Source organism: Staurois parvus, unplaced genomic scaffold, assembly GCF_062004578.1.
Source record: "Staurois parvus isolate SC_StPar_1 unplaced genomic scaffold, SC_StPar_1.0 ptg001336l, whole genome shotgun sequence".
Lineage (NCBI taxonomy): Eukaryota > Metazoa > Chordata > Amphibia > Anura > Ranidae > Staurois > Staurois parvus.
The window spans coordinates 586,234-658,322 of NW_028319132.1; the positions used below are offsets into that span (position 1 = coordinate 586,234).

At 42.2% G+C, this 72,089-nt stretch overlaps 1 protein-coding gene and 1 pseudogene across 1 annotated transcript; one reads left to right on the forward strand and one right to left on the reverse strand.

The window, feature by feature from the left end:
- Positions 1-2,024: 2,024 nt before the first annotated feature.
- Positions 2,025-2,139, reverse strand: LOC149436805 (U2 spliceosomal RNA; annotated as a pseudogene).
- Positions 2,140-16,867: 14,728 nt separating this feature from the next.
- LOC149436806 (5-hydroxytryptamine receptor 3A-like) lies at positions 16,868-43,639 on the forward strand. Its single transcript, XM_089661432.1, has 8 exons — positions 16,868-17,015; positions 19,611-19,655; positions 21,794-21,903; positions 25,718-25,890; positions 29,598-29,758; positions 31,503-31,710; positions 35,957-36,163; positions 41,202-43,639. The coding sequence occupies exons 1-8, from the start codon at positions 16,989-16,991 to the stop codon at positions 41,480-41,482; spliced, it is 1,212 nt and encodes a 403-aa protein (XP_089517558.1). The 5' UTR covers positions 16,868-16,988; the 3' UTR covers positions 41,483-43,639.
- The last annotated feature ends 28,450 nt before the right edge of the window (positions 43,640-72,089 follow it).

The window sequence follows — 72,089 nt, forward strand, 5'->3', positions numbered from 1 at the left end:
TGCAGGGGGATACTGATGCCTAAACATTTTGTACCTTAATGCAAGGAATGCATTAAGGTAAAAATGGTTAGGATTTATAACTACTTTAATGAGGAATGATGCCCTTCACTATCATGGGGGGGGGGGGGTCCTAGTATTAGGATTGAATAAGAAATATTTCTTAAATTTCAAAGTGCTCACCAACTTATGTATATTATTGTAGATGTCAAATTTGTTCATGTTTTTAACCAAAGAAAATTTGGGACCCCTGTCAAGAATCTTCATCTCTCGACGGGGGTCTCTTATTTTTGGTACAATAAACAATATTACCAACAAGTCATGGGAGTTGCTATGGGAGCTCATTGTTCTCCCAGTGTAGCCATTTATTATGGCATATTGGGAGGTTAATGTAGTGTTTAATAATAAACCACAACAGCCTAAATGCTACAAGCGCTTCATAGATGACATATTTACAATTTGAGAAGAGGAAGAGGCCAATTTATTGCCTCCTATGAGAAGACTAGATGACAAATTGTTGACTAGATGAGGTTGGTACAAAGACACACGTCACACCTACAGATCTTAACAGTTACATTTCACTGAATAGTGATAGTCATCACGTCTTATTTAGTATACCCGGAGGATAATTCATCAGACAGCTCATCAGATTATGACGAAATCGTGCCTCTGAGGAAGATTTTTTACAGCAATCCGAGATTCTTGGTCAAAAGTATTTTACAGAAAGGTTATCATTAAGACAAGATTATACAGGAGGTAAAATAGGTACTGGAATTGGATAGGTGTGTATTATTTAGAAATAATGCCCCCACTAATGTGAAGGGATTGGAAAATGACTTTTCGACCATTTTGGTTTATAATGTACAATATAAACATGTAGAGAAGATTATTAATTAACAATGGGGAATATTACAGAACGATAAAGTCTTGGGTCCAGGTTTAATGCCCCTTGTTAATTTACAGAAAAGCTCCTAATTTAAGAGACCTGTTAGCTCCAGGGGTGATTGATCCCTCCCAAAAATATCAGCCACAATTAATTTTTATCAGAAGTTTATTCTTGTGGCAAATGTAGCGCATGTAAGACCTCTGAAATAAATATGAAGAGGAGGAAGGAATTAGTGTCCTGTGCCACTGACAAAAAGTATAATATACACAGCTTTATTTTTTTTTTTTTTTTTTTTTTTTTTTTTTTTAAGTCCGCAAACGTGGAACTATAACGTAAAAACCCGTAAGTGTCCGCAAAAAAGTGCAAGTGCAGAAACACACACACGAAAAACGTGCACTTAGGGGTGTGTTTGTCCTACCCCCGAAAGGGTTGGACCGTTCACCCGATCCCCCGGGGCACGAAGCTCCTGACAGGGACAAGGTTCCCATTTGGTCCTCCTGGCCAAAAGGCCTGGTGGACCACCGTTCCTTATGCCCAGCCGAAGCCGGACATCCAGTACTAGGCAAGGGGGTTCTCCCGAAGAGAAAACCCCCTAGGGATCAGGGGAGGAAGGAACCGTATGGCCACACATCCTCCCCCTAGACTTCAGGTAAGGCCCGAGGACCCACACCCTCCATCCGTGAAAAAACACACACATAAGAAAGCAAAAAGTGACAAAACGTGGGAGTGGTTTAAATAAATAAAATAAAATAAAAAAGTCGTACCGTGCCTAATAGTGCACAGACCAGGCCCTGAGGCCTGTAGCAAAAATTGCCCTGGACTCAGCCAAAAGACCTGGTCCTTAGGGCGCTGTGCAAAAAGAGGTGAAAAACAGTGGCCATGTGTCATCTTCACACCGTGGGGTCCCACACCCAAGTGTTACTAGTGACACCCCTGAGAGCGTCTTCCCCAGGGGGCACTGAGTTTGCGGACTTTTTGCGTCCCCGACCCCAGGCCAGACCAAGGTAGCATGCTCAAACCAGGAGGAACTGGGTCTTTCCGGTCTCCCCAGAGGAATTACTCCCAAGGCCCCAGAACGAATCATGGCGCTCCCTGGTTTCTGTCCCTCCGGTACTAGCCTTCCGGACCCCCATCATACCAGTGAGGGTACTGTACAACAACCATCCCCGTAAACTAGAATGGTCGGTAGCACCCCCACTGGACACTGATAGGAACAGATACTACACTTGATCTTAGCCAAAAGGCCGAGAAGCGATATATACACAGCTTTATTATCTGCATGACAGAGGCAGTGGTGTACATGCTGAATTGCCTGTGCAACCTTCTGTATGTGAGCCGTACATCCAGGCACCATCAGGTGGCTTACAGAATACATTGCTAAAATTAAAAGAGGAGACTAAAATGTGGAAAATAACTAATATACTTGCCATGACACTTTGTACATTTAAAGTTTCCAAACTGCTTCCTTCTAGGGAGGATAGTGGGTGTTCACCTAACACCCCTCTATGGCATAATCCATGCTTAAGGAAATTCTTTTTATGTACAGATGGGTCATTTTGGGTGAGACATGGAGTGAAGCACATTTCCTATCTCTACCATATGGGTACATTTAAATCCTTTCTAGACTTTCAGGCGGGACTACAGGCTCCCCCATACAGTATATTTTAGATGTTTAGAGTTACACCATATTGCATCTGCACAGTTTGAAATGGTTAATATGATCCTACAAATTTTTAAGCTGGAGAAATTACTCTCTGATCCCAATTACTGTAAACTTGTTTCTACGTTTTTTCTCTTCATTACTCCACTCCAAAAAACAGACTTTGGTAACAGAATCTCATCAGCGGAGAAATATCCGTGACTTAACAGAATGGGTCTGGCAGGAAATTCTTCCCATACAGGTGCCTATGGTTATCTAATCTAGAGACAAGGTCATTCAGATGAAATTTCTTTATCGTTCATATCACACCCCATATGTCCTTTTCTAAATGGGTAGACAGCAGTCTCCTTTCTGTCCATACTGCTCCTCCAGTGAAAGTACGTTTTATAATATGGTCTGGGACTGTCCTCCCATATGGGCCTTTTGGTTCGAGGTCACAATTGTATCCACTGAGTAACCCAACTACCTAATAATTGAAATCCTCTCTGCTGTTTACTGACTTATATAGGGGAAGACAGCATACCGAATTGTATAAACCACCTCTGGTATTTTTTTACACTATGAAATTGATAGCAATCCAGTGGAAATCCCAAACCTCTTCTTCTTTAGCACAATGGCTTAGCTTTATCAATCAGGCAATCCTGCTGTATAAATCGACATATGAAGTTAGAGTTTGCCCAAAGAAATTTAATTAGATTTGGACCCCATTGCTAGACTCAGAAGCTACTATACCATGTGAATGTTTATGTACACTTGTTGCCCACATTTCTATATGGCAGTTGGGTGCAAGGTTTTTTTTGTATGGCTATCAGCTCTCTTTATTTTTTAATATCTGAATTACTTCCTCCATGAAACTCTCGATGTGTTTCTTTCCTTATGTGCATTTTCATGTATTGTTGCAATATACTTCTTGGAAATTTGTTCCTTATACTGTACACTGTTTGTACCTGAACAATGTCTGTTTGTTCCTTCTATGTTAAAATATTAAATGCTACCTTTAAAAAAAAAATTAAACAAGGGTAGTCTTGAAGCACTTTAAGTACCACCACAATAAAGATCCCAGTGGAGTTCTGGGGGGCTTTGTCTCCCTCCGGTGTCAACATTGATTTTTGTTGCAAGATTCTGTATATAGCCCTACAGAACAGACAATGCACAGTCCACATGTGTTTATCTGCTGCTTCTCTGCTAACAGGAAACAGGAACTTTATTATAGAGAAATAACATACAGTTCTATCATAGATGCAGATACAAACACTGGCATCTGCTGGTTGAAGAATATATCTATTGAATAGTGATACTGATGTACTGATGTAGTTGTTGCACAAAAATACATGAACATTGTATTCCAACACTCCTGCTTAACAACAACTCCTTATATTAGTCCCATTTTGGATCTCAGTTATACAAATCTGTTTCTTGTAAGCGGTTTTGTCAAAGCATCTGCAATCATGTTATTACTCTTTAGAGAAATAGTAGGCTAGCATTATCTGAGACTACAGAAAATAGCCGCTAGAACACCAAAAAGGCAACCAAGGACAAACCTTCCAATCAATCTATATAAAGAAAAAGTGCAGCGCTAGATGTAAATATAACTAAACATATTAAAACAACATGCTGAATGGACATAAAATAGACATATAATAGCAATAAAATCAAGTGCAAAATAGTGAATTACACTGGGTGAATTACAATGAGTGAATGTCCCAAAATGAATTTGGAGTACCTACCCTGGATGAGATTGGATGGTGCATTACTCTGACCCTGTTCTGGCAGTAGATGACCACTACCTGATGAGAGAGGATATCTTATATGCGCATTTTTGACGCACTTCTGGTGAGTGCGCATTCTTTATACCCATTATCCACTGTGTGATACACCGGATTTCCGTTTTCACGAACTTCAATTGGATCTATTGGTTTTCCATGTTGGCGTTTGAATCATTTTGGGACATTCACTCATTGTAATTCACCCAGTGCAATTCACTATTTTGCACTTGATTTTATTTCTATTATATGTCTATTTTATGTCCATTCAGCATGTTGTTTTAATATGTTTAGTTGTATTTACATCTAGCGCTGCACTTTTTCTTTATATAGATGTTATTACTCTTACCATATGTAAGCACAATTACATTTGTTTACCCAGACCATGAATGTAATGATGTCTGACGTCAATGCACTTTGTTCTTAAATTGATCTTCTCATTGGTGGCAATTTTGATACATCCTTGATTGTCCTCATATAAGATTGTAGGCTGGGACACTGGCTCTCCAAGATCTTCAAGCAATCTACATAACCACACAGTTTCTTGACTGGCATAGGCAGCAGTAATCTATTCTGCCTCTGTAGAAGAGAAAGCTGCTGAGATCTGCTTCTTGCTGGACCACGATATAGAACTGTTTTCTAATTTGAACAAGAAACCACAGAGTCCACACATCCTACAAGGTTCAAATCACCAACTGCAGAGAGTTTCAGATTCAAGTATTTTGTTTGTTTGAGATATCGCGTGACTCTCTCAATTGATGTCCAGTCTCTGACGTGGTTAACTCATGCGTCTACAAAGAAGCAACATGGCAGCTGTGATGTCTGGATGTGTAATGGTTGCAATATATAGCAATGTCCCCACTGCCTGTATTGATCATTTTGTGAGCAACAATCAAGTCATCCACATAGAGTAAAATGTACATATATTTAGAATCTACGCATTTTGAGTATAGACATAGATCAGTTCTGCTTTGCATGAATCCTTCGTCTAGCAAGACTATTTATTTTTAAATTCCATGCTCAAGCTGATTGCATGAGTCAATAAAGAGATTTCTGCAGCTTGCACACAAGATGCTCTTCTCAATTTTTCATGTATCCTTCTGGTTGTGTCATATATACAGTATTTCCTCTTCTTGGGTGTCTTATGAAAGATGGACTGAGCTTCATCGAAATGTTGACAATAAAAACACTGGTGTTTTTGATCACCCTCCTCTGCAAGACCCGTAAGTGCCTCTAAACCAGTTTGGAATGTATACAGTATTTCCTCTTCGTTATCACCATTAAAGAAGAATGTTGTGATATAATGGTGCTTCACAACCAATTTTCGAGAAGCCTCTACTGTTAATAGTGTTCTGAAAGTACTTTGTTTTGCAACAGGAGCAAACGTAGTATTGTAATCTTCACCGAATTTTGTAAGTACCCTTTTTCCACTAACTGTGCAGACCTTTCTAACTACCTACAGACCTTGCCCACAGAGTAACATTTGGCCTTAAAATCCATATGCAGCTGTTTGCTAGCTTACCATGAGGTAGTTCTGAAAGTGTCCATGTCTACAGCTCACTGAGAGATGTCATCTCTTCATCAGCAGCTCTGATCCACTTTTGTTTCTCATGGCTTGGAAATTTTTGCATCTCATTCCATGAATCAGGCTCTGGTTTTAGTACTATGAGAACATAGGACAGACGTTTGTCTAGGATGACTTTATTGCTTCTAGTGGATATTCTGATTGAAGCCGTTTGTGGCTTTGTTTCTTCTTTTGCAATATTTGTATTGTCTAAGTTCATTTCTATTTCTGCGTCACTTTGTGGCACTGATGTGGAATTTCCCTCAGTTTGAAGAGTTTGTGTTAGTTCATGAAATATTTAACACACTGAAGTTTCATCAATTACACTTCTACTGATGGTCAGCTTGTTTTTGTCTTGGTGTAAAATTATGTATCCCTTTTGAGATTTACTATACCCCACAAGTACACCTTCTGCGAGTGCATCTCATTTTGTATGTTTTTCCTTTGGGATGTGCACATAGGCTTTGTCAGTGTGCCAAAAGACATCATCCTGTGTACATCAGGAGCTGTGCAACTGGTGCTATTCTGACCACATGCGTTACCACATCTACTATTTCATTATGGACAGCAAGCTAGAACAAAGAAAAAACATGAAATTCTGTGTGAAACTGGGCAAATCTGCCGCACAGACAATTGACGTAATTTAGCAAGTTTACAGTGATGCTGTAATGAGTCGTTCAAGGTGTTTTGAGGAGGACGTGTGCTTCAAGAGCAGAAGAACATCACTGGAAGATGATGAGATATCAGGAAGAACTTCAATGAGCTCAACCCCTGAAAATGTCAAGACCATTCAGGAACTTGTGCATGATGATTGTTGGAGAACAATCCACAACATCGCTGCCATTGTTGGTGTGTCATACGTAACAGTCCAGGCAATCCTCACATGTGATTTGAACATGCCCCGTGTTGCTGCCAAGTTCGTCCCCAGGCTGCCGACCCAGGAGCAGAATAAAACGCTGCATCGAAGTCTACCAAAAAATCTGTGTGCCGTGGGTGACCCGTGCTTCATGTCGAGCATCATTACCAGTGATGAAACTTGTGGTGTACGGGTTTCACGCAGAATTTCACATTTTCTCTTTGTGCTAACTTGCTGTCCATGATGAAATAGCAGACATGGTAATGCACATGGTCCGAATAGCACCAGTTGTACAGCTCCCGATGTACACAGGACAAGGTCTTTTGGCACACTGACTTATGAAGGCTGGTGATCCCTGTGACTGTGCATGCAGCCTTGGGCTTCTATCTGTTGGCATGTTACAAAACTAGTTTCAAACCTTTTTTCCACCTCATATAGCCCTACAAAACAAACAGTGCACAATCCACATGTGCTTTTCTGCTTCACTGCAACAAGGAAGCAGGAAACTTTATTCAGAGAAAAGACATATAGTATACCATAGATGCAGCAACAAACTTATAAACACTGCCATTTACTGTTTGAAGAATATATTTCTACTGAATACTGATGTAGTTGTTGCACAAAATACATGAACATTGTATTCCAACACATTGGCATTCTCTTCACAAGTTCCAAGCTACTGCAACCGGATTCTGTGTATTTACTGCCCACGCCATGCTGCACCTCTCCACACACCTACAAAAGAACACCTAGTGGTGGAATTAAATAACTGTGGGGAACAGGACTGGAGAGGAGATGAATATTGCAGCGATAGCTCTTTTCTATTTTTACAATAGCTAGCACCACTATAAAAAAAAAGAAAAAGGAAAATCCTTGGTTTTGTATATAGACATGTAAACCATCCAGACGGCTGTCCTTTATTGCTGATTTATTTATTTCAGGTACTTCTATAGTGCTGTCAATTTATGCAGCGCCTTACACATAAATTGTACATTCATATCAGTCCCTAACCCTCAAGGGGTGTACAATCTAAGGTCCCTAACTCACATTCATACATACACATACTAGGGACAATTTAGAGAGGAGCCAATAAATCTACCAGCATGTCTTCGGTGTGTGGGAGGAAACCAGAGTAAACCCACGCAGGCACAGGGAGAACATGCAAACTCCAGGCAGGTAGTGCCGTGGATGGGAATCGAACCAACGACCCTAGTACTGCCAGGCAAAAGTGCTAACCATTTAGCCACTGTGCTGCTGTTGGTAATTTATGCAATGTTTTTAATATATCCAGTGCTGGGGAAAGTTTCAGTCAGTGGCTTCAACCCTGCATTGGGAAAGCCGATTTTCACTTTCACTAAAATTCACAAAATTATATTGTTTTTATTAGTGTGATGGTAGGGGGTTGGAATCAGGTTCAGAGCTAGACCCCCAGGCCATGGCAATAACCAATGCCATTTTAATTCCATCAGTTGCTACACCCAGCGCTGTATTTAGGATTTGTGCTGCCCTAGGCAATACAAAATTGGAGCCCCCCCCCCCGCAGAAAGAGCCTGACATTGACCAAGAACACGCCTGCCCTCCACCCAAGCCTTCCACTACCACTGCCCCCCCATACACCAGCCACCATCTCCCATGGCGAGAGAGAGAAACACGCTCACCTTCACAGCTCCAGACATCCCTAGGAACGAGAGTCGGGCTGTGCATACACCGTCATGAAACCCACAGCATCTCTTGGAACCCACCAGGTCCCCAAGCCGCGTGTGTCCCTTCTTCTGTCCCTTCTTCCAAGGGGCTGTGCTGCCCCCCTCAAAAATGCCACCCTAGGCAAATGCCTTGTTTGCCTTGTGGTAAATACACCCTTGGCTACACCACTGCCTAATACAGACAAAAGAAACATAACATCGGATAAAATGGTTGAAGTGTACTTAACCATTAGCCGCCCGGCCTATAGCCGTTTGGCGGCTGCAAAAATGCTTTAGCTTTCCTGGTGCACGCCATTTGACGTGCTACCGCACATGCGCAGTTCGCGCGGTTGCAGAGCCGCACGGCAGCGCGATCTGTCACTGGCCGTGTACCTCGGACACGGCTGACGACAGATCTGAGTACCGGCCCCCGTTGCCGGTACCATGTGACCTGCTGTGACCAATCTCAGCAGGTCACATGACAGTTGTATACAATGGATGGCTTCATTCATGCCATCCATTGTATACTAGTGCCTAGCTGTGAATGGTCACAGCAGGTCACATGCACATGTCAAGTGATTAGCTGTGGCCAAATCACAGCTAAGCACAAAAAAAAAAAAAAAAACTAAATGAATCTATTTCATTCAGGTAAATGCTTGCTATAAGCAAATAGTGTAAAAAAAAAAAAAAAAAAAAATACTGATCACTTCCCCAAAGTTGTACAATGTTACTATGGTAACATTGTACTACTTTGGTCATAGTAAAATATGAAAAAAAAATCTTAAAAAAAATAAAAAAAATGTAATAAAAAATTTAAAATAATTAAAAAAAAAAAAATATATATATATATATATATATAATTTTTTTTCATGCTGTCACCAGTCAGTGTCCCTGTTGACCGCCATGCCAGTTATATGATGACGCTGTACTGCACTGGTGACAGTATGTAAAAAACAAATAGTGAAAATCTTTTTTTTAATTTTTTCATTTTCCGAAAAATTATGAGAAAAAAAATACAACTTCAAAAAACTCGCCATTCCTCTTATGAAGTACGTCGGACTGTCTACTCTGCAAAAAGGGGTCATTTGGGGGATATCTGTACTATTCTGACATTCTTGGACCTCAAGAAATTAGATTGGCTGTCAGTACTTCAGGATTGATCAATATTCAGATCTATACCATAGTTTGTGAACTCTATAACTTTCCTACAAACTAAATAATACATCCTAATTTGGGTTATTTTCACCAAAGACATGTAGTAGAATACATCTTGGCCTAAATTTATGAAGAACAATTATTTATTTGTAAAATTTTATAACAGAAACAAAGAAAAATGTGTTTTTTTTTCAAAATTTTTGGTCTTTTTTTGTTAATTTAGCAAAAAATAAAAACCCCAGTGGTGATTAAATACCACCAAAAGAAAGCTCTAGTTGTGTGAAGAAAATTATAAAATTTTAGTTTGGGTACAATGTTGTATGACCGCGCAATTGTCATTCAAAGTGTGAGAGCTCTGAAACGTGAAAAATGGCCTGGGCAGGAAGGTGTAAAATTGCCCGGTATTGATTTGGTTAAACACAACGGGGTTGATTTACTAAATCAAACAGTTTGTGCACTTTATCAAGGGCAGTTGCTCCAGAGCTTAGTAAATAAGGGTGAGCTCTGCTGACTTCCATCAGCCAATCGTGTGCAAGCAAAAATGCAGTTTTTTTTTTTGCCTTGCATGTGATTGGGTGTTGATTGTAAAGTGAAGTTCTAATACAGTTACTGAGCTCTGGAGCAACTGTACTAACAGAGTGCAACTAAACTTGCAAAAGTGCAGTCTATTTGCTTTTAGTAAATCAACCCCAGTCATGTCAACTCGGGACTATGCAAAATCAGAAAATTTAAATAATCAACAAACCATGCAGGTGGAATGCTTGAAAGTGGACAGTCCCATAGTGTCCTTAAACAGGTTTGTCCACCCTCAAAACTTCTGTTCAGTGAGTGATGTTTGGTTCCTCCCTCTCCTAAATGAGAACAGGGAACACGTAAAGTCCCTGAGCAAAAGGCATTTACCTTCCAAGAATGTCTCGTCATGGCATGTGCTTGTTCCTTACAGCCGTTCTGTTACGTAAGTAATGGTGCATTGAGGATATTTATGCAGTATGTATTGCAAGGATGATTGTAGGAAGACTGTTGCTAACAATTGTTGGCTTGCCGCTTATCGTAGTGTTTAGCAGTCATTGAATGTTGTGAATGATGCTGAAAAAGTCCAAAAATTTTGAAAGAAAGTGTTTTTTTTTTATAAAATTTTGCAAATAAATAATCTTTCTTCATAAATCTTGCCAAAAATGTATTCTGTTATCTTTTTGGTAAAAAAATATATATAGCCCAAATTAGTTTATAACCAAAAATTATAATTTTTCAAATTTTTTTTACATTTTTATTTTATTTTTTTATATTATTATTTTTGTTTTTTTTTAACATACCGTCACCCTAGTGACACTGTACTACTTGTGGGGGGTGATGAAGATTTTTTATTTTTTTTACACTGATTGCTTTTCCACCCATAAAGGCTGTAAAAGCAAACATTTCTCTTTCTCTCTGGCTGCGTTCCTGCAGCGATTGAGAAATACTGTGAGTGCTGTGATTGGCCACAGCTTGTCACATGGTACAAGGCTGTTGTGAATAGGCTTGTACCATGAGACCTCTGTGATTATTCGAAGATTTCACAAGTAGTAAGCAATGATGTCAGAAGTGAAACCTTGCTTACTACTATTCATGTGATCACTGATTGGCTAATCAGTGATCACATGATCGGGACCTCACACAGAGGTTCCATACAGCGATCGGTCCAGCCACAGCAGCACCAGATCTCAGTGTTGCGCACTCCCAGGGACTGCGCACAAGCAGTGAATGCGGGAGGAGGTTTATAAATGGCAACCCGCTCCTGCACTGTTCCGTTCGTCCGTTTATGCACATGGGCTGGATGGGAAGTGATTTGTGATTTTTGTGCTGTGAATCTCCTGTAGCCACTTTGTAGCCACTTCCTTAAGCACTCTGTTGATAGCTACTTGGCATTTTTCATGGCAGATTTTCAGATGGTGACAAAAGTGAACCATGCCTGCATAGCATGTGTAAAAATAGCCATTTGCAGACAGATTGTCATGGCAGTATAACAAAATATTTTTTTTAAACTTCAGATTTACAAAATATTGTTAAATAATTTTGAAATTGTTGAATCCTGTATGAGATTTTAGCAATTCAATGGTTGCAGTTCAACCATTAAAAAAAAAAAAAAAAAAAAAGTTATTATCCTATACCCACAGTTGATTCAGAGGAAGGCCAAAAAAAGCCAGCAAAGCATAATCCAATTTGCTCCTGCAGGGAAAATAATTCCTTCCTGATCCCCCGAGAGACAATCGGATATTCCCTGGATCTACTTTACCTAAGTCCATGTCATCCAAAAAGCGTCCCTTTAGGTCAAAAGCGGTTTTAGACCAGATAGAGAACAGCGATAGTAAATCAGAACCACTTGCAGAATTGAGTGATAATGATTCGTGGGGAAATTCATCATCAGACACTGAAAACGATTCTGCGACTGAGCTCAGTGATGTGCGAACTTGGCGCTCTATTTCAAATTTTAGTGTTTTTGGTTTGATTACATAATTGAATTAAATTTATTATTATATTATTATTTTTTATGATTATTTATTATATTATAATTTTTGATTTCGTGTTTAAAATTTTATAATACCCGGGATGTTTACTAGACTTAACAATATGGGAAATATATGCGAGCGCACTAGCAAAGAAAGTATAGCAGCTGTACACCAGGTAACCATAAAAACCTCTAAAACAATATATAAATCAAAAAAGTGCAGCGCTGGAAAGAACACTATGGATATAAATAGTTAAATAAACAGTTCATATGGTGATTTCAAGTGACATCAGGTGCTCTCATAAAATCGTATTCTTCTGGTGGTAAGATGCTGTGAGATAGGGTGCAGAAAGAATGCACACTCACCAGAGCGCACAGTTAAATGAGCGTTTATGTGTATATGTTTCTCCTGAGGTCATCTGCTGATCAAGGTATTCTCTGGGATCCGATATCCTCCCTTCAAAGGTCCTAGATTTGTATCAAGGTGGTCCAGTATACCCCTCAGATAGTAGCCTATGGACTGCTCTGTAGTGGTAGGAAAAGCTCCTTCTCCAGTGGTCAGGTGGATGGCTGTGGATTGATACTCCCCAAGGGAGTCAAAGCAGAGACATCTCCATAGTGTAGTAAGTATATACTTTATTGGGGCAAAACGAGGGTATATAGTATAAAATTCAGTAGATGCACAAGCAATTGTATGGACTAACCGTCCAGTGTTAAAGATGGCCGCCGGAGCTCCACGATGCTCCGGCGGCGTGACGTCACGGCGTTGCTGGCTCCTCCTACGCGTTTCGTGCACACGCACATCGTCTGGGGGGGTTTGCCAATGTTATGTTATGTTATGTTATGTTATGTTTACTAGACTTGTTCGGACAGATTTCAGTGAGTTATTCCTAAGAATTACAGGCCTACAATAAAAAAACAACATATTTCCGTTGAAAACAATGTACCACTTTGAGCACAGAAATACTGACATAATCAGACCGCTAGAGAGGTTAAGTATACATGTGTTATACCTGGAATATCAAAGTAATATGCACTAATACTACAGTGATTGCTGCTAGCTTCCAGGTCCCGTGCTGCCCTGCTGCTAAGTGAACACCAGAGGTCATTTGTGTTCTCTAATTGGACAAGGTCGAGGGGTGGGGTGTTGATGTCAGGATCTCCACCTTGCAAAGTGTTCTCTGAATAGTGCCCAGGCTGACCTCCTATGTTCAATAAGCAGCTGGGCAGTCACTCAACAAGGGACTTGGAAGCTGGCAGCGATCACTGTAGTAGTGGTGCCTATTACTGTTAATTCCAGCTTCCTCAAAGATCGGGCAAGTATGGAACCTTCATATTTACATTGATCCTAGCTGGACGAATGTAACAATGCAATAAATATGCATGCCTAAACGTAAGGACCATGGTCCTTAGGGAAAAAAAAATATATAGGGCCAGCCAAATGTAAATCATGCATATTAGCATTTTCATTTATTATTGGTAAGGTAGGGTGCTCTCTGATTTCTAAATATCTACATAGGCATATATGCTAACTTCCAGGTATCATTATTATTGGATAGGATTGGAAGGATACTGGTTAACCTGTGAGGGTGATGTGTTATCATTTAGACCAGCCATTCTCAACCAGGGTTCCGTACAGTGCTGGATATATAGGGGGGCAACCGGGACAACTGCCCTGGGCCCTCCTTACAGGAGGGGTCCCCCTCTATACATAAATTATATAAAACATTATATAAAATATTAAAAAAATGAATAATAATGAAATAAAATAAAATGCATATAACAAAACCTCTCTTTTATTAAATGTATCTTGGGAAGTAATATTTTATCGGCCATCAACTGTAAAAGTTTTTACTCTTGACTGGTGTATTGTATCATTTTACAAAAACAATTTTAGGTAGCTCAAGCAATCCACAAAAAGCAAACATGGCTCCAGATCAGGGGCGGACTGACCATTTGGAAACTCGGGCACTGCCTGAGGGTCCGGGGTCAGTAGGGGGCCCCATGAGATGCCCCTGGTACCTTTTCCATAGGCTTTTTTGAGTTTGGGCAAAGACACAGGGGCCCCATGATCCCCTATTGACCGGAGGCCCCATGAGTTGTCAGTCCGCCCCTGCTCCAGATCAGTCTCCTTACTCCACCAACAGTAACACACTACCAGGTGCTAGCCCTGTCCATCACAGGTTCCATGATGCAAGAAAAATTCTGTCCGCACATCCGTTAAAATCATCTAAAATGCTTCATAAAAACAACTGCAAATACATGAAATGGGGAAACAGCAAATAACTGTTTGCTGTTTCCCATTCCATGTATACGGAGTTGTTTTTATGAAGCTTTCAAAAATAAAGATGATCTTATCAGATGTGCGACCAACCCGAATTTTTCTTGCATCAAGCAAAGTACACATAGAGTGCTTACGCTCTTAAGGAAGGTAGTCTATGACTGAGTGTGCATGCTTGACCTCAGAATGACATTTTAAAAATGTCTGTCATTGAGAATGTTAATCAACTCTGTGTATAAGGGGTCCCCAAAAATCTGAAGTCACCCAGGCCCCCTTAGGGTTCCTCCAGAAGTTGCTAGGGGGCCCTGAACAATGAGCAACTTCTGCCTCTCAGATGAATAACCGCTGATAACAATACTTTTTAGGTATCTGTAAGGGGGGACATTCTTCTCAATGACTGCAAATATAAGGAGCATTATTCCTAGTGACCATGATGCGTACTCTGAGCTGTATATGTAGAATTATTAGCAGGGGTGACCCAAGCCTGGAAAATTATTTCAGGGGTTTCTCCATAATAAAAGGGTTGAGAAAGGCTGGTCTAGAAAATAGACATCTGAGAGCACCCAACCTTACTAATAATAATTGAAACTGCACATATTTGCAAAAGGTGTATTAAGGACCTGTGTCAATGGAATTTTGTTTGCTTAAAACCTGTTTTTGCATTCCCATAAAAATCTATTGGAATGTAAAACCTGCTGAAAGCAGGTCTATGACAGATCAGAATGTGGTCCACTACAGTTCAAATACAGCTCTCCATGAATTCTGAATGATCCCAAAAGCATCTTAACCTCCCTGGCGGTATGATTATTTCCGATTTTTGGTGCTGAAAGCGGTACCATTTTTTTGCATGGAAATATGTAGTTTTTTATTGTAGGCTGTAATTTTTAGGAATAACTCACTGAAATGTGTCCGAACAAGAGTCTATTAAACATCCCGGATATGATAAAACTTGAAACACGAAATCATAAATTATAATTTAATTAATAATCATAAAAAATAATAATATAATAATAATAAATTTAATTCAATAATATATCAAACCAAAAACACTGAAATTTGAAATACAGAGGCAAATTCGCACATCGCTGAGCAAAGTCGCAAAATCGTTTTCAGTGTCTGATGACGAATTTCCCCACGAATCATTATCACTCAATTCTGCAAGTGGTTCTGATTTACTATTGCTGTTCTCTAGCCGGTCTAAAACCGCTTTTGACATAAAGGGACGCTTTTTGGACGCCATGGACTTTTCTAAGTTTCCAGGCAGAAAGAACAGTCAAAATGTAGGCAGGGCACAGGACAAAGCACTAGGGACAAAATGTATGTGAAATTGTTTGAAACAGCAATGTTTTACTATGTAATAATGATTTTTAAAAAAATAACATTTTTAAAAAATTTCAAATTTGCCGCCGGTTCCAGCGCCCGTACATCCAGACGTCACAGGGACCGGAACATCGGTCGGAGGAGATGGCTGGGGACGCTGCAGGGGACACATCGCGGGAGCGAAGGACAAGGTAAGCGCTGCAGGGACTCCCTGAGCAACGCTGCATGGTAAGCCCGAGTGTAGCTCGGGGTTACCGCTCTTGGTACTGAAATTTTACCCCGAGCTACACTCGGGAACACCGCCAAGGTGGTTAAACCAATGACAAATTTATGCCATGGAGACAAGTCCAAAGAACATTGACACAGATCATAAAGTACCACTAAAGGCTCCTGTATGGCAGCCTAAACGAGTACTGAATCCAATTACTATGGGATCCCTAAGCATCATAAAATGAACAAAAAATGTACATCAGCTTCTTGGACTGAGGCAAATTCTCTTTCATTTGTGTCCCACATCCTGTTCCTCCCAGTCACTGCAGATTACAATTGGCAGGGCTCTCAATCCAGGAAAAGCAGTGGACAAGTCTAGATGTGGCCAGTTGTCAACTGACAAGCTACAGGCTTGCCTTCACTAGCAGGATCAACACAAATTGGTGGAACTTTGAAGGGTGGCTAAGAGAAAACTGTAAGTGCAGAAGTACTCAGAACTGGGTGCTGCAGCACATATTTTTAATGGCAGTCCATAGTTCTACTTTAAAGCTGAAGATTAAATAAAAATAATTTATCTCTACAGCTTTAGTGACCTAACTTACCTATAATAAAGGATGTCCCACATTGTCCAGGCAGCTGGATCTTGAACAAATCTTCACTGTACTGATGCCCTGTCCTCTTCCTGCCTCTAAACCTTTGACACAGCTTTGGGTCTCTGGGCTAAATTCAATAACAAGAGTTCCTGTTGGGGACCCACACACTCCTACCTTCTTCTCTACTGAGAGAAGTCCTTTCATCGCTTTCACTGCTTATATCAGGACATCTAAATGGGAAAGAGTCTGAAGAGTCGAAGAATTATCTCCCTCATTCACAGATTATAGCTGTATGGCTAAGATTATTTGTATCTCATGAAAATTAAAATATAACACGAAAATTGCTCTGTTTATATCTATTTGCATAACTAAAGAAATTGTGACATAAAGACTTTGTATGTGTCTTTGTAGGTATGTGTTACTGCAGCAACTCATCATGCAGTTTTATCGGGGTGGTGCAGGCTGTGAAAAATGTTTCTGATTCTGACGTAAGGCCAGTGTTGAACTGGACAACTCCAACCACTGTCTACATTGACATGGCACTGTACACAATTGTCAGCTTGGTAAGACCTTCTTGTCCATTTTTTTTTCTCTTAATGCAGGGGAAAGAGCAAAGAGTAAAGCTCCATTCACACTATGATGCAACTTTGATGCAACTTTGGATGGGTGCGACTTGGATGTAACTTGTCCCTCTGCAAAGTCAGACCCACCGTTGCATGCAAAACATTCAGGTATGACTTTTGTGCAACATTTGATGGTTAATATTGAAGTCTATGGCCTTCAAGTTGCATGAAAGTTGGACCAGTAGTTCATAAACTGCTTTGAAGTTGCTGAAATGTTAAGTCACACATGTGTGAATGGTTATCGTTGGAAAACAAAGGGGGAGAATTTGTCATGCGACTTTGTTGTCCAAGACACAAGTGTGAATGGGATATTATACTATAGAGTGCCACTTGGGTGACAGTTCTGAGGTGGCTGGGGCTGCCGACTTCACATCTAGGATGGCAACACCCAACAACGGTCTTACTGCTTGTACACCATTTCGTGTACGGATGTAGGGTTTCCCTTTGTCTTCCACACTTAAATGCAGTGCGTAAATGTGAACTAGCCACATGGGAAAGAATGGGATTTCTGCTTGACATACATTTTCATGCAACAAGATGGATGACTTTTGTTCCATCAAAACAGACCAGTATAAATATGCCCTAAAAGCACATATCTAATGGGATTATATTTGTTGAAATTAATGGTCTGTCAACGAGATCTCTGTAAAAAGAAAAAAATGTAGCCGTCCACTATGGAGAGCTCTTGCAGGATAATATATAGAAGCTGGTCTTGCTCCTTCGGTATTTTGGGCATTTACTATTACTCCCCTCATCCCCTCACTCTGTCATTTCCTGATTGCACGTTTGACACATAAAAATATGGCAAATGTTCACCCAGTAAATCTGCATTATAAACAGTGAGGTTATGTTCACACTAGTCTGCTGGGCAAAGCGCATTTTACTATGCAGGCTTGGGACCGTGCTTGCTTATGGCAGTGAGCAGCGCTATGCCTGCTTATTTTTTCTGTTTTTTTTTCAACTTTATTTGAAGTGTCACATAGGGGTTTATTTACTAAAGCTGGAGAGTGTAAAATCAGGCTCACTTCTGCATAAAAACCAATCTGCTTCTAACCTCAGCTTTAACCCATTCAATACTGGGCAATTTTACACCTTCCTGCCCAGGCCATTTTTCAGGTTTCAGCGCTCTCACACTTTGAATGACAATTGCACAGTCATACAACATTGTACCCAAACTAAAATGTTATAATTTTCTTCACACAACTAGAGCTTTCTTTTGGTGGTATTAAATCATCGCTGGGGTTTTTATTTTTTGCTAAATTAACAAAAAAGTCTGAAAATTTTGAAAAAAAACACGTTTTTCTTTGTTTCTGTTATAAAAGTTTGCAAATAAATAATTGTTCTTCATAAATTTAGGCCGAGATGTATTCTACTACATGTCTTTGGTGAAAATAACCCAAATTAGGATGTATTTTTTAGTTTGTAGGAAAGTTATAGAGTTCACAAACTATGGTATAGATCTGAATATTGATCAAACCTGAAGTTCTGACAGCCAATCTAATTTCTTGAGGTCCAAGAATGTCAGAACAGTACAGATATCCTCCAAATGACCACTTTTTGCAAAGTAGACAGTCCGACGTACTTCATAAGAGGCATGGCGAGTTTTTTGAAGTTGTATTTTCTTTGTCATAATTTTTCGGAAAATGAAAAAATAAAAAAAATTATTTTCACAATTTTTTTTTACATACTGTCACCAGTGCAGTACAGCGTCATCATATAACTGGCATGGCGGTGATCAGGGACACTGACTGGTGACAACGTGAACAAAAAAAAAAAAAAATATATATATATTTTTTTTTTTTTTAATTTTACATTTTTTATTAAATTTATTTTATTTTTTTAAGATTTTTTTTTTTCATATTTCACTATGTCCAAAGTAGTACAATGTTACCATAGTAACATTGTACTACTTTGGGGAAGTGATCAGTATTTTTATTTTTTTTTACACAATTTGCTTATAGCAAAGAATTACTTCGCTATAAGCAAGCATTTACCTGAATGACATCGATTCATTCAGGGTTTTTTTTTGTGCTTAGCTGTGATTTGGCCACAGCTAATCACATGACATGTGCATGTGATTAGCTGTGACCATTCACAGCTAGACACTAGTATACAATGGATGGCATGAATGAAGCCATCCATTGTATACAACTGTCATGTGACCTGCTGTGATTAGTCACAGCAGGTCACATGGTACCAGCAATGGGGGCCGGTTCTCAGATCAGATCTGTCCAAGGTACTCGGCCGGTGACAGATCGCGCCGCTGCGCGGCTCTGCAAGCACGCGAACTGCGCATGTGCGGGAGGACGCCATATGGCGGCCTCCCGGAAAGGTAATACATTTTTGCGGATGCCATTTGGCCATAGGCCGGGCGTCAAATGGTTAATTAGGCTTTGGCAATAAAACCTGGAAGCTGATTGGTTTCTATGTAGAAGTGAGCCTGATTATAACTGACTATAAAGTATATGGCCAGCTTTAGAAATCTTGTTTATACACAGTATAACTACTATTGACTGAAATTTTAATTTCTTCCAGGACACGGCCCTGCAAACAATGATCTCATATGTCTGGTTCAACATGGTAAGTAATGACAATTCAAGCAGGCCATATCACTTCTTTCTTGTTAAAGATCTGCTCCTATAGCAAACAAATAATAATTTCCTCAATGGATGTGTGCCATGAAAATCTCTACATCGGTTTATGTTATCTTTAGAGTATTGAAAGGTTACATGAGGTCTCTTTATCATAATTCTTCAACCAAGACCCACACAGCTTTCACCCAAGATTCCCAACTTTCCACCAAAGATTCAATTTAAATAAAGTGTAAATCTTGAAAAAACATTGATAAATTGACACTACAGAGTTCTATTTAATGGCTTCCCTTCTGCCCACAGCCTATAAACGGCAGATAGGATGCAGCACCGATGCAGGTTAATGCACCTGTATGTCAGCCCACATCTTCAGCTCCTGTGCTGCTCATAGAGCACACACACAGGAGCCCAGTGATCTGTGCGTCACCCCAGTGGATCACATTACGACTGTGTATGGATGATCACATGTTTTTTTTTACCATGTGATTGCTGTGTCCAATCAAATAGTAAACAATGCAAACTGAAAGTAATGATTGGCTCTCTCTGCTCTCACAGAGACTGGTGAGAGCCCGTGAGTGTATTGTCAAGCTGCATGTACACTCACAGACTGCAGTGCCAGCCTGCCCCAGTGTCCCTGATCACTGCTCCAAGTGTAATACCAAGAAACTATGCAGCCAGTCCCAATCACCTGTCCCAATGCTCACAATAACACCGCCATACACCATACCAACTTCCTGATCACCACGTACCAGAGTCCTAATCACTGCCATACCCCATACCAGCACCCTGATCACCGCCATACACCATAACAGTACCCTGATCACTGCCATACACCATAACAGTACCCTGATCACCGCCATACACCATAGCAGTACCCTGATCACTGCCATACACCATACCAGCACCCTGATCACCTCATATGCAATAACAGCATCCTGATCACCACCATACCCACGTCCAGATCACCGCCATTCTCCATACCAATGTCCTGATCACTGCCATACACCATACCAGTACCATGATCACCGCCATACACCATAACAGTACCCTGATCACCTCCATACACCATACCAGAGTCCTGAACACGGCCATACTCCATACCAGAGTCCTGAATGCCACTATATGCCATACCAGCACCCTGATCACCGCCATACACCATAACAGTACCCTGATCACCTCATATGCAATAACAGCATCCTGATCACCACCATACCAGCGTCCAGATCACCGCCATTCTCCATACCAATGTCCTGATCACTGCCATACACCATACCAGTACCCTGATCTCCGCCATACACCATAACAGTACCCTGATCACCTCCATACACCATACCAGAGTCCTGAACACGGCCATACCCCATACCAGAGTCCTGAATGCCACTATATGCCATACCAGCACCCTGATCACCGCCATACACCATAACAGTACCCTGATCACCTCATATGCAATAGCAGCATCCTGATCACCACCATACCTGTGTCTAGATCCCCGCCATACTCCATACCAATGTCCTGATCACTACCATACCCCATACCAATCTCTGGCATTTTAGGGTCTCAACTGATCAATTTTCAAATATATATCCAATAGATTGTATACTCTCTAACTGTCGCACAGACTAAATAATATACACTATTTTGGGATATTTATGCCCAAATAAATGTAGCAGAATACATTTTGGCCTAAATTTATGAAGAAAGATTTTTTTTTTGCAAATTTTAAAACAAAGGTAAGCAAAAATAATTTTTTTTCAAAGTTTTCTATATTTTTATATTTATATAGCAAAAAAAAAAACCCAGTGGTGATTAAATGCCACCAAAAGGAAGCTCTATCTGTCTAAAAAATGATCAAAAATTTCATATGGGAACAGTGTTGCTTGTATAATTGTCACTCAAAGTGTGACAGCTTTGGAAGCTGAAAATTGGCCTGAACTGGAAGGGCTTGAAGTGGTTAAAGACTGCTGTCCAGTACTGTGTAATGCATAGCATGGCAAGGGTATGTAAATCAGAAGTAACACCTTGGTGGTTTATCTCTGCCTGGAATACAGCTATAATTATAATCTTGCAGTAATTAAAACATCTGCATATTTAGTTTTATGATTATTAACTCCAAATAAATGTCCACAGGCTTGGCAAAACCAGTTTATATCTTGGGACCCAGCTAATTATTGTGGAATTAAGCAGATCTTGATTCCTGGGACTGATTTTTGGTTACCGGACCTCTACGTTTATGAAATGTAAGTGATGCAAACATTTCTAATTTATATCATGTCACAGAGCATTTCACAAGACTAAAGTCAGCCCTTTTGCATTCTAAAACCTTCGACACAGTCGACCACCCCCTCCTCCTCAAAAAACTACACTCCCTCGGCCTCAGAGATTCTGCTCTCTCCTGGCTCTCATCCTACCTGTCACAACGCTCTTTCAGCGTTACCTATAATGCCACCACCTCCCTCTCACTCCCCCTCTCTGTTGGGGTCCCTCAAGGCTCTGTCCTCGGGCCCCTTCTCTTCTCCATCTACACCTCCTCCCTTGGCCAACTCATACACTCTCACGGCTTCAACTACCACCTCTATGCCGACGACACACAAATCTATCTCTCAACCCCCCACCTCACCCCCTCGGTCTCCACCCGAATCACACACCTGTTGAGCGACATATCAGACTGGATGTCGCTCCACTTCCTTAAACTGAACCTCTCCAAAACTGAGTTTCTTGTCTTCCCTCCAGCCCGGACACCACCCCCCATTGACTTCTCCATCATGTCCAACAACGCCACCATCAAACCCGCCCCGCAGGCCAGAGTACTTGGTGTCATTTTGGACTCCAACCTATCCTTCCAGCCCCAAGTCCACTCTTTAACAAACTCGTGCAGACTCCACCTCCGCAACATCGCCAAAATCCGCACGTTCCTAACTCCAGAAACCACTAAACAGCTCATCCACTCCCTCATCATATCACGACTCGACTACTGCAACTCCCTCCTCACTGGCCTGCCTCGCCGCTGGCTATCCCCGCTTCAGTCCATCCTGAATACGGCTGCCAGACTCATTCACCTTTCCAACCGCTCCGTTTCCGCCACCCCCCTCTGCCAATCCCTCCACTGGCTTCCGATTGCGCAACGGATCAAATTCAAAATCCTAACGCTGACGTACAAAGCTGTCCACCATACTGCCCCGAACTACATCTCTGACCTAATATCCAAGTACCGCCCAACACGCACACTCCGCTCCTCACAAGACCTCCTTCTCTCTAGTTCCCTGGTCTCCTCCTCCCATGCCCGCCTCCAGGACTTCTCCAGGGTGTCACCCATCCTCTGGAACTCCCTGCCCCAACCCATCAGATTATCACCTACTCTCCTCTCCTTTAGGCGCACCCTGAAAACCCATCTCTTCAGGGAAGCCTACCCCGCCCCCTGCTAACTTGCCGACCTCCTCCACTCTTCCTACCACTCCATCCCCCACAGCTATCTCCTCCTGTGCCACCATCCCCTCCCTCCTAGATTGTAAGCTTGAAAGAGCAGGGCCCTCGATCCCCTCATGTTTTGCATTGTATTGGTATTGTTCTGTCACATGTTCTGTCCCCCTTTATAATGTACAGCGCTGAGCGAACTATTGGCGCTTTATAAATACTGTATAATAATAATAATAATAATAATAAAACATTTTTTTTTTTCAGTTTGAGCCACTTGTTGATTTGTGTGAATTAAGCTCATCTATCTTCTTAACAGACAACCTGGCAATCTGTTGTAGAATATCCTGCTATAAATTAGGAAGGGAAGGTTGTGACCTCTGCTGGTATTTTTTTTTTCTTTTTTCGCCATTTGTGTCACATTGGGAATATTTACTTCCCTTCCTGTCTCATAGCCAAAAACAGGACATAAGAGGAAATCCTTGTGAATTAAAGGAATCCCTTGAAACCTTCAGGTCACCAGAACTAGTGACCCCTTTGGAAGATATTTCTCTCTGTCTTGGAGACAACTAAAAAATTTTGATTTTCTTTTACTTTAATTTTCTATGATAATGGTAAACAGAACAAACCCGGAAGGCACAGGCAGCAATAACAACCTGACAGGTGTTCTAATCCCTCGTCACTCTATTTGAATATATCAACACACCTATGCAGGTTGCATTGCATTTTGCGTTGCGTCTTGTGTTTTTGCACCTGCGTTTTTTCTGCATTTTTGGTGCGTTGTGCATTTTTTTCTTTTTTTTTATTTATCTTGTTGCTAGGCAGATTTAAAACGCATCAATAATGCAGCAAATACATGCTTTTCTGCAGCATTTCCATTGAATTCTATAGAAGCAAAAATGCATTTTTTTGCATTCAAAAAAGTCCCTGACCCTTTCCAAAAAACTCACTAGGTGAAAATGCACAGATGTGAACATGTCCCATAGGAAATCATGTTAAATGGACTGTACTGCGTTTTTGCAAAACACTGCAGAAAACGCTTAGGTGTGAAATTAAGCTAAAGGTATCGAAACATGAAAAAATGCATGTATTGCAGAGATGTGCTTCCTATGGTTGTTTGTAATTTGCCCTGAAACACATACTTTAACCATAATGTTACAAGGCAGCCGCGCTGTGCAGAATCACGTATATATTCGTGATTGTGCACTTCCTGGTCGCGGGTGTGCATGCGCCACTGGCACGCCACGTCTGCTTTGATTTGTCACAGCAGAAGATGATCAGTTGCTGCAGGCCAATGGATGAGTGCCGGCACCCTCCGATCATCTAGGAAACAGGCAGAACACAGCTCTGCCTATGTAAAAAAGGCAGACCTGTGTTCTGTCAGTGGCTATGTGCTGGATTCGCTTTCCCTGCTGCACAGGGAATAGAATGCAGCACATCACCTAGTGAAAACAGCACAGACAGTACCCATGACACATAGCTAAGCACACAGTTAACCTCTTGATCACCTTAGATGTTTAACAGTGTCATTAGTACAGTGTCAGTGCAAATTTTTAGCACTGATCACTGTATTCGTGTTACTATTTGTGGGAAAAAATGACATAAAGTTAATTTATGTACAGCATTGCACGGCCGTGCAATTGTCAGTTAAAATAACACAGTGCTGTATCACAAAAAATGGCCTGGCCAGCAAGGGGGGGATATCTTCCAAAGGTGAAGTGGTTAAAGTGGTTGTAAAGGTTCAAGGTTTTTTACCTTCACGCATTTTATGCATGAAGGTAAAAAAACCTTTTGTGTGCAGCAGTGCCCCCAGCCCCCTCACTACTTACCTGAGCTTCATCGCGATCCAGTGAACGGCAGCCTCGGCTGTCCCGGGTCTCTGCCTCCTTATTGGGTGAGACAGCAAGCGAGAGCTATTGGCTCCCACTGCTTTCCATCAATGCCAGTCAGCCCATGAGAAGAGAGAGGGGGTGGGGCCAAACTGCTGCTCCGTGTGTGAATGGACACATGGAGCAGAGGGTGCCCCCATACACTGCTTGCTGTGGGGGCACCCGATAAGAGGGAGGAGCCAGGAGAGCCTGCGGGGACCCAAGAAAAGGAAGATCTGGGCTGCTCTGTGCAAAACCACTTCACACATCAGGTAAGTATAGACATGTTTGTTATTCCCCCTCCCCCCCCCTCAGAAAATGAGGAATCACTTTAAGTTGCTAGTACCTGTCTAACATGACTCAATGCATAAGTATGTTCTCTAAGTGAAGCTGTGATTCATTAAAAAAACACTGTCCCTTAAAAAAAAAAATTAAAGGTGTTCCCCCTGTAAAAAACAGGACACAGTGGTGACTTTGAAGTCAGCGGGGGGAGCCACATTGCATGGTGGGGAGCAGGAGACAGCAGTGTAAGTGTTGACTTCTGAACAGTCTTCAAGAGACATTTTCTCAGCAATATAATAGTGGTCAGTGGCATGGTTAGCAAGAGAAGTACATATTTATTTTAGGAGGTATTCATTTTAGTGAATATTCACTACAGGAGGCACACCTTTTATTTTTGCTTCAGAGTTTAGTAACTTTCTATTAATACTAGTAATCTAGCTTAAATAAATATTTTCCATTCTTTTTTTATGTTACCCTCTTCATTATGTAGGACAGATTCTGACAACAATATTCCTGTCGTTCCATACTACACTGTTACACACGAGGGGACAATTAATAATGCTAAACCACTACGGATTGTTAGCTCCTGCAATCTAGACATCTTCAAGTTCCCCTTTGATGAGCAGACATGCAGCTTGTCCTTTGGGCCGTACATTCATTCAGGTAACTTCATTCTCTTGGGAACCAGACCTTTATGACCAATTCACACTGATACAATGCTTGCTAAAAATGTTAAAAGAGGGTATGGTTTAGTGCATTGGTGGTCAGGGGCGGACTGACAACTCAAGGGGCCCCCAGGTAATAGGGGATCATGAGGCCCCTGTGTCCTTGCCCAAACTCAAAAAAGCCTATGAAAAAAGGTACCAGGGGCATCTCATGGGGCCCCCTACTGACCCCTGGCCCTCAATAGGGGTTCATGGGGCCCCTGTGTCCTTGCCCAAACTCAAAAAAGCCTATGAAAAAGGTACCAGAGGCATCTCATGGGGCCCCCTACTGACCCCGGGCCCTCGGGCAGTGCCCGAGTTTCCAAATGGTCAGTCCGCGCCTGGTGGTGGTATACTTTTTTGACATAGGGTTCTGACATCACCAACAGGATCCACATAACATTCAGTGAATGCAATGGTACAGAAAGCTGTGAGACACTGCAGGCGTACAACAGAAAATGGCCAAGGACTATGGACAAGCTATAATAGATGGTCAGAGAATGGAAACATGCTGTAGGAGATGATGAGAGTAGGAGAACATTGTGTAGGAGATGGTCAGAAAATAGGAGCATGCTGCAGGAGATGGTCAGAGAATGTGAACATGCTGCAGGAGATGGTCAGAGAATGTGAACATGCTGCAGGAGATGGTCAGAGAATGTAAACCTGCTGCAGGAGATGGTTAGAGAATGTGAACATGCTGCAGGAGATGGACAGAGAATGTGAACATGCTGCAGGAGATGGTCAGAGAATGTGAACATGCTGCAGGAGATGGTCAGAGAATGTAAACCTGTTGCAGGAGATGGTCAGAGAATGTAAACCTGCTGCAGGAGATGGTTAGAGAATGTGAACATGCTGCAGGAGATGGTCAGAGAATGTGTGTAATTGGTATATTAGAAGATAGGTTGGTCAAATAAAGTTAAAAGTAATACAGAACTATGACCACAATGTTATAACATACTGTTACTATGCAGGGTAACTCTCTACCAAAATTGTATACAGAGAGCAACACCAGGTTTCACCATTTACTTCGACTAGCCTAAACTATAAGCTAATATAATAAGGGTCACTAAGAGTGCAACAAGGACAGTTTGACTAAGGATAGTATAAACCTCCAGAGGCTATACTGCCTCAGGAACCCTGGAGTGACCCTGCTAGGTCCAAGTCTGCCTGCAGGACTTTAGTATATAAGGGGTAAGCAGTACTCAAGGAATATGGATGGTGAGATCTATGCAAATTGCCGTGAGACAAAATAGTGTAGTCTCAAGATAATTGTTTGGGCCCTTAAAGTGGTGCACAGATGGCGATGCTTTGTTGCTTTCAAGTTCAAAACAGCAAGCTATTGGGAAGGTGTTTGGTAAAGTTAATTTGCAGGAGAACATAAACAGTATCAAAATGAATCAGGTTCAAAACAACCCTCTCACCAATCTTGCTCCTTAGCTGTGGATGCCTGTGATGGAAGGGTCCATCGTGTATTGATGGCTGGAGCTCAGACTAACCCTCTCTGCTCTGGCACCAGGATGGAGGGTTGCCTGCTCATCCCTTTAAGGGCTCTTTCACAATTGATGGACCCATTTAGCGGATCTGCTTGCTCAGCGGGGGATCTCTCTGCTGATTCCCACTGAGCAAGAAGATGACAGCTCTGTGTCCCCTCCGCTGCTGCAGAGCAGACACAGAGCAATTCACTCTCCTCAATGGGCTGCCTGTTTGTTTTCATCCGATCCGATCTGGCGGACGGAAGGAGAATTGGTTCCCCATCTGTCCCTTTTTGGCGGATGGGATGTTGACGAGTGTAAACGGATATGCCGCTCCATAGAGGAGAATGGAGGTTCCGATCGGGTCCGCCTGAAAATCGGGCAGGTGGACCCGATTGGAATGTTTGTGTGAAAGACCCCTAAAACTGAACACATATTAGTTAGATAAGGCACTAAGTGAGTTTAATTACCACCTTAATCAGCCACAGAACCTGTGTAATTAATATGTGTTCTGTTTTAATGGGATGAGGTGGCAACCCTACTTAACATCCATATTCCAAAGAGAGCACAGTTCTACCTGTAGCACCCTCTAGTGTGCTACTTGAACAGTGTAATGTACCTTAGGTAAAATCATTTCTGTATGATTCATGGTAATTGTGTGAGTCTGTGATTGAGGTTAGGTTATTACAGGTCAGCTGAATGACTCAACAGGTCGTGGCTTTATTGCTTCTTCCTGACTCTGGAGGACCATTAAACCTTTTCAGAAGTCAGTAAGTAGGAAGGGGTGGAGACCTAATCTGCATGTTCATGGGATTCTGGCCAATCCCAGGTTTGGAGGCCCTGGTAGAGTGGTGGACTGGCCCATAAATATGGGAGAGTCAGGCTGACAGAGGAGTCGGGTGGAAGATGGAGTGCTGAGGAAACTGTTGGTGCCTGGGAGGGGTCACTTTAGTCTGGAGGGGGGACGGCCTCCAGGTTGGACTCGGGTTGACTTGTGAGGATACATTCAGCTTTGAGGTGTGAATGGGATCGTGAACTGTACCTGCAGGGAGCAGAGAGGACACTTTGAGTACAGCAGCACACTCTGGGATCTACAAGGGGAAAGACTGCCACACATAGTAAGCTTTCTAAGGACAGCACTGGGCTCAATCCTTTATCCTTGTCCCGGGAGATCTTATGAGAAACCAGGAGGGGTGGTAGTGTTTGCAGGCTGTGGAGCTGGGAGCAGCTCTACAGGGGGAGAGAAGACATCTCTGCATGTAGCTACAATAACTAAAGCTGATTTTTGAGGGGCTGCTAGTTCCTCACCCATAAAGGGCAGCTGCTACTGATCTGCAATGACTGACAGCTTTCAGGAAAAGAACAGTCCAGGATTTGCCTTTGTACATAGGAAGGAAGTGTCCCCCTTTCATTGACTCAAGCTAAATTGGGCATCCCATAATCCCTATTTCCCTATCCAAGTTGATTTCCCATAATAAAACAACAAAACCAAGCCCTTGGACTGGCCATTGTCTTTGGATTCAGGTCTGTGTGAAAAATACCTGTTGCCTGGCTATGCGGAGAGAGGCTTTGGGATACCCACTACACAGCGGCCCTCATGAGGGTAGGGCTACAATCTCTATCCTCCTCTTCAAGGTCTCCTTAGAATTGTGAGGTCAGCTCTCACTTAAGATGGTTCTGTAATTACTTCTCAAAAAATGTCAACAAGTTGCTGGGTCTGAGCTTGAGCATCTAGCAGTGGTGTGGTCCTCTACTGTGAGTACACAGCGGATGATGGTATACACTGAATCTAAAGCAGAAATTAGTGCATGGATCCTGATTTTTGTACCAGATCAAATTATCCATAAAAGTGGTTTGGGACATCTTGTTATTAATGGGCAAGTGGATAACAAAAAACTGTGCCCATCTTTACAAGAACAATTGTTTGCAACTGTCCACCACATTAACCCCATATGAATATAATGAGGAATTCAAGACACATAAATAGAAATGATTGGTCTGCTTTGGTATAGAAAAGGGATTAATTGGTTGCACACCTTTTCTATCAAAATGGAAGATATTTTCAACTAATCCATAGCTTGGTGTTGGGTTAGTTACATCTTATTCTGAATGTAGCACGACCAACATGACCAGCGTAATACCAATAAAATTCATAATAAACATTACAATTATTTTTTACTATGTTTGAATGCAGTTAATGACATCATCATGTTAGCCAAATCCAATTCCAGCGAGGTCAACAAAAACGCACAGGACATCTTCGTCAGTAAAGGAGACTGGACCTTGGTGAATGTCAATGTGAACAATGGAAATTTTACAAGTGGTACTGTAGATTACAGTAGAGTTACACATCAGGTACAATATTCACCTACAGTTTTTTTTGTTCATGTGGGGCTAAATTCCAGATTTGAAGCTTCAAAGTCCTATGTCAGTTAATAGTTTCTGGAATCAGATACAAAGTTAGACTGATTGATGAATGGTTCAGAATTCATCCTTAACTGATCTGACTTATGAAATCCCATTTTTTGCTCTGTGTTACAGGCCTCTGCACTGGAATGTTATGGTTCTAGTGGCCTCCTTGATTCAGGCCAGTGCTCTCTTTGGAAAGCTGATTGTCCAGAAAAATTGCTATTGTATAGGTCAGAACCTTCAGCCCTATTCCTCAATTCCTACACACTCAAGACAGACAGTGAAACCACTGCAGATATGATTACAGAGCAGTGTAAGGAGAGTATCAGTCAGAAGCTGTTATTCCATATTGGAGCAGAGAATGTGTCTGTCACCATTTTGTTCTTTGTGTGTTCTGCAAAGGACTTTAGTTGTCACAGACAGACTATAATAACCAGTAAGTGTACATTCAGGGCTGTAACAGCTAGCAGGTGTCTGTACATTGGAGATTTGTTTGGGAACTGCTCTGCATTTTTTCTATGGTTATAAATACCCTTGATGTGAGCTGTCACTCACCCATGCTCCCATGTATGTACCTGTGCACCCATGTATTATGTTGGAAATGAGGGTTAGCTACTGTCTAAGGCAGCCTTTCTCAACAAGGTTGCTTCCTAAAATTGCCAGGCATTCCTTGAACAGTGAGCAATGGTGAATGATCTACCTACACTGACCACCAAAACAAGAGGCACCTGCGTGTTTTTCTGTTGTTATGACTATTGCTATAAATGTTGTTGTACAGAGCATGAGGGTCTTAAAAATGTCTGCCCTGGGTGTCAAGGACGAGAACAGAAAATCATTTCAAGGGTTCCTTCAGGATAAACGGTTGAGAAAGGCCAGTGTAAGGGCTTGTGTGGATGGGAAAGTGGGAAATACCTGCTGGATTCAGCTAGCATTAGAGACACATTTTAGACACTTTGGAGTCCCTTTTGAAATTCTTCTGAGCTTGTGTTCTGTCTTTCTTCCTGATTCAATCTGCTTTTGCATTTCCATTGACTTGTATGTATGGGAAGAACACAGTTATGATATTGTACTGTACAAACAAATGTCCATGTATACAAGCCCTTCGTGAGTTGGCAGGGCTAGAGCTGAGCCTGGATTACTGGCTGAAGCTAGAACTATAATGCCATGGGGGAGATTAACTAAAACTGGTGCACTCAGAATCTGGCTCAACTGTGCATGGTAGCCAATCAGTTTCTAGTTCAGCTCCTTCAATAAAGTTTTCACAATAAATTCTGAAAGCTGATTGGCTTCTATGCAAAGCTGCACCAGATTTTGGACCATGCAGGTTTAGCAAATAACCTCCTTTATGTCAGTCATCTGCCAACGTTTCACTTACCTATTTTTTAGATTCTAAGAATTCCACCAAGATGTCAATGAAACCCATGTCAACCAGAGCCATTACATTTTAAACAATGCCAAATTTTATAGGAATAGCTTAAACTTTGCTGATAGAAGGATTATGACTTTATAGAGAGGTGAAGGTGCTGTATGAGAGAGCATCACAAAAATGGGAATGGCCTGATCTGCCATCATTTAACTCAAGCCACATTAGACATGTAGGATCCAAACATATGAAAATATTGATTCTCTTTTGTGGACAGATTTTTTTATTTCCTGATAATGTATACAATGTTTTTCATTCTCTTTGCAGATAACTATAAAACGAGCTCCATTTGCTTATGTAATACATTTAATTGTCCCAGCATGTTTTTTGGTAATCTTGGATATTTTCAGTATGTTCATTGAGTTGGGGACTGGGGAAAGGCTTGGCTTTAAAGTAACAGTGGTTTTGGGATTCTCTGTGCTTTTGCTGATCCTTAACGACATTCTCCCCAATTCGGATAACCCACCAGTACTAGGTATGTGTTTGCTATCTGCTTTCTCATAACCTTTTGAGTTACTGTGGCCTCTTCAAAAATTCTCAGAAATGTGATTTTGATAACAGGGTTTCTATGCTTAATTGAAGATTCTCCTTGATTGCATTTATTTTTTTTAGAATCTTTATTTTCCTTATTAATAATACACAAGGGAAACACATACAAGACATTGAAAAGGGAACAGGAGGTACATAAGAAATAAATACAACACTCACACTCTATGTTTCAACCTCAACATGTTATGTTTCTGTGAGCATGGTCTGTAGCCCTCCATTGGGGCATGAGGGAGCGCTGTCTGCCAGGGGAAGAGGATAAGGTAAGACAAATTGCTTTTACTCCCCCTAGACCAGGGGTCTCCAAACTTTCTAAACAAAGATCCAGTTTTCTGTCTTTCAGACTTTGAGGGGTCCAGGCTCTGTCCAGTGCGAGTAAAAAAGGGGAGTAAACAATGTACCCTTTCTTGGTATCAGTGGGAAGGAATAGTGCCCCTACATTGGTATCAGTGGCAAGAATAGTGACCTGCCATTGGTGTCAGTGGGAAGAAATAGTGCCTCATTGTTGGTGTCAGTGGCAGGATTAGTGCCTCAAGGGCTGGAATAAAGGCAAGCAGAGGGCCACATCCAGGCCCCCAGGCCGCAGTTTGAAGACCACTGCCCTAGACTAAATGAGCAGGTAACGCAGTGCCATTGAAGCCCCACTGCAAGGGAGAATTTCAGATTTCTTGGGGTTTATCTTTAATAAATGCTCTTTTCCATCTGTTAATTAACCAAGAAAAGAAACGCTCACTAAAACACTAGAATTCTTAATAAAACAAGCATGCAAGGTGCAGTAATCAACGGCAACCAGTTATACATTTTTTTTTCTGTCAACTCTAGGAGTTTTCTGGTTGTTGCTTATGGGTAACTTCTATTCGAATCACTTAAACTGTTTGCAAGCTAACATCTCCAATGTTAAATGTTTTAGAATCACACTGATAATGTATACCTCCTAACAAGAAACACTTGAAGGTACTGGAAGGTCAGAGACAAGTGACTCAAGAAATAATGCAAAAGAAAACAGTAAATGTGACATTCTAATGATGAAAAAGGAGATGTAGAAGATTATAAATTGTTGGTTTATTGTCTGTGGGCTGTCTGATGTCAGCCTTGATCCCTGGAGCATTTCATCTTCTGAGACACCCTTTAGTTTTAGTGATCTTATCTTTCATTACTTCTCCTACAGGTAAATGCAGCAGCAGCAGCATAGCAAAAAAGCAGTACTAACTTGTGTCAGTTGCATTTTAGCCTGCTCAGCCACAGAATTTATTCACAGAGATCTGTAGCTGCCAAATCTAAGGGCTAGAAAGCTGTAATATACAAAACCTTTGTTCTTGGATTTAGTACAAATAAAATAAAATTGACCCAAACTAATATAGTTTCCCAATCGGGTGTGTATTACTTCGTGCTTACTTATTTTGTTTCTGATATAGGTTTAACCCCTTCCCAATGACTGTAGACATACTGTATATGCGGTATCAAGGAAGGCCCAGTTCCCAATCTCCTGGTTGCTCTGAGAGCCTCTGATTAGCTATTACTGGGATAAATCACTGTACAGCCTGCTGCTGTGTTCTTTCTCCTCTTGAATGGAGAAAACAATACATTGTATCTTTTCACCTAGTTAGAAAGAGAAAGAAAGAAAGAAAGAAAGAAAAGAGACTAGGAGGTTTGATCTAGATCAGGGTTAGGGTCAGGGTCAAAGGTCTGGGTTAGTTTATTTTTTTGGGTAAGATTAGTAAAAAAAACAAATTAAAAAAAAAAATTGTATCAGTTAGTATTAGTGACTTTTAGGTAGAGAAAAAAGCAAAATGCACAATATTGTTTCTAGGCCCTACTATGGGTACAATAAACAAATAACATAAACACGTGGTATTGCTGCGATTACTGTTTTGTGCCAGTTTTCCTTTGATAACAAAAAAGAATCCGGAGATATCCATTACCATTTGCCACTAAATGAAAGCCCAATGTGTCCTGGAAAAAAAAGTAAAATCAACCTGAATACAATAAGTAGTTGCAATGATATGCACAGTTTTACTAACACATGTTAACCGCATGCCTCCCAGCCACTGTAGATATACGACGGCAGGGCAGCACTCACAGGCAAAACCACGTTTTAAAATGTGTGTTTTGTAAACAAATAGGGGGTTGCGCGAGGCGTGCCGTCGCCCTATCTGTCCCGACGATCACCGCCACAGATGTGAGTCGCCGGGTCACAGCCGTTCCTTAGCGGCTGTTTCCCGGCGATCGGCGGCAAACAGTGACAGACAGCACAGCTGCAGTAGCTGTGCTGTCTGTCACTTCCCTGTCAGCTCGAGGATGAGCTGATCCAGAAAGAACAGTTTCTCTTTCTCGATCAGCCTTGTCCCATCCAGTACACACCCCCGCCCCCTAGTAAAACACTCCCCTCACTCCTATAACCCTTCCCTGCAAAATAAAGTTAACCCCTTCCTCCCCATTGCCATTAGTACAGTGTCAGTGTTTTTTTTTTGCATTGATCACTGTATTAGTGTTTTTGGGGATGTCAGTGACCCCAAGTCAGTACCCCCCAATGTCAGAATGTCCGCCGCATTACCGCCATAAGTCGCTGGTCGCTTGCATAAGTCCCTGATCTCCGCCATAATTCGCTGATCGCCGCCATTATTAGTATAAAAAAACCCCTAAAAATCCCAGTATCTTTCCCGCCATTTGTAAACGCTATAACTTTCACGTAAACCAATTAATTTACACGTATTGGGTTTTTTTTTTAGCAAAGACATGTCGCAGAGTGCATTTTGGCAGAAATTTATGACTAAATTTGATTTTTGCATTTTCTTTTACTGGACATGTTTTATAGCAAAAAGTCCAAAATATTGTTTTTTTTTCCTCAAAATTGTCAGCCTTTTTTTTTATAGCGCAAAAAATAAAAACCACACAGGCGATCAAATACCACCGAAAAAAAGCTCAATTTGTGGGGAAAAAAAGAATGTAAATTTCATTTATGTACCGTATTGCATGACCGTGCAATTGTCCATTAAACTAGCGCAGCGCTGTATAGCAGAAAAATGGCGTAAATTGCAGTATTTATACCATAGTTTGTAGACGCTATAACTTCCACACAAAGCAATCAATATACACTTATTGGGATTTTTTTTACCAAAAACATGTAGCAGAATACATTTTGGCCTAAATTTATAACCAACTTTGAGTTTATTTTTTATAGCTGAAAGTAAAAAATATTGTTTTTCTGCAAAATTTTTGGCCTTTTTTTGTTTATAGCATGAAAAATAAAAAGCGCACAGATGATCAAATACCACCAAAAGAAAGCTCTATTTGTGTGAAAAAAAAGGACATAAATTTCGTTTGGGTGCAGCATTGCATGACCGCGCAATTATCAGTTGAATTAGTGCAGCGCCGAGTAGCAAAAAGAGGCCTGGTCATTAAGGGGGGTAAATCCTCTGGAGCTCAAGTGGTTAAAGTTACAAAACTGTGTTCAAGCATTGAGAATTGTTTTACCCTCTGTTATGAAGGGTTAATCATAACATATTTCTAAAACGTCTAGGTTGGCCACTGTGTTGCACCTCCTAAACCACTTATTAGAAAGTCTCACTGATCAATGAGAGGTGCAATAAGCAGAAGGGATCAGAGCTAAGCTAAACCTTTAGAGGAGACATTGGGGTAGATTTACAAAAACTGAATCACTCAGAATGTGGTGCAGCTCTGCTAGGTAGCCAATCAGCTTCTACGTTCAGCTTGTTCAGTTAAGCTTTGACAATAAAACCTGGACGCTGATTGGTTTCTAAGGAGAGCTGCCCCAAAATTTGCACTCTCCAATTTTAGTAAATCTCCCCCATTGGGATAGATTTACTAATACTGGCTCACTCAGAATCTGGTGCAATTGTGTATGGTAGCCAATCAGCTTCTAACTTCAGTTTGTTGAGTTAAGCTTTGACAATAAAACCTGGAAGCTGATTGGTTTCTAAGGAGGGCTACCCCAGATTTTCCACTCTCCAATTTTAGTAAATCTCCCCCACATAGGTTTGTGTTTGTTGTTATCTAGCTCTCTCTCATTCTAGCATTTATTCTCACTAATTGTAACCATTATTTATGTATTTTATCATCATATGCTAAATTACACAGGTTTGTGGCAGGTTACTTTAACAGAAGGCTTTAAGAAAATATCTAGATACAATTAAAATTCTGTGTTGTTTGTACAGGTATCTTCTGCTGTGTGTGTATGGCTGTCATGGTCATCAGTATAATCGGTTCCATCTCTACTTCATATATGTTAATGTTGCCTGAAACTAAACAAACAGTCCCTCGCTGGATAAAAATCTGGATTATGAAACATCTTGCACGTATTCTTCTCTTCGATGTGAAGTCCCATGATAAAAATAAGCTGACTTCTATTGACACAAAAAAAAGTAAGTATGCAGAACACGAAATGCCAGTCATTGATATTCATTGAAAACCGGAATGCGCATAATACACCAGTTGACCAACCTTTTCAACCATTGTTTGCAATAACAACCATACTTGCATTGCCCGGGCATCTATGTCTTAATAGTATGAAAGCACCCCCGGCTCCCACTTTATAGAGAGGAGGAATGAGGAAGTTCATAATTAGACCTGTGCGATCCCTTTTGTTACAAATTGAAATTCGGACAAAATTTTCATTACTTGCTGTTTCGGATGTATCCAAATTCTTGAATCACGATAGTAACGAATTTGATTGAATCCGAAATACAATGAAACAAATGATTTGAGTTGGAAAATGAATTTGAATTCGAAAAGGAAACATATTACAGAAAATACAGAAATATAGAAAGGTATAAAAGTGAAATAAGATGATTATTCCTACTTAGACTGTTTTATAGAATATAATAGAATAAAAAAATAAAAGCATAGAATAGAAAATAAAAGAATAGACTAAAATAGAAAAAAATGGACTAGATTAGAATAGAATAAAAATAGAACAAAATAGAACAAATATAGCCGTCTTCTGAAAATTGAATTTCAAAATTCAAATTTCAAATCGATTTGAAAATGACGAATATACAAAACAAATTTGAATAAACGAAGAAAAATTCCAAAAATGAATCATTCTAAAATAACGAACATGACTAAACAAAATTATTAACTTAACAAACAAATAGTGATGGGCCATGATGGCTGGGTGGTGGCTCTATACACTATACACATTTGAAAGCCCCTACACATTATTACCCTCACACCATCCAGAAGAATTAGGCTTGACTTGGTGACAACCCTTTGGGGTCTGTGGGAGATCTCAACTGCTTTGTATGCACCTGCATTTTAGTATTTCAGAAAGCATAAACATTCTTTTAAGAACAATACAAAACTGTGGGTGTATAGCCTTTAATTGTCAAACGTGTAGCCTGCAATTGTCAAATGGCACTCATTACTGTGCCATGCAGTCGAGATAATTGTAGTAAAGGATTGCACCCTGCAGGGTTAAAAGCACCCCAATTACTCAATGCTGCTGCTTGATAAGGTATGCAAGAGACAAGCTAACCTCCTATATCTGCAGTGCAGATGATAGCATGCTATTGATGTAATGCTTTACTAACAATTTTGACTTTTTTTTTTTAAATTGGATCAGACAATCCAGGATTTCATGTCTCTTTGTACCATGCCTTCATTTTTTCTCTGCTACAATAGATGGCTGGATACATTTTCCTTCAGTATTAAGGCGTGCATTGGTGCAGTTGTAGCAAGCAGATAGGCAGATGCTGGTGCAGTGGGGTCATATGTGAGAGCAGTATTGAGAGCAGGATGAAAGGACGGGGGCCATGTGCAGTGATGAGAGCTGGGATTGGCTTGCAGGAGAGGGAGGATGAGGGTCAGCTGTTGTGGTGAGAGTACATGTGGAATCTGGGACAGTGGTGGTAATAGGGGTGGTTGCAGGCGCACTTGTGAGTGGGGCCTCTATGAGGATCTGTCAGATGGAACTCTAGATGCAGGTCTTCAGGTCAGCAGCAGAGGTCAAGCAGGGAAATTGGTGGTGAGAGCTGCCAGATCGGAGATCACAGTGCCTGTAAATCACCGTAGCGGAACTTAAGTATATGGCTGTGTATTCCCGCATGGGGATGCACAGATGTTCCGTGTGGTGGTCACATTTATATCAATTTGACAGCCGGTGGCTGTGGGTGGAGGTTCCCGAACGCAAACAATGTGAGCTTGGGGACCCAGACCCACACGCCTTATATTTTTGGAACCCTTCCTAACTCCTCCTAGTCCACACGTGACATGCCCAGCCGTGTACAGCCCACACCTTAGTGGGTAGTGCTCAGTCAGAAAAGCCTCCCTGCATGTTTTTAGGCCTATAAAGAACCTTGTACCCCTGGCACCTCCCTCCCACCTGACAACCCATCATTGAACCCTCATGAACTCCTGACTCTGAACCTCCTTGCCTCCCAGCACCCCTTTCACTGAACCCCAACACCCCAGACACTGCACCTTTTTTGCCAGCTTGCAACTCATTGTATATTTCACCGCAGCCGCTCCTGTTCCTGCTTCACCTTAACACCTTCACGGGGGCATGAAAAGAGGAGGAGAAACTGAGCCTGAAGTTCCTGGGCTATCTGCCAATATCACCTTCTCTGGCCTCTGGGGTCTTGGGGGGATTTATCAAAACTGGAGAAGAAAGAATATGGAGCTGCTGCTCATGGCAACCAATCACCTTCTATCATCAGCTTATTCAGTTAAGCTTTGAAAATGAAAGATAGAAGGTGATTGGTTGCCATGCCCAGCTGCCCAATTTTAAATAAATTATTTTCAATGCGTTTCCCCTTCCTGGGGGAAGGGATGTTAATGCACACTTCTTGATTGAAAGTTAGAGGGAAGGCAAATACTGAGACACCCACTTCCCCATTACTACAGAATCCTTCCAATGCAGCAGCCATTTTCTAGAAGTCCAACATCCCATTGTATTGTTGAATTACTTTACTTTTCAGGTAAGCATTTTGTTTAAAATACAACCTCACTATTTATCACTTCTCCCTTTATTCAACCTTCTATACTATTATATTGAACATGCAATCTGTATATCAGGCTGGACCTAAAGGGGAAACTAAAACTTCCTATATTTTTCTTTTACAATATAGAACTGCATAATTGATGTTTTATGTCTGGAAGTCAGTTGTAATGTACTTTTGATATTTTTAGTATGGGGAATTACAACAGCTGAAATTTGCAATGTAAGTCATTGGGGTTGATTTACTAAAACAGGAGAGTGCAATATCTGGCGTAGCTGTGCATGGTAGCCAATCAGCTTCTAATTTCAGCTTGTTCAGTTAAGTTTTGACATAAAAATCTGGAAGCTGATTGGTTCCTATGCAGAGCTGTACCAGATTTTGCCCTCTCCAGTTTTAAAAATCAACCCCATTGTAAATATTGTCAGTATGTGTGCTGGTATGTTCATATGTAAGACAAATATTTTTTATTTTATTGGATTTATTTTATTTAAATCTGATTTTTTTTTAAATCACATTTATTTTAATAAAATATTTTTGGAGTACAAATCTATCTAAAGATAGTTTTATATTTAAGATACATTAATAATTTAGTTTATTCAGCATGAAATAGAGCTTAGTTATGTAGCATGAGGCTCTATATTCTGCTATATTTACATTTTCAGCAAACTTATTCATTGAATCCAAGCTCTGCAAGCTGAGATAACATACATTGCATTGATGCATTCACACAATTTCACCGTAACCATGAGATAAAACATGAAATAAAAGAATTTGAGTCATTCTCCAACTAAAGGTGATTAACCTATAAACCTAAAATCGGTTCTGATATTGTTTTACTAACCTGACAGCTTATTATTCTAGAAAGGAAACTTTCATTGGGTTTGCATTAAAGATTTTAACTACCAGCAAGAATGAGTTGGATTCCTTACTTTTAAAGAGCACCTGTCATTTTAGATCCACCATAACAGTGCCTGTTAGCGGGCATCCACTCCCCTGCTGCAGCCACCTCCCTCACCTTGTTGTGTCACTGCAGCATCACCAGCTGTCCCACTAAAGTGAATGGGACTGTCGGTGAGTCAACAGCGGGTCAGCGGAGGAGCCGCTGCGGGGCATAGATGACAGTTGATCTTTAAAAATTATGATTTAAATTAAACCTTTTCACTAGTGATTTAAATCATGATTTCATTCAACTTGATTTGAATCAAATCCACCCTGCCTGAAAGTGACATAATATGCTTCCGGGTCCATTAGTCACAGGAGAGATTGGGAAATGGATTTTCCTTGATCACCTTCTGCTTTCACTGCAGGGGCCATTTACTACGGTCCTGGACTCCCCAGAGAAAAGGGAGAGCCCAGGAACCACCATGAGTGCTGCTGCTAAGAGGAGGGGGGGCAGGAAATGTACCTTCAGAGCCCCGTAAAAGTGATCAGGAGGCTTTAGAGTCACAGAGATCAATTTTATCTGAAAGCCCTTTGCCAGCTCTAAAAACTCCCAGCAGCCACGAGCTAGCTTTAACCCTTTGTATACCAGGCTGTTTATAAATGTACCTTGGTTGACAAGGGGTTAGGCTGCTTCTGTATTGCCATAGAGTAATGTTTATGGAGAAGCAGTTCTGGTGTGAACAAAAGCCCATCCCCACATGTTGGTCTACATCAGTGTTTCTCAACTCCAGTCCTCATGGACCCCCAACAGGTCATGTTTTCAGGATTTCCCTCAGATGAAACAGCTGTGGTAATTACTAAGGCAGTGAAACTGATCAAATCACCTGTGCAAAATAATGGAAATCCTGAAAACATGACCTGGTGGGGGTCCATGAGGACTGGAATTGAGAAACACTGGTCTACATGTATGTTTCTCGAATGTGTAAATATAATATAAGTCAGTGTTTCTCAACCTTTTTTTAGTCAAGGCACCCTATAAATTATAACAGTCTTGAGGCACTCATTCTAAAAAAAATATTTTAATAATTTTACATAATGCATCCACATCTACACACGTAGGAGGTGATTTATTCTTTCAGATCAAATATACTTTTGCACACTGGTACTGACTAGTATTCCAATGTTTTTCTTCTCCTTAAGTTTTTTTCCATCACTCAGCTAATGTGACCCAAACCCTGACGGAGAGGGTCAAACAAGGATGCTGTGCAGACGACCAACATCCTCCTTATCAACTGATGATGTCATTGGTTGTTGGGGTGCAGGTGGCTAGAAGCTCGTAATGGTGCAATCCGTGGCTTTGTGTAACTTAAAGGCAGGCTTGATCCACCTCTGGCTTGTACACAATTTTTGGGCAATTTTTGGCACTTTGCCAAGACACCCTGAAGAAACCTCAAGGCATCCCAGTTGCCTGGGAACTCTGGTTGAAAAAGGCTGAAATAATGTAAAGAGCATGTCCTATAGCTTTGTTGCCTCTAGAAGAAGACAACTCCAGTTACAGAATATCCATATTCCTCTTTTGTAGGTACTGCTGTTCAAAAGAGATCTGACACAAACTTGGCTATGGAGATTAGGAATCAGGACTCACAAAGAGAAACAAATGTCCCCATGGAGGTGAAGCTGCTGAAAAAGCTTCTGGTAGAAGTTCTAAAGATGCGACAAGAATTAATTATCTCCAAGAACCAGGACAATGTAAAATCAGACTGGCATTTTGCAGCAGTTGTGGTGGACCGGCTTGTCTTAATCATCTATTTAATCATTGTTATAGCAATGTTTGCAGTGGTCATAAAAGTCTGGTCTACATGACAAACCTGCGCAAGAGAACTCGATTTTTTTCATTTAAGCTGCTAATGTGTTTAAATTCTGCAAATATGATATAAAATAATCTGTTTAAAGCAGAAGTACATACACAGTCAAATTGACCTCAATCCATTCATGAATCCTCATTTTGCATAAATCAGCATGTTTAACCTCCCTGGCGGTATGATTATTTTTAGTGCTGAAAGCGGTACCATTTTTTTGCATGGAAATATGTAGTTTTTTATTGTAGGCTGTAATTTTTAGGAATAACTCACTGAAATCTGTCCGAACAAGAGTCTAGTAAACATCCCGGGTTTGATAAAACTTGAAACACGAAATCATAAATTATAATTTAATTAATAATCATAAAAAAAATAATATAATAATAATAAATTTAATTCAATAATATAATCAAACCAAAAACACTGACATTTGAAATACAGAGGCAAATTCGCACATCGCTGAGCAAAGTCGCAAAATCGTTTTCAGTGTCTGATGACGAATTTCCCCACAAATCATTATCACTCAATTCTGCAAGTGGTTCTGATTTACTATCACTGTTCTCTAGCCGGTCTAAAACCGCTTTTGACCTAAAGGGACGCTTTTTGGACGCCATGGACTTTTCTAAGTTTCCAGGCAGAAAGATCAGTCAAAATGCAGGCAGGGCACAGGACAAAGCAGTAGGAACTAAATATATGTGAAATTCATTGAAACAGCAATGTTTTACTATATAATAATAATTTAAAAAAAAATGACATTTTTTAAAAATTTCAAATTTGCCGCCGGTTCCGGTGCCCGTACGTCCCGACGTCACAGGGACCAGAACACGGAAGCCGGATGCCGGTATCGGCCGGAGGAGATGGCCGGGGATGCTGCAGGGGACACATCGCGGGAGCGAAGGACAAGGTAAGCGCTGCAGGGACTCCCTGAGCAACGCCGCATGGTAAGCCCGAGTTTAGCTCGGGGTTACCGCTCTTGGTACTGAAACTTTACCCCGAGCTACACTCGGGAATATCGCCAGGGAGGTTAAAATGTGTAAAACTGTCACATCCCAACTGTCAGCAAATAGATCTATGTTGTTTACCAACACAGATATTGCTCCTGAGCTTGCTCCGACAATCAGTGGGTTCCTACTGTGAATCAGTGGCCTGGACAGGCTGATCGGCATATCAGGGTGGCAGTGCGGGTAAGTGGGCACGTGCTCCCTATCCGGAAAAGCATAATTACTTATATAGATGTGATTTTGCACAGCCGTCCTCCACACAAGCAGTAAAGCTACAGTATGCGGTCAGAAACTGGTTTCTACTTGACCCCTTGATGATATTACCATGCCAGTCCTCTGCCATATTTGAGATATATGCTTTCCTATTTCATTGAAATCATTGGTTCATTTTTAAAACCTGGATAGAGGAGATACAGGATGAACCGACAGCTCCAGAGACTGGTGGGCAACTCTACAAGGCAAAGCTGCATTGTCAAGTGAAGTCTTACAGTTTTGGCTACCTTAATACATTCATTGCATACATTTAAAGTTAAACAATTACATTTGTTTAAAGCTGAACTTCAGGCACACAGCAAATTACCTGGTAAAATACACATTAAAATTTTTAATAACTCTTCCTCTGAGGTCCTCTGAATATGTCTTTGGATTGGGCCATATTGTACTAAAACAATACTCTGCAAACAGCAGAGGAAAAAAACAGTGCAATATATAAATATTACCTAAATGATGTTTAATGAATATGTCAACTCAACATTTCATATTTCTGCTATACCATGTACTTGTATGAAAAATATCCTGTTCTCTTTGTATTGCTTCCTTTGTGTGAAATCCCTGGTGTTCCTCCCAGTCCTCTGTTTTCCTATTAAAAACTGACCACACTAGACATGAGCATTCTCAGTGCTGTGGTTGTACTGGGAGCTAATGCAATGATCAAGCTTGTGCTGACATGCCCCCTCTGCACAGCCATTCACTGGAAAGGTCAGTGTGATCTGTGATCAAAGTGTATGTGATCAAAATTTATAATGTTTTTATATTCATACATACATGTTTTGAATTTCATTTCTATTTTAAAATAAATAGGTTGTTTCGCTGTATAAGGTGAGGGTTTACATATTTTTTAAAGTTAAGTAAATGGTATTAAAATGATATGCACATTTCAATCCGCAGCTTTGTGTGATTTTGTCAAATTTCAGAAATGTCCATTTCTTTTAACCACTTGCCTACTGGGCACTTCTACCCCCTTCCTGCCCAGGCCAATTTTCAGCTTTCATCGCTGTCGCAATTTGAATGACAATTGCGCGGTCATGCAACACTGTACCCATATGAAATGTTATCATTTTTTTAGACAGATAGAGCTTTCTTTTGGTGGTATTTAGTCACCTCTGGGTTTTTTATTTTTTGCTAAACAAACCAAAAACCACTGAAATTTTTGGGGAAAAAAAACGTTTTTTCTTAGTTTTTGTTATAAAATTTTGTAAATAACTGATTTTTTTCCTTCACTGATGTGCGCTAATGAGGCTGCAGTGATGGGCACTGATAGGCTGCGCTAATGGACACTGATCGGTGGCACTGATGGGCACTGATGAGGAGGCACTGGTAGGTGGCACTGATGGGCATTGACAGGCATCACTGATGGGCACTGAAAGGCAGCACTCATATATGGCACTGATAGGCGGCACTGTTAGGTGGCACTGATAGGCGGTACTGACTGACACTGATAGGCGGCACTGACTGGCACTGTTAGGTGGCACTGACTGGCACTGTTAGGTGGCACTGATAGGCAGCACTGATGCACACTGATAGTCGGCACTGACTGACACTGATAGGCGACACTGACTGGCACTAATAGGTGGCACTGATTGGCAATACTGATAGGTGGTACTGACTGGCATTGATAGGTGACACTGAAAGGTAGCTCAGATGGACACTGATATGTGGCATTGATGTGCACTGGTAGGCACTGATATGCGGCATTGATGTGGCACTGATGGGCACTGGCACGTGGCACTGATGAGCACTGACAGCTGGCACTGATGGGCACTGGCAGGTGGCACTGCTGGGGCTACACTGATCATCAGGGCACACTGATCATCAGTGCTTTGATGATCAGTGTACATGTCCCCTCCGAGGAATGCCGATTACCGGCTCTCCTCTCCTCTCGAGCTGTCAGCGTGACAGCTCGAGAGGAAAGAAATGGCAATAACCGGCATTTCCCTGTTTACATGTGATCAGCTGTGATTGGACACAGCTGATCACATGACCGAGCCAAAATCTTTGGCTCTTTCCATTGATCCGCTGTGTCTAAGGGACACAGCGCACCGCCAATCGCAGCGCTGCATGCTCCCGGAGCCGCGCGTGCACGGCTAGAATGGGATCACGTCATATGATGTCGTCCCAGAACGAGAGAACCACCTTGCGCCCGTCATTGTACTATATGGCGGGCGGAAGGTGGTTAAAGAAGACATCCGGGGCATTCTGTGCTCAGTGGTCCTAGGAAATTTAATTTTCTTTTATTTATTTATTTTTATTTAAATATTTATTAATTTTTCAGATAAACAAGTTATACAAACATACTCATTAAAACCTGAGCATATTATCAAAGCATTTATCGTTTCATCCCTTTCACCTCTCCCCATCCCCCTACCTATATACCCCCCCCCCCCCCCATCCAATCCCTGACCTCTTCTGCTCTGCATTTTCCTGTTCAGTTCTGGAGATCATAATTCCTAAAAAAAAAAAAATGTGTTTCCATATTATTCTATGTTAATCCCCCATAACCTCTAAGGCTAGCCTTGACTTTTTGAATTCCTCCCATTTGTTCCATCTTGTATGGTGACGCTCCATCTTATCTTCATTCAAATGATAAAGTTCCTCCAATTTACATATTTGATCCACCCTATCCACCCAGTCTTTTATTTTCTGCACCTCCTGTTTCCTCCAATACTTGGGTATCAGTCCCTTTGCTGCATTCAAATAGTACAATAAACCAGATTCTTTGTATTTTTTAACTGAAAGCTTAGTACTATGAAAAAGGCAAATCTCTGGGTCTACTAGAATATCAACCTCTGTAATTTTCTGAATCAAGCTTACTATTTTCCCCCAATACTCTTGTATTTTAGAACAATCCCACCATATGTCATACATTGTGCCTGTACCTCCACATCCACGCCAACATAAAGGTGAATTATTTCCACTCAATCTGTGTGCCACACTCGGTGTGATATACCATCTTGCCAAACACTTATAATTCATTTCTACCTCCTGCATATTTATATTTCTGTGAATGATTCTATACATTTTCCTCTGTTTTTCCGCATCTATTGTTACTCCTATTTTTTTCCCCATTTTTCTATATATGGAGGACTTATATCTGCATTTATTTCAGTGAGAATCTTAAATATTTTAGAGGTTCCGTGTTTCCCATCTCCCCGTGTACCTAATAAGTGCTCAAAAGGATTCCAATCCTCTCTTTTTCTTGAAGGCTTTGCAAGCTTTCCTATAAAGTGTTTAAATTGAAAATAACGCCACTCATCCACTCTCATAAAAACTTCTTTTTTTTTCCAATTCCTTAAGTGATCCTATTTCCTCCCCCACCATTATATCCCTTAATTGTGCATCTTCCTTCTTAATCCACTTCCCTGTGATACCTTCTTTACCTGGGGGGAAAAACTCTGTGGACTTTAAGGGCATTAACAATGAATTAAATTCCCATCCAATCTGTTTTGTAAAACATCCCAAACTCTTAAAACATTAAATGTGAACAAACTTGTACTGTCTGCTAATCCTCTGTATTGTGGATGTAACCATACAATTCCACTTAATTTAGTATTACTTAGTATATTTTCTATTTTAACCCAGCTTTTCCCCTCTGCATTATATGTCCAGTCAAAAATTCTCACCATTATTACTGAGTTACAGTTGTGACCAAAATTATTCAACCCCCAATGCTGTAAAGGGGTTTAGGGACTATAGTGTACATTTGGAATTGTATTCAGAATCAAATCCTACAAGGACGTTGTAACTACCCAAATGCAACTAAAATGACATCAATTGTTTATGTAATACAGTAGTAAATGGTTCTTATGTGGTTTCTTCATTGCCACAATTATTCAACCCCTTAAAGACTACCACTCTGAAGAACAGAGGTTCATACAGGTGCTTTCCATCAGGTATTGAAAACACCTGTGGATGTCACCGAGCAGCAATCAAGCATAATAAGCACCAATTAGGCAGCTTTAAAATGACTGTGATACTCAGCTCCTTCTAGACATTTACTGGTGTGGTTACAAACATGGTGAAGGCAAGAGAATGGTCCAGGAAGACAAGAGAAGAGGTGATTTCTCTTCACAGGAAGGGCAATGGCTATAAGAAGATTGCAAAGATGTTAAACATACCAAGAGACACCTTAGGAAGCATCATTCGCAAATTCAAGGCAAAGGGCACTGTTGAAACGCTACCTGGTCGTGGCAGAAAGAAGATGCTGACTTCGACTGCTGTGCGCTACCTGAAGCGTAGAGTGGAGAGAAGTCCCCGTGTGACTGCTGAGGAACTGAGAAAAGATTTGTCAGATGTGGGTACAGAAGTTTCAGCCCAGACAATAAGACGCACACTGCGTAATGAAGGCCTCCGTGCCAGAACTCCCAGGCGTACCCCCTTGCTGTCTCCAAAGAATAAGAAGAGTCGACTGCAGTATGCCAAAAGCCATGTGGACAAACCACAAAAGTTGTGGGATAGTGTTCTGTGGACTGATGAAACAAAATTAGAACTGTTTGGGCCCATGGATCAACGCTATGTTTGGAGGAGGAAGAACAAGGCCTATGATGAAAAGAACACCTTGCCTACTGTGAAGCATGGTGGAGGGTCAATCATGCTTTGGGGCTGTTTTGCTTCTGCAGGTACAGGGAAGCTTCAGCGTGTGCAAGGTACCATGAATTCTCTTCAGTACCAGGAGATATTGGATGGAAACGTGATGCAGTCCGTCACACACCTGAGGCTTGGGAGACGTTGGACCTTTCAACAGGACAATGATCCCAAGCATACCTCCAAGTCCACTAGAGCATGGTTGCAGAGGAAAGGCTGGAACATTTTGGAGTGGCCATCGCAGTCACCAGACTTAAATCCGATTGAGAACCTCTGGTGGGACTTAAAGAAAGCAGTTGCAGTGCGCAAGCCTAAGAATGTGACTGAACTGGAGGCCTTTGCCCATGAAGAATGGGCGAAGATACCCGTAGATCGCTGCAAGACACTTGTGTCAAGCTATGCTTCACGTTTAAAAGCTGTTATAACTGTAAAAGGATGCTGTACTAAGTACTAAGATTGAATGTCACTTGGGGGTTGAATAAAACTGATAATGCTGTGAGCACAGAAAAGACATTTGTGGTTATTTCATTATAACTGTTATGTTATATTTGTCTGACCTACAAGTGCCTCTTTAATGTAAATGTAAGCAAGATGACTGAATGATCAAAAGCAATGTCAAACTGGCCAAAACACTCAATTTCAGTGGGGGTTGAATAATTTTGGTCACAACTGTATAATATCTTTTTAAATCTGGGACTCCCAATCCTCCTGTAAGGGACCGCCCGGCGGTACTACTAGCACTCCACTGAATAGGCGTCCCCAGCGTACGGAGTCTAAGTCCCAGGGTGCTTGTTCACCAGGGCCCCTGATGGTGGGGATGGACTTGGAGCTCCCTGAGACCAGGTCGTGACTACTGGGTGCGTCCGTCAGTGGTAGTAGTATGCGCAAGGGGCTCCCACGGGGAAGAGTCTGATGTGAGGAGGTCAGAAGACCCCACTGCACGGGATGGATGGATGGATGAGCAAGGTCAGACGGGCCGGGTCGGTAACAGAGAGGGCGGCAAGGTACAAGGCAGCAGGCATAGAATGGTCGGGTAACACGCCAGGTCAGCAACAGCAGGTCAAATCCAATAGGGGGCATTCAGGAGAGAGGTCAGGCAAAGCAAGGGTCAGAATAGGAGAAAACAGCAAGGTCAGGTACAATCCGGGTCAATAACTTACAGGGTACAGGTTCACAGGATACAGGATGCAGGAAAGACCAGAAGGCACTGAATGACAGCTCAGGGCCATTTAAATATCCCGCCCTGCGCTGCCATTGGTGCCCAGCGGGCGGCCGCGGCTTCTACTGCACATGCGCGAACTCGAACGCCGCGGCCGGCCCGGACCTAGTGCCCGTGTCCCTGCACAGGGCGGTGCACTGCGCCTGCGCCGGGACCATCGCGGCAGGGATCGAGGAGATCCCTGACATTGCCCCCCCCCCTACGGGCAGCCTCCGGATGCCCACCCGATCTCTCCACCACTGGTGATCGTGAAAGAACCTCCGGACAAGTCTGGGTGCATGGACATTATGGGCTGGTTCCCAAGAATTGTCCTCAGGACCATAGCCCTTCCATTTGATAAGGAATTGGGTCTGGCCTCCCCTCCTTCGACACTTCAGGATTGTTTCAACCTCAAACTCTTCTTCTCCTTCGACCGTTACCGCTTCCGGGGGTCTAGATTCCCGGTCAGGGAAGGCATCTGGGACCACTGGCTTCAGCAGGGACACATGAAAGACCGGGTGGATCTTGAGCGTGTCAGGGAGGGCGAGTTCGTAGGCTACTTCGTTAACCATCCGTTTAATGCAGAAGGGGCCTATAAATTTGGGTCCCAATTTCTTTGACGGGCAAAGCATCTTTAGATTGGACGTCGCCAGCCAAACCTTCTCCCCAGGCCGCAATACCAGATCTCCTCTCCGTTTCCTGTTGAATGCTTTCCTGTAGTCTTCCTGGGCCCGACTGATGGCCACTTGAAGCTTCTTATTGTTCGCAGCGAAGAACGTTACCACATCTTGTGTTGCTGGTACTGGGCATTCCGACACCAAATCCGGGAGGAAGACTGGGTGAAAGCCATAGTTGGCAAAGAACGGGGACTGCCCTGTTGCTGAGTGGCGGGCGTTGTTATACGCAAATTCCGCTAAAGGAAGAAGTGGCAGCCAGTCATCTTGAGTAAACTTAAGTATTGCTCCAAGGTCTGATTGGTCCTTTCGGTTTGACCGTTAGTTTGAGGGTGGAACGCAGAGGAGAGAGATAATTTGATGTCCAGGGCTTTGCACAGTGCCCTCCAGAATCTGGACGTGAACTGGACCCCTCGGTCCGAGACAATGTCTTCGGGGACCCCATGCAACCTGACTACCTCACGAATGAAGACTCGCGCGGTCTCGGCCGCCGAGGGGGTTTTCTTCAACGGGATGAAGTGGGCCATCTTGGACAAGCGGTCCACGACTACCAGGATTGCCGTGTGGTCTCGGGATGGCGGAAGCTCGACTATAAAGTCTAGTGAGATCTTTTGCCAAGGCCGTTCAGGAATAGGTAAGGGTCGTAGCAGACCCCAAACCTTGTTTCTTGATGGCTTGTTCTTCTGGTAGGTGACACAGGACCTGACATAGCCCTTACAATCCTTAGCCATGTCTGGCCACCAGAATGAGCGTCGGAGAAGTTCCAGGGTCTTTTCTGGGCCAAAGTGCCCCGCCATTGGGTGGTCGTGGCAATGCCCCAAGACCAAGGTTCGGGCTTCTTCCGGCACCACAATTCGGTCTTCCCTCCATAGGAGTCCCCCCTTGTTCCGGAGCGGCCCTCCGCCTGGGGTAGAGAAGTTTGTGGATGCCTCCATTAGCCTGGAACGAAGGTCCGACTGAAGGACCAAGAAGTTACCCGAGGACAGGATGGTGTCAGGTACTGGGGTCTCCTTGGCGTCTTCGTACATCCGTGATAACGCATCCGGCTTAGTGTTCTTTGATCCCGGCCGGTACGTAATGTGGAAGTTGAATCTCGAAAAGAATAGTGCCCATCTCGCCTGTCGCGGGCGTAGACGCTTGGCGGTTCTCAGATACTCTAAGTTCTTGTGGTCAGTAAATATTAAGATGGGGTGCACCGCACCTTCCAGCAGGTACCTCCATTCCTCTAACGCCGTTTTGATCGCTAGTAGCTCTCGATCACCGATATCATAGTTCCTCTCCGCTGGGGTCAGCTTCCGTGAGAAGAACGCTACAGGGTGGAGCAGTTCTTTGGTGCCTTTTCGTTGGGAGAGGATGGAGCCTACCGCATTCTCCGATGCATCTACCTCCAAGATATAGGGCAGAGCGGCGTCTGGGTGACCCAAAATGGGTGCCGAAGTGAACAGCTTCTTTAAGACTTCGAAAGCTCCCTGCGCTTCTGGTGTCCATCTGAATCGGGTTCCCAGCTTGGTTAGCTGAGTAATGGGGGAGACCAGACCCGAGAAGTTCTTGATGAACTTCCGGTAAAAATTTGCAAAGCCGATGAATCGTTGGACGCCTTTCCTGTCTGTGGGTTCAGGCCAATCCAGTATTGCAGCGACCTTCTGGGGATCCATCGCGACCCCCGCGGTGGAGATAATCAGGCCCAAGAAGGCAATGCTGGATTGTTCAAAACAACATTTTTCTGCCTTGGCGTACAACCCATGCTGCCGCAACCGCCCCAATACTTTTGCTACATGTATTCTGTGTTCCCCCAAAGACGGGGAGAAAATCAGAATGTCGTCTAAATAAACGATCACAAAGACATCCAGAAAGTCCCTAAAAATATCATTTACAAAGTGTTGAAAAGTGGACGGAGCATTGCACAACCCGAACGGCATGACCAGATATTCAAAATGACCGAAGCGGGTGCGGAAGGCCGTCTTCCACTCGTCCCCCTCCCTTATGCGAATCAAGTTGTACGCCCCCCTCAGATCCAGCTTGGTAAAAACCACTGCTGACTTTAAACTTTGAAACAGCTCAGGTACTAACGGTAGTGGGTAACGGTTTTTTATCGTGACCCTGTTCAATTCCCTGTAATCGATACATGGCCTTAAGGTTTTGTCCTTCTTTTCAACAAAGAAGATTCCCGCCCCCGCCGGTGAGGTGGAGTGGCGGATGAACCCCTTCTGGAGGCTGTCCTCGATATATTCCTTTAGGGCCCCCAATTCGGGCTCTGAAAGGGGGAAGATTCGCCCAAAAGGAATTTCTGAGCCGGGTAACAGGTCAATGGGGCAGTCATAAGGGCGGTGGGGGGGTAGAGTATCAGCTCCCCGTTTGCTGAACACATCTAGAAACCCATGGTAGACCGCAGGGATTACTTGTTTTAATTCAGCTTCCCCCTCAGAGCACAGGAGGATTTGGGGGGCCCCCGGGCCCGAAGTGCGGCAGTATATCCGACAGTATAGGGAAGGGAACGTGATTATTCCGGTCTCCCAGTCAATCTGGGGGTTATGGGCCCGTAACCATGGGAGCCCCAGAATGACTGGGAAGAGGGGTGAAGCTATAGCATCCAGGCGGAGGAATTCCTGGTGCTGGCCGGCAATGACAGTGGTAATGGAGGGGGTTTCCTGGTTCACTACCCTCGATTTTATTCGGGAACCGTCGGCCAAATAAATATTGAACCCCTTCTGTTTCAATTGAAGGGGAATACCCTGCTGGTGAGCAAAATTAATATCCACGAAGCAGCTGCATGCCCCAGAGTCAATTATGGCCGATACTTCCACGGTCCTTTCTGGAAGCTGAAAGGAAAGGGGTACCACTAAGTATTGGGATGGACCAACATTGCCAATGGATAAGGAAGAAGAGGTGCACTTACTCAGTTTCTGCGGGCAGGAACGCGCCATATGACCAGCTTCGCCACAATAGAGGCACAGGTTCTGGGATCGTCTGCGCAGATGTTCCTCTGGGGACAGTTTAGGCCGTGCCAGGCCGAGCTGCATGGGTTCGGGGTTGTCTCCAGGTGGCCGGTTTTGGATGATTGGCCTAGGTGTTTGACTGGGACCCTGAAATGATCCCCAGGGATTTCCATGACCCTGGCCGGACCTCTCAAACCTGCGTTCCCGCAGTCTACGGTCAATTTTAATGGTCAGTGCTATTAAGTCCTCTAAAGTCTCAGGTACCTCCACCCGGGCGAGCTCGTCTTTCAGGCCATCTGATAGGCCAATACGGAACTGATGCAGGAGTGCGAACTCGTTCCAGCGAGTATCCCCCATCCACCGCCTAAATTCAGCTGCGTACTCCTCCGCCGCTCGGCGGCCTTGCCGGAGCGTGTACAGAGTAGCTTCAGCAGAAGCTGCCCGCTGCGGGTCATCATAAAGGATGGCCATAACATCAAAAAAACTGTCAACCGAACTGAGGTGAGGGTCGTTTTTTCCCCGTAATCGATGGGCCCAGTCTTGGGGTTCACCCTGCAGGAGGGAGATGACGAACCCCACCTTCACGGATTCAGTCACGAAGGTTCGGGGTTGTAGCTCAAAATAGAGGAGGCAGGACTCGCGGAATGATCTGAAACGTGTGCGGTCCCCGTGGAAACGTTCCGGTAAGGGTACTCGGGGGTCGGCCGCCGGGAGTGGTGCGGATGCCCCAGACACCAGCACAGGGGCTGCTACAGCTGGAGATGTGGGGACCGCGGCCTGTGGGGCAGGAGCGGATATAGTGCAGGTCTGGAATTGAGTTTCAATCCGCTGACATCTATCCTGCAGGGCCGATACGGTCTGTGTCAAATTGGACAGGTGCCTGCAGATCTCCTCCAGCGGCGAGGGACCTCCTCTAGACTCAGTCATGGCCTTCTGGTACTGTAAGGGACCGCCCGGCGGTACTACTAGCACTCCACTGAATAGGCGTCCCCAGCGTACGGAGTCTAAGTCCCAGGGTGCTTGTTCACCAGGGCCCCTGATGGTGGGGATGGACTTGGAGCTCCCTGAGACCAGGTCGTGACTACTGGGTGCGTCCGTCAGTGGTAGTAGTATGCGCAAGGGGCTCCCACGGGGAAGAGTCTGATGTGAGGAGGTCAGAAGACCCCACTGCACGGGATGGATGGATGGATGAGCAAGGTCAGACGGGCCGGGTCGGTAACAGAGAGGGCGGCAAGGTACAAGGCAGCGGGCATAGAATGGTCGGGTCACACGCCAGGTCAGCAACAGCAGGTCAAATCCAATAGGGGGCATTCAGGAGAGAGGTCAGGCAAAGCAAGGGTCAGAATAGGAGAAAACAGCAAGGTCAGGTACAATCCGGGTCAATAACTTACAGGGTACAGGTTCACAGGATACAGGATGCAGGAAAGACCAGAAGGCACTGAATGACAGCTCAGGGCCATTTAAATATCCCGCCCTGCGCTGCCATTGGTGCCCAGCGGGCGGCCGCGGCTTCTACTGCGCATGCGCGAACTCGAACGCCGCGGTCGGCCCGGACCTAGTGCCCGTGTCCCTGCACAGGGCGGTGCACTGCGCCTGCGCCGGGACCATCGCGGCAGGGATCGAGGAGATCCCTGACACCTCCTTTCTCTTTATTTCTACATAAAATTTCCTGGCTTATTCTCTGTTTTTTATTCCTCCAAATAAATCTTAACATTTTTTAAATTGATCTAAAGTATACTTCTGGTGGATTAATTGGTATCATTTGAAATTTATATAATATTTTTGAAACAATCACCATTTTTATCAAATTTATACGACCTATCCATGACGAGGTTCCCCCTCCTAATTTCCTTAGTTCATCCCTGATCTCATTTAACAATGGGATATACTTCAATTTATACAAGTTCTTGGAGGACACAGTTAATTTTATTCCTAGATATTTCAATTCTTTTTCTCTCTAAACAAAGGGGGAATCCTCCTGTAACCTATTTTTCTCTCTATTTGGAAGATTTATGTTTAAAATTTCTGTTTTTGTTGAGTTAATTTTTAAATTTGACATCTCCCCATATTCTTTCAGTGATTTTATTAAATTTGGCAATGTTATCCTTGGGTTTCCCACATAGAACAGCATGTCATCTGCATAAGCTGCCACCTTATGCTCCGTTTCTCCTATCCAAATCCTTTTTATATCTATATTATTCCTTACTGTAGCCAAAAGAGATTCCAATAATAAAACATATAGCAATGGATACAAAGGGCATCCCTGTCTAGTTCCGTTCTGCATCCATGACAATTCCCCATCAACCATGATTGCTGCAAAGGGTTGGCTATATAATTTCCTTATCCACTCTCTCATTCTAGGTCCCATCCCCAATACTTCTAATGTGTCCAACATATATCCCCAATCTACTCTATCAAATGCCTTTTCAGCATCTGTTTCTCATTGTATGAGAAACAGAGATCTCAGTCTGTTATCTCTACCCTCTCTCCCTGGGACAAAGCCTACTTGGTCTATGTGTATCCATTCTGAAATTAGGACTTTCAACCTGTTTGACAGAACTTTTGCATATAGTTTGGTATCTGTGTTAATAAGGAAATCGGTCTGTAACTGGAACAGTGAGTATCATCTTCGCCTTCCTTATGTATGAGAACTACATGGGCTTGTAGGGATTTCCTCCTCATTTCCATCTCTCCTCCCAATGCATTCATATATATCCTCAGTTTAGGTACTAATTCTTTATATTTTTTATAATATCTCACTGTGTATCCATCAGCTCCTGGACTTTTCCCAGCTATAGTGCTCTTTAATGCTGAGTGTATTTCCTTCTGCGTTATTGCTGATTGTAGGGATTTTAATTGCTCCTCACTTAATTTTGGTAATCCTGCCTTTTTTAAGTATGTCTGTCTTTTTTCTATTTTTCCTACTTCATCTTTACTTATGGAGCTGTGGGGGATAATATTATATAGCTTATTATAATATTCTTTAAACACTTTAGCTATATCTTTAGTTGAATACATTAAATCTCCTTTGTGGTCTCTTATTTTCTCTATATAGTTCCTAGATTTTTTTTTTTCTCTGAGCCCTCATTAAATACTTTACTGGCCTATCTCCTCATCTGTATCTCTCACTTATCATTTTATTGAACACTCTTCTCTTATCTTCTTCCAGACATTTATTTAATTCTTCTCTTTTATTTATTTCCCTCTGCATAATCTCTTTTGTTACTTTGTGTTTATGTATCTGCTCTAACCCACAGAGTTCACTAAGCAGCGTGTTTATTTTTTCTCTTCTTCCCCTCTTCTTTTTTGCTCCAATCGCTATCAGGATTCCTCTAATATAGGCTTTATGAGCCTCCCACACTGTTGCTACGGACACTTCCCCAGACTCATTTTCCTCAAAAAACTGCTCTATTTCTTTTTTAATTCTTTGATCCACCTCTGAATCCTGACGAAATGTCTCATTTAATCTCCATAATTTCCCCCCGATCTGCTCATTTCCCCATAATAATTGCATTGTGACAGGGGCATGGTCCGATATTGACATCACTTCTATTTTTACTTTGACCAGAGACTCGATAAGTCGATGGTCCAGCAATATATAATCCAGTCTTGAATACATCTCATGTGCATGAGAATAAAACGTATAGTCTCTGTCCTTCATGTGCTTAATTCTCCATATATCTACAAGTTGACATTGGTATATCATTTTTTTAAGGATTTCAGAGACCTACTACCATCTTTCTGCACAGGGGACGTCATATCCATCTGGGGTTCCATACAAAGATTCAAATCACCTGCCACAATTAAATTGCCTTTTTTGAATGCCAGTAACTTCCTCAGAGTATTTTTTAGGAATACTTCCAGTTTCTTATTCGGGCAATAAATATTTGCTAATGTACAGTCTATTTCCTGTAATTTTCCCTTCAGAAACAGAAATCTCCCTTCCGGATCTACCAATCTGTCTTCCAGCTTAAACCTTATATTTTTCGCAAAACCTATTGCCACTCCCTTGGCACATTTAATTGGGGAATCTGCATAAAACCACATTGGATAATATCTGGAATTTGATTTCACATTTGATTCTTGCACCAAATGTGTCTCCTGTAAAAAAAACCAATTGAAGAAAATCTATGTTGAATTTCTTTAAAAATCCCATATCGCTTCCAAGGGCTATTTAACCCTTTAACATTATAAGTCACAAAGTGAATCTCTTCCATTCTTCTCCTCTCCACACCTCTATCTTCCCCATCTCTTCTCTCTTCCTCTTTCCTCCACATCTTCCCCTTTGATCGCTAGGATTTCTCCAGACTGATGTTTCTCCCACTATTTCGCAGAGTCTTAAACTACCTATCCCCACCCCATGCCCTCCTCCCACCCATCCACCCTCCCATCCCTCCTCCACCCCTCCTCCCTCCCTCCCATCTCCCTTTAGGCTTACATTTTGCCTATGAATCATGTGTGGTCCTAACCCCACCTTTGATTCAGCTTTTAAGGTGAAACTCTGACCATGGACTTTTCCTCAATAAGCGCGTCTCATCTTCTGTGTCCTGCCATACTCTAGTAAACTTCAAAAATCATAAGAGAGAGGCAGAAATGGAGGGAGAGAGAAAGAAAAAAAGGAGAGAACCCTTCCCCTCCCTCCCTATCTTATTCCTCTTTACTATTCTTACTCTCTATTTCTCCTTAGAGCTACCTACCTCCCCTCATTTTCCATAGCCCACATTTCTCCTTCTTCCTCCAAACCAGGGATATTTATTTTCTGTATATCAAGTCTCTCACAAAAGTTTCTCAGATTTTCAGGGAATCTCAGTCTTGCTGAACGTCCATTTCTCCATCCGATCAAACACGCTGGAAACCCCCAGCGATATCGATTATTCTGTTTTCTCATCTGTTCCAGTAACGGTTTCAAAGTTCTCCTTCTTATTAATGTTTCTGTTGCTAAATCAGCGAAGATCTGTATATTTATTGCTCTTACTTTTATCTTCTTCCAAAGCTCTTCTTTATCCCGACAATTATGGAATTACATCTCTTGGCTTTTCCTTTCTATCTTCTTGTATGTATTTTCCTATTCTATAGACTCCATCCATTTTGAGAGCCACTGTTATAGTTCCATCCATTATAATATTCAGTATTCTCGTTATTATTCCCATCAAATCTTCTTCTTGGGAGATCTCTGGAAAGCCTTGTATCCTTAGATTGCATCTCCTATCCCTATTCTCCTGGTCTTCCAATTTATATAACAGATTTCTTTGTTCTCTTCTCATTTCCATCGCCCGTTTTTCTAATTTCTGTATAATTTTGGCATGTTTATCTAGTTTTTCTTCCGTCTCCTCCACCCTTGATAATATTTGCCCCAGGTTTTTGTGTAATTTTGCCAGTGCCTGTTTTAGGGATCTTTCAAGTTCTTTAAACATTTCTGCTATTTCTGCTTTAGTAGGCATCTGTGAGCTCTCCTCTTGTTCTTCTACTTTATTCATATCCACTTCTTCTTCCATATGTTGACTACTGTTAGCTATTGCCAGGGATAGTCTGGGACATTCAACGCCGTTTCCCCTCTCACCTCTTACACTTATTACCTGTTGACTCTCTGGAGTCTGTTTCTCCTGTGAGGGTATATATTTTAATTGACCCTGTTTGGGAAGCCTTAGGCCCTCCTCCCTTTGATACTTTGTTTTTCATGCTGTCAGGGACTATTTCAACTTTCCGCAGTTCTGGTTTTGGAGGGGGGGAGTCCTATTTTTGATTTGATATCAAAATTTGTTGTCTTCCATGGGTATCCCCCTCTCAGTTATTTTCTTCCTTTTTCTCTCCCCCCACTCCCGAACTCATCTACCTCTTCTTCTAGGTCTTTATCTGTTTTACATTGTCCTCCTTCTGATTTTCCTCTAAGACCCCCTGGATGAACCCCTCCTCAGTTTAAACATATAGTTCAATACATACAGTTCAGTTCCCATGCAATATATTAATCTCAGTACTTTTTTGCCGCTCTCACTTATCCTCTTGTCCCCGTTACGGCTTTTTCCCTGTATGAGATCTCTATCATATATGAAGAAAAGGGCTTCTCTGAAAAACATTTCCCGCACTCCGAACAGGTATACAACTTCTCCTCCGTGTAAGATCTCTGATGTGTGTGAAGACTGGGCTTCACTGAAAGTATTTCCCGAACTCAGGACAGTCATATGGCTTTTCACCTGTGGAAGATCTCTGATATATATAAAGTCTAGACTTATCTGAGAAAACATTTCCCGCATTTAGAACAGTGATATAGCATCTTCTTCATGTGAGGTCTCTGATATATATGCAGGCTGGACGTCTGTGAAAAACATTTCCCGCACTCTGAACAAGGGTATGGCTGCTCCCTGTTGTGTTATCACTTGTATATATAAAAATAGGACTTACATGAAAAACATTTCCCGCACTCCGGACAGGAATACTTCTCCCCCATGTGAGATCTCTGGTTTCTATGGGATTGAACTTCTCTGAGAGACTTTCCCGCACTTTAGGACATCTCTTCCTTTACTCCAAGTGAGGGGTGAGGCGGCTCCAGGTACTCTCTTCTGGGGAACATTGCACTCGACATTCCCCTCACACAATGAGTGGATTGCAGGGGTGTTCACCCAGCCCATTTTTGCGTGTCTCCAGCTGCCACGGACCTGTGTGCAGGAGGAAGAGAGCCAGCGTCTCCCTTGCTCCAAGAAACGCCGGCCGGCTCCTCTGCCTCCCAGAGCTCTCTTGCGGCAGATCACCTGATTGCCCGGCGTCCACTGAGCTCCGGGGAACACACAGCGCCGGGCCGAGAGCACAGGAAGACCCACCGCGATGGCCGCCACTCCCGGAGGTCCTCGCACCCCACCAGGCAAGCCCCCCCTTTCCCCGGCTAGTCTCTCCAGGGCTTCCCGCACATCTCTCCCCTTCTCGGCAGGACACTGGAGGTGCTTGGGAGCCGGGAGCCCTCACATCGAGCTCCCGCTCCAAGCCATGGTCAGGCTCCATCCTCGCACCCCATTTTCTGATACATCAAATGTAATGAGGAAATTAAATTTTCTGCTCATGTGTTTGACGTACTTCTTTTCCCAGTTTTCTCCTATTACATTACTAAGACTAATTGTGATTATTGCAGACAAACCTTTCCACTTAAAGTGGTAGTAAACTCTATTTGTATACGTTTACCTACAGGTAATCTTATAATAAGCTTTCCTGAAGGTAAAATGAATATCTCCTAAACGTGCACTGTTTAGGAGATATTGGCTCTTTTTGACAGCTGGTGCATGCACTCTAAAGGAATGGCATACCCATGCTGCTCCTTCAGAGCACTGTGGCCCATGGCCCGGGACTTCCGTGTGCATTCGCGGGAATGATGTCATTGTGGCTCAGCCAGTCAGACGGACAGAGCTCGCGAATGCGGAAGGAAGATCGAGCGAAAATGGAAGCCTCTGCAGTGGTGACAGCATGCCACTGGAGGGCGATGACATTACCTGGGCAGCACAGTGGCTAAATGGTTAGCACTTCCACCTGACAGTATTAGGATTGTTTGTTCAAATCTCAACCATAGCACCACCTGCCTGGAGTTTGAATAATCTCCCTGTGTCTGTGTGGGTTTGCTCTGGTTTCCTCCCACACTCCAAAGACATGCTGGCAGGTAAATTGGCTCCTGTCTAAATTGGCCCTTGTAGTGTATGTATGAATGTGAGTTAGGGACCTTGGATTGTACACTCCTTGAGGGTTAGGGACTGATGTGAATGTACAATATATATGTAAAGCACTGCATTAAATTGACAGCGCTATAAAAGTACCTGAAATAAATAAATAACTTGTAGGGGATTTAAATTTTTTTTTTATAGGTGTGGTTTACTACCACTTAAAAGGTGAGATAAAGTCAGTATACACAGAATATGAACAGATTATGGTGCCCATACACTAGTTCATTAATTGTTTGTCCAGTTAATGGACACAAATAGAAACTCGGTAGTGAAGTTTGTGAGCCAAAAAATCAATGGAAAAGTTTGGAAAACTTCTCTAGAATGGACAATAAGTTAAAAGGTTAATATGTTTCTCGCCTGTTAAAAATCAATCTGTTCATACTTTGCATACTGTATTTGACAAAATAAACAAAAACTGATTATTTATGTCCATTAACAAATTTATTTTTCTAATTTTGGTCATTACAGGATGGCAATATTATTTGCTCTCACAACCAAGTGTTTGTTATTTGAAAACGAGTTTGAACAATTTTCCGACTAGTATACAGTCAACATTAGTCTACAATTAAGTCCAAATAAGAACTTTGAAATTACTGATTACTTTGGATGAGTATGGGGTCTGTCTGAACCCATGTTTGTCAAAATTCGGAAGGAAGATGTCAATGTCAACCCCATCAGCTGCAGCCAGGGCATTCCCCATCCTGCAGCTGCACAGAAATAAAAGGGTGGAGATGTTTGTGACATTATTGACCTACTATGGACACATGGCCGTATTAAGTCAATGACATTGACCTAATATGCCATGTGTCCATATTAAGTCAAATGCCCTGGCCACAGTTGATTGGGCCAAGACTAACAATTTTCTTCCATGTTTGGCCAAATATGGGTTTGGACCAAGATCATCTCTATTCAATACCGGGACAGGGTTTGTCAGGGATCCGGTGTGACCAGAAACGTGTGGACTGACACAGGCAAGGAACAGGCTTCAGGAATGATATAACAACAATATAATTTATTATTAGCCACCCTAATATATAAAACGCACAGTAAACACACCAACCTTCCACTAATATTAGTATGTGCAGGAACACAGGCGTAGTCAGGGCTGGAGAGGTGGAATGGTCAGGCCGGCCGTATGGTTAACAACCGTCTGGTGGTACCTCTAGCAGTTCTCAGGACAGGATTCCCCAGGGTGCGGAGTCTAAATCCCAGTCTGCTTATTCACCAGGGCCCCTGATGGTGGGGATGGACTTGGAGCAGACAGGAACCAGGTCGCAGCCCCTGAGTACACCTGCTCGTGGTAGAGGGTACCGCCAGAGGTATATACAGGTAGAGAGCCTGATGTGAAGAGGCAGAAGGTGTGAGCCAGGATGGCTGGATCCGTGCAGGATGGATGGCAGAGTAATTAGCGTGGTCAGACGGGCCAGGTCGGTAACAGCAGGTCAGCGTGGTACTAGGCAGCAGGCAGAAGAGTAGTCGGGTCACTCGCCAGGGTCGGTAACAGGAGTTCAGATCAGATTAGGTATGTCCAGGAGAGGTAGTCAAACGAGCCAGGGATCAAGCAGAAGTCAGCAGAGGTCAGGATCAGGCAGGGTCGGCAACAAATCAGATAGGCAGAACAGGAACACAGGATACAAGGTACAGGGGCTCATGGGAAACATACACCAAGGCACTGACTGCAGGTCTGGCCATTCCTTAAATACACCTCCTGCAATCAGCCTCAGGTGATGGCTGACTGCAGGAGTGAGCTTCTGGTTGCTGAGAGCACCCGCTGGCCAGCCCTGGTACTGCAGCCCACACGGCAGATGAGTCCCACCACTAATGGTGAGTCCATTCTTGACAGGGTTGTTTTCCCCTCAACAGAAATGAGAGTACTAAATTTGTAGTGAGATAGAATTAGGGCCCAACTCCAAGTTTTTTAAAAACATAAATTGTCAGGAACTCTGTTCTGTCATCTGATATCAACTCTCTTTCATTTTAAAAGGCTTTAGCCTTCTTTATTAATTTCCTGTAAGCCTGGGACATCATGGATATGCCACCTATGAGTGTGCCACCACCAGGGGTCTATTTACCACAAGGCAAACAAGGCATTTGCCTACGGTGGCATTTTTCAGGGTGGCAATACCGCTCCTTGGAAGAAGGGACAGAAGAAGGCACACCACGCGGCATGGAGACCAGGTGGGATCTGAGAGAGGCTGCACACTACTTGAGGTTGGACTGTGTAAGCAGAGCCCGACTCTCATTCCAGGGGATGTCTGGAGATGTGATGGTGAATGTCTTTCTTTCTCTCACAGGGGGCTTTGTTAGTGGAAGGCTTTCTCGGGTGGAGGTTGATGTCAGGCTCTCTCTGTGGGGGATAGCCGATTTTTTCTTTTTTTGCTGCCTAGGGCAGCACAAAGCCTAAAGGCACCACTGGTCAACACGTTGTCCTCATGGTGTACTGCTATGGAGGAAAGCAATCTCATGTCACTATATGAGTGTTGCAGCAGTAGAGGCCCTCCACCTGTAGACAAAAAAAAGAAAGACCTTGCCAGTCACATGACTGGCTGCAAAGTGTATGGAATTATTTAAATTCAAGAACAAACATTTTATATATTACAGCTTACCAGACCTTAGATTTCCTTCTTTTGAGGCTCTTTTCTCTTTATTTTCACCTAGTGATCTTGCCAGTAACACACTTCCTGTCCTAAGGTGGCAACACACACTTGCCATATTGTGTCTGAGGAGCAGCATTGTCACTTTAGGCTGCTCAGTCATGATTTGGATTACAAAACACAACCCCCTATCTCTATATCATATATGTATGAATGTGTTCTGTAGTCCACAGAGGTTTAATTGAGCAGGGTTGATAACACTGATAGCACAGCAGTACCAGAAGCAAGTGAAACTCTATAACATGTGTGCTCAACCTGTGGCCCTCCAGGTGTTTCAGAACTACAAGTCCCATGAGGCATTCCAAGGCTGACAGTTACAAGCATGACTCCCAAGGACAGAGGCATGATGGGACTTGTAGCTTTGCAACAACTGGAGGGCCACAGGTTGAACACCTATTCTCTATAACCTTCCTCTTCACTCCTTCCTTGCAGTTCCACCTGAGCGCCGGCCACCTAACCAACCCAGCACTTCTGCCAGTACGCCATCCTCCGGCCGCTCCTGCGTTCCTGACGCACATCTATTCCATGGGAGTCCCACCAGGCACTCATGCATCTCTGTGCTCCGGCGCTCCCTGTCACTTTACCAGGGCCCCTGAGCCAGAGCCGCAAGGGAGGCCCTCCTCTACGTCTCAGGTTCCACCATCAGGTACGTAACACCAGCAATCTATTCACCACATCCCTATTGGCATGATGTGCCCTCTACTGGTTGGGCAGCATTGGACTATAAAGTATTGTGGGAGGTCTAGATCCACTGTATGTAGGCAGCATTGCTTCAGAACTGAAAGGAAACTACAGTTCCCAGAAAGTCATGCAGTCAAAGGGGAGTGGAGGATTCATAGTAAACTCCCCAGGAAGATTCTTGGCTGTTGGTGCCAGGACGGGGAAGAGTACAGACATCCAGGCCAATGTGTTGAGCTGACAAGAACTTTACCTTGAGTGTGGCCTAGTCAGCTTTGCCTCCAGTATTCCTGTGTGGGTTTGCAGGTCATCAGCTGCACCTCCAGCATTCCAATGAGGGTTTATCATCTGTTGGCTTACATGTGTGCTTTGGTAGAGAACTACTCTGTATAGTGAACTGCCGTCCGAAAATGACAAATCCTGGGTACCATTATGCCTATCATACTGCACGTGAATCACCAGTTTAATATATTAGTGTTGGTCCCTCCGATCTGTAAAAAGCAAACTAAGTAGTGGACAGTTATAAAAGACAACCATGCCCCCAGCACCATGCTAAATCCTACCCCCAAAAACTCAAATCTGTGAGATGAACTTATGATTTATAATTAACTGTAAGGATATTACCAATATAAATCATATTACATTATATATTATGTAATTGAGTAAAAAGGATTAAAGCAACACTTCTCCCTAAAATTCAGATCCCTAGTAATATTTATTTTTATTAAATATAAGGATGTTAGAAATATACTTGCAATATAAAAAATTAAGAGGATAATAGCGATATAGCTTTTAGGGGCAATAAAAATTGACTGTAATCTGTGTAACAACTAGTTATCCTGTGAGCCTTGATTGTATAACAGGGCTACCTTCTGCCATCTTTAGTAAGGGCAGATGATTAATGTAGCAATTACTTCCTGGAATCCATTTGCCCTTAGCTCAGGCATGCAGGCAGGAGAGGTGTGCTTAGCTGAGAAAAGCCCTCCTCCCCTCTTGAAGACTCCTAGGATGTATGATGTAATTTACCTGGGAGTGGAAACTAGGAAGTAACTTAAGAAATGTAAAAACAGTTTAACCCTTCCCACCCGGCCTATAGCAGATTGACGGCCGGGAGGGACACTCCTCATTGTGACTGGGTGTCATATGACATCCTGTCAAAACGAGCCGCTCACACGGCGGCAGGGTCGCGCAGCGGTGCAATCTTTTACCGGTTGTGTCCGCGGGACACAGTTGATGACATATCACTACTCCGGACCATTGCCAGTGTCATGTGACCGCTGTGACCATTCATAGCAGATTACATGTCAACTGTATACAATGGATGGCTTCGTGTCATGCCATCCATTGTATACAATTATGTTGTTAGCTGTGATTGGTCAAGGCAGTCACATGATACAGACGGGGCCAGTCACAGCTCATCTGTATCATGTGATCAGCTTTGCCCAATCACAGCTAATCACAACAAAAGACTGAATGAATCAGTTTCATTCAGTAACAATGATTGCAAATATCAATGAAATACATTGGTATTAGCAATCATAATGAGTTATAAAAAAAAACAAAATACTGATCACTTTCCCAGAGTAGTTCAATGCTACTATGGTAACATTGTATTGCTTTGGTAACAGTGTGCTGAAAAATAAAACAGTAAAAAAAAGCAAACATTTTATAAAAAAAATAAAAAAATTATAGAAACATTTGAATAAAAAATACAAATTCAATTATTATTATTATTTTCACTAAATAAATGTAGCAGAATACATTTTGACCTAAATTTATGAAGAAATGTTATTTATTTGCAAAATTTTATAACATAAATAAAGAAAAGTGCATTTTTTTTTCAAAAGTTTCAGGTGTTTATTGTTTTAATTAGCAAAAAAGAAAAAAATCAGTGGTGATTAAAGCAGAGCTCCAGCCAAAAGGGGAAGTTCTGCTTTAAGGACTGCTCCCCCGCTCCCCATTAAGGATTGGCACCTTTGGGGGGCGGGTGGGGAATTTGACAGGTACCCGCTCCCACTTCCGGTCCGATTGCCTAGGCCAGTGGTCGGCAAGCCGCGGCTCGCGAGCCACATGCGGCTCTTTACATGCTTTAATGCGGCTCTTGTGTGCCGGGCGCCCGCTCCCCTCCCTCCTCTCGGGCGGCAGGGACTCTGCAGCGTGATCCAAAAAAAAAACAGCCAGGGCAGCGCGCTCAAATGCAATGATTGGCCAGTCTCGCTGCCACTCACATCCTGATAGCCAGTGATTGGCTGTCAGGATGTGTGTAGGCGGGGCAGCGTGACGAACGTGAGAGGAGCTAGGCTCCTCTCACAGTCCGCCCTGAAGACCGGAACGGCGCGGGAACACGGCGAGAGGAACGCGCGGAGCAAAGGTAAGTGAATTGACACAGGGGGGACTTGGCTTACTACTTGCTACTTACTTACTACTACTATATGAGGGATGAATTAATATGGGGGATGAATTACTATGGGGGATGAATTACTATATGGGGGATGAATTACTATATGGGGGATGAATTACTATGGGGGATGAATTACTATATGGGGGATGAATTACTATATGGGGGATGAATTACTATGGGGGATGAATTAATATGGGGGGGATGAATTACTATATGGGGGATGAATTACTATATGGGGGTGAATTACTATATGGGGGATGAATTACTATATGGGGGATGAATTACTATATGGGGGATGAATTAAAATGGGGGATGAATTACTATATGGGGGATGAATTAATATGGGGGATGAATTACTATAGGGGGTATGAATTACTATATGGGGGATGAATTACTATGGGGGATGAATTACTATAGGGGGGATGAATTACTATAGGGGGGATGAATTACTATGGGGGATGAATTACTATATGGAGGATGAGTTACTATATGGGGGATGAATTACTATATGGGGGATGAATTACTATGGGGGATGAATTACTATATGGGGGATGAATTACTATGGGGGATGAATTACTATATGGGGGATGAATTACTATGGGGGATGAATTACTATATGGGGGATGAATTACTATATGGGGGATGAATTACTATGGGGGATGAATTACTATGGGGGATGAATTACTATATGGGGGATGAATTACTATGGGGGATGAATTACTATATGGGGGATGAATTACTATGGGGGATGAATTACTATATGGGGGATGAATTACTATGGGGGATGAATTACTATATGGGGGATGAATTACTATGGGGGATGAATTACTATATGGGGGATTAATTACTATATGGGAGATGAATTACTATGGGGGATGAATTACTATATGGGGGATTAATTACTATATGGGGGATGAATTACTATGGGGGATGAATTACTATATGGGGGATGAATTACTATATGGGGGATGAATTACTATGGGGGATGAATTACTATAAAAACTTATTGAAACTAAAAACAGTGTACCATCCTATGTATTTTCAGTTTTAAAAATGTGGCTCTCAAAATAAATTTCAATCGTGGTTTTGGCGAGATTTGGCTCAGTTGAAAAAAAAGGTTGCCCACCACTGGCCTAGGCGATCGGAAGCGGAAGGTGTCCTCCCCCCTTCCCTCCCTCCCTGTAGTCTTTTGGGACACGTGACAGGTCCCAGAAGACTACAGGATCATTCATGACGCACATGCGCAGTGGGTACCCGGCTATGAAGCCGCAAGCTGCACAGCTGGGTGCCCACACTGAAGATGCCGGCCTCCTGGAATACAGAACGGCTGGTGAAACGGGATGTGGGGGACACACCACGGGATCAAGGAACAGGTAAGTGGCTGTTTTTTAAAAGTCAGCAGCTACAGTTTTTGTAGCTGCTAACTTTTATTTTTTCACAGGGTGAGTGGAACTCTGCTTTAGCTGCTAACTTTTATTTTTTCACAGGGTGAGTGGAACTCCGCTTTAAATACCACCAAAAGAAAGTTCTATTTGTGTGAAAAAATGATAAACATTTCATATGGGTACAGTGTTGCATGACCGCGTAATTGTCATTCAAAGTGCGAGAGTGCTGAAAGCTGAAAGTTCGCCTAGGCAGGGAGGGGGTAAAAGTGCCCGGTATTGAAGTGGGTAAAAGAAGTAAATATGATATACTTTCCTATCTATTTACCAATACCAGCAGCATGAGGATTCAAAATAGTCAATGTTGACTACGAGAGTGAAGTTCCATTTTCAGTAGAGCCTCCTAGCTGCCTCCCTCATGTACACACCCAAGCCATTCCTGACTTCAGTAATGTCCCGCCAAAGGCAATATCTGGGTCACCTTGGCTAGCTGTGGAGGTAATTATATATTCTGAGTCCTGCAAACAATCCTAACAATGTTTACGGACTGTGGTTGAAACAAATTTTACAAATGTATTAATAAGTTTAGGTTTTGTTTTGAGCTCCCTATTGTCAAAAAGAAGTTAAGCCAGAGAGGTATCAGTTTTGGATCGGTCACTGGACAATTTTCATTTTTAAACAAGTAAAGAAGTTTTTTTCACTTTAACAAAATTTTCTGTGTTTCTTGTTATAGAACCTCCTATTTTTAAATATATGTACATGGAGGATGTGTGCTAAGGAACTCAGATTGTAGACACATTGTAATTCTGAAACTACTACTTATAGAGTTTCTTCCCATGCCATGTTATTCAATAAGTTATTTAGGCCCTATATACACCACAGGACTGTGGTATATATAGGGCTAGTGCACATTACATGCGTTGGTGTGCCACAGTGGCATTTAACACACTTCCACAACGCAATTACATTGCAGCATAATGCACAGTTATGCAGTTTAGTGTGTTGCAGTGTGTTGTGATAAAAAAATGCAGCAGGTATGATTTCGGGTCTGTTAATAATGAACATTAGTGCACAACTTAGTGCATGCATCTTAAATGCACCAAAGCAGACCAGGCTGATATAAATGGGCCCAAATGCCTAGTACACATGATGATAAAATCTGATGAAAAAAAAACACTTTTGGATCATTAGTACAACACTTTCAAGAGCCATTCGCGACAGTTCATGCAAAAACATTCAAAGGGACAAGCACGAAAAATGTTCTCGTAAGATATCAGAACAAATGATTTTCTTGTAATTAGTATAGTATTTGTATGAAAAAAATGAGTGAGCAAGACCACGCATTCTCAGAAATGAAAGAATACATTACCAAACAAAGATTTTTTAAACATTTTTACACTATGATTCCTGTTGTAAGCAATCATTTTTATGAATGATATCCATTCCTTTCCAGTGTGTACTATTGTAAGATTGGTCACAGCTATCACATAGTTCAGGTGCCTTGTGATTGGCCTTGTCTGTACCATGTGATTAATTGCAGAGATCACAATAGTATTTAAAAGATGGCTATGAATGAAGGCTAATCACTGTATACAACTGACATGTGATTGCTGTGATTGGTTACAATAATCACATGGTACCAGTGGCAGCCTGGTACAATGATCTGTCCTCCACTCTGTCCAGTGGGCACAGCGGGTGACAGGTTGAGACACAGGAGTGTCGCTAGAGTGCACAAGAGGCGCCTGGAGAACATCGTATGACATCCACCCAGGGTAAGAGTACTCCCGCTAGGCCATTTTTCTACAATAGGCTGGGCGGGAAGTGGTTAAAAAAATAAATCGACTTTTGTTATGAAAACTAAATAGCTCCTCCATCTTGTCCACCATAAGTTTTTATATAATTTCGCACAGCACACAGTGTGCAGAGCTCTGGCACCCTTTATAAAGCTGTGTATATGCTAACAGGTCTACAAAGGACTACAGAATGGTACAGCTATGGCCATTGTTGAATTAACAAGGATGCTAAAGAGCCGCGGAGTCAGGCAATACATTATTGGTTCTAGCCTTTCCTACTCTAAAAATGTTTTTGAAAATGTAATGTGTGTTGCTGCGGGTTGTTTTCTGTCACTTCCTGTCTGGTAAAACTGTTGTCACTGGAATGGTAAGTAAGGAGCATCTCTCCAATGGAGCCATAAGCTCTATTTCTTCCACACTGTTGAAAGCTAAAATAAAATAAAACTGTTTTTTCTTGACTTCCATTTGAAAATTAAAGGATGCAATTAAAATGTATTTGCTAGTACTCAGGCCTCCAAAATTGAGTTCCTCCCCTGGATTTGTAATTAAGTGGGATAAATTAGTACTGGTACCCTTAGATCCTAGCATGTGTCTCACAAATTTGGATAGCAGACTCCTTCAGATACTTTGGTGTCAGCATTTGTGCCAACCCTACTGACTATACTCAATTGTTCCCTTCTAATTGAGGAATTTAAAAACAAAAGTAAACAATGACATAAACTAACCCTGTGGTAGGACCAACCTAGTCAAGATGGTCTGGGATCCTCATTTACTTGACATTTTGCGCAGCTTTTTGATGTGCACTACACAAAAACAGTTTAAACTAAAAGACCCCTTATTTATGGATCTGATGTGGAGGAAAAACCTCACATGTATCAAATGAACTACCCTTCAATTACTCAAGGAACTTGGGGACCTAGCTATCCCACATGCCAAAATATTCTGTACATCACAGTTGCAACATCTGGCCGAGTGGGGTAATATCAACTGCAAAGATCCCAACCAACGTGTTTTGCTGTTTTTGTCATCAAAATAACTTCTCACTCAATTAGAGGAGGGTACCTTGACTAACACAATACCATGCCCAATCATTCCTCTCCTTCAGGAGATTTGGAGAGTGATGAAAGATACTATGCATTATGAGGGCTATACCCAACGTATTCCAATACGGAACAATAGACCTTAGGAACTGTATAAACTACAAGGCTTTGAGTTTAGGCTCTTTAGAGGAGCTCAATACATTTTTTTAAATCCTTTCAGATGTTACAGGAATAATTCAACATCTGAATCAAAAATTGAGAAACCAGATTAATTCCATTTTACCAAAGGAAAGCGTATTTCAACATATGGGTTGTTCGCAGAAATGTCTTAAAATTCAGGACCCTTGGCCCTTAGTTATATTAAAGTAGAACTATAGGAAAAACATTTTTTTTTCTCATTTTGGATAGAGCAAGGGAAGGTTATAACCTCTGTCAGATTTCTTTTTTGCCATCTGTGTCCCATTGTTGAGCTTTTTCTTCACTCCCTGTCCCATAGTCAAACAGGAAATGGGATGAAATCCATGCAAATTAATGGAATTCCTTGGGGACACCCAGGTCACAAGAATTAGTGTTCCCATTGAAAGATTTATCTGAGGACAACCCAAAATTTGGGATTTTCTTTTACTTTCACTTTCCATGATAATGGTAAACAGGACAAATAGGATAATTCTCCACAATAGTAGCAGAGGTAACACGAAAAAAACTGACAGGGGATCTAATCTTTTCTCTGTACAAAACTGAAAAAAAGTTTTGCCTTTAGTTATTCTTTAACCATTAGCCGCCCGGCCAATGGCCGTTTGGCGGCTTGAAAAGCGCTGCAGCTTTCCGGGTGCACGCCATTTGGTTGCAGAGCGACGCAGCAGTGCGATCTGTCACCGCCCGTGCACCTCGGACACGGTCGATGACATATCCGAGTACCGGCTCCCGTTGCCGGTACCATGTGACCTGCTGTGACCAATCACAGCAGGTCACATGACAGTTGTATACAATGGATGGCTTCATTCATGATGCCATCCATTGTATACTAGTGCCTAGCTGTGAATGGTCACAGCCAATCACATGCACATGTCATGTGATTAGCTGTGACCAAATCACAGCTAAGCAGAAAAAAAAAAAAGAAAAAAAAAAAAGCTGAATGAATCCATTTCATTCAGGTAAATGCTTGCTTATAGCAAAGTAATTCTTTGCTATAAGCAAATTGTGTAAAAAAAAAAAAAAAAAAAAAATACTGATCACTTCCCCAAAGTAGTACAGTGTTACTATGGTAACATTGTACTATTTTGGTCATAGTAAAATATGAAAAAAAATCTTAAAAAAAATAAAAAAAAATGTAATAAAAAATTAAATATAATAAAAAAAAAAATATATATATATATATTTTTTTCATACTGTCACCAGTCAGTGTCGCTGTTCACCGCCATGCCAGTTATATGATGACGCTGTACTGCACTGGTGACAGTATGTAAAAAAAATAAATAGTGAAAATAATTTTTTTAATTTTTTAATTTTCCGAAAAATTATGACAAAAAAATACAACTTCAAAAAACTCGCCATGCCTCTTATGAAGTACATCGGACTGTCTACTCTGCAAAAAGGGGTCATTTGGGGGATATCTGTACTGTTCTGACATTCTTGGACCTCAAGATATTAGATTGGCTGTCAGTACTTCAGGATTGATCAATATTCAGATCTATACCATAGTTTGTGAACTCTATAACTCTCCTACAAACTAAAAAATACATCCTAATTTGGGTTATTTTCACCAAAGACATGTAGCAGAATACATCTCGGCCTAAATTTATGAAGAACAATTATTTATTTGTAAACTTTTATAACAGAAACAAAGAAAAATGTGTTTTTTTTTCAAAATTTTTGGTCTTTTTTTGTTAATTTAGCAAAAAATAAAAACCCCAGCAGTGATTAAATACCACCAAAAGAAAGCTCTAGTTGTGTGAAGAAAATGATCAAATTTTAGTTTGGGTACAATGTTGTATGACCGCGCAATTGTCATTCAAAGTGTGAGAGCGCTGAAACCTGACAACTGGCCTGGGCAGGAAGGTGTAAAATTGCACGGTATTGAAACGGTTAATGTTGTTTCAATAAATGAGCAAGTTGGCTACAAAGATCTGGGTTGTATACAGCTTTAATTCCACACATTGCAAAGTACAGATCTATTTACAGTGTAATGTCTCTATGTGCATTTTCTTTGTTCTGTGGTGTTCCAGGAATCTTGTTGGTTGAGGTGGTTGGGACCATGGCCTGCAAAATTATATATTTCTGTTCATTCCAGTCAT

What these genes read in the sequence shown, in the direction of transcription:
- LOC149436806 (XM_089661432.1), top strand. Translation starts at nt 16,989, where the DNA reads ATGGCACTGTACACAATTGTCAGCTTG. An exon ending in CATATGTCTGGTTCAACATG is followed by an intron (nt 19,656 to 21,793) that starts GTAAGTAATGAC and finishes AAATGTCCACAG; the next exon opens with GCTTGGCAAAACCAGTTTAT. An exon ending in GGATAACCCACCAGTACTAG is followed by an intron (nt 31,711 to 35,956) that starts GTATGTGTTTGC and finishes TTGTTTGTACAG; the next exon opens with GTATCTTCTGCTGTGTGTGT.